The sequence below is a fragment of the Aegilops tauschii genome, chromosome 2 (genome assembly GCF_002575655.3).
Source record: "Aegilops tauschii subsp. strangulata cultivar AL8/78 chromosome 2, Aet v6.0, whole genome shotgun sequence".
NCBI classification, from domain to species: Eukaryota; Viridiplantae; Streptophyta; class Magnoliopsida; order Poales; family Poaceae; genus Aegilops; species Aegilops tauschii.
This window is the reverse complement of record NC_053036.3, coordinates 316,472,048-316,543,931: the sequence shown is the minus strand read 5'-3', so window position 1 is coordinate 316,543,931 and position 71,884 is coordinate 316,472,048. Positions and strand designations below refer to the sequence as shown.

Sequence of the window (71,884 nt, the reverse complement as noted above, 5' to 3'; positions counted from 1 at the left end):
CTCGGGAGGGACCCGGCTCCCCGGCGCCCAAGCGAGGACGTGGCTGTCACCGCAAGCATGCTGCGACCCCCGCCGTAGCCCCCGGCTCTCGAGGTGGCGCCGCAGTGCGCGGTAGGAGTCGCTCTGGTCGCGGTAGTCCTGTCGACGAAAGGAGACGCGCTATGGTTGCGCGACCTCCCCGGCCGCGTTTCCATGCGTCAGAGGTGCTGCTGGAGTTTGTTGTTTGGTCGGAGGATCCAGCCGGCAGCTGGCTCCAGCTCCCCCGCTTCTTCGCCGACGAGCTGCCAGTCTCCGGTCCAGGCGGGCTCTGGCTGCAGGCAGATGGTTGCTGCAGCCGGGCTTCTTGGGTCGCGGTCGAGGTCTACGTCGCGGGCAACATTGCTCTGGCCCGCGGATGGCAGACGTTCGCCCGCGCGTGCGGCCTGGGCAGGCGGTGCACCCTCCACTTCAAGTTCGACGGCGACGCGACCCTCTTCGTGAGGGTGTTCGGGGAAGACGATCGCCGCGCTGGATGCTGCCCCGAGGTGAACGACGGCGAGGAGGTGCTCGGCCATGGCGATGGTCGGGGCGAGGAGGAGGACGAACCCGCCGGCCGTGCCTCGTCTGGCTATGGTGGCTCCTCCCTTGGTAACAGTTCCAGCAGTGGCGGCCTTGATCAGCTGCCTCGCTGCCGCGCCCGCTTCAAAGGAGATGGCGGGTCGTCTCGCCGTCGCGCATCGGTGAAGCGCGAGGAAGGGTCCGACTAGACCCGGGACGTCACCAAGGCCCTGCCCCCGTCGGCCGCTGCAAGGGCGAGCGCCGCTTTTGTTATGTTTCCCCTTTTCTTCCTGCATCAAAATGAATCTAGCATGGGCCCGAAGGGGCGTGTATCGAACCATAACTTATTAACCATCATGCTACGCTTGTTGTTTCAGTGTTGTGTGGCTATTTTGCGCAAAGATAACTTAGCCTGGTGCATTCGGGGCGCCCTCCTTCTTATGAGGCGCTTACTTCCTCATGCCCATCTTGACCTTGTGGTCTGCGATTGCTTAGGAACTACAAAAATTCGTTAGGGAGTTTGCCATGAGATTTGTCATTCACCCAAGCCTTGACCCGGCGCTTCGTATCGCGGTACCTGTGGGGCACGGATTAGGATAGGTGCGCCAGCTTGCGGGCTCGAACGAGGGTGGCTCGCGAGAAGACAGAGAGAAGAAAAATGCTCGTGAGGGCACCTGCCTAGCCCCCCTCGCGAGGTATGCGAGAGAGAGAACACGAGCGAACCAGAGTCAGAAAATGCGGTAAGAAGCGAGGGAATCGAATCAGCAAGGAACACCAGAAGAAAACTTTGAATAAGGAAAAGCGAGCCAACTACGGAAAGCAAATGAAAAGCCGCGCCCGGCACCTAATCTAGTCTTCAATTCTGCTCACCAGCGCGGAGCTAAGTGCTGCCACTAGGCGTGGGAGGGAGCCCCAGGGCCTGAGGCCGGCGCTCCTGAGACTCCGGGGCATGTACAGCCCCACTCATTATTACGTGAGAGTGTCACAGGCGGCGATTCTTCACAGGCACCGGGCCTTCTTCACAGGCTCTGGGCCTTTCTTCTCAGGCTCTGGGCCTTGCTTCTCAGGCTCTGGGCCTTGCTTCATGGATAGAACTTCTGAAGGTGCTGGATGTTCCAGGCGTTCTGGATGGGTATCCCGTCCTGCGTCTCCAGGCGCACGGCGCCAGGCCTGGAGATGTGGACGACCTTGAACGGGCCCTCCCACATGGGTGAGAGCTTATGCAGCCCTTCCCTGGATAGGACCCGCCTCAGGACGAGGTCACCCGTCTCGAGCGTCCTGGAGCGGATGTTGCGGCAGTGGTATCGCCGCAGCGCCTGCTGGTACCTTGCCGCTCTCAGTGCAGCTTCACGACGACGGTCCTCCCCCAGCACGAGGTCCATCCCCGCATGGCGTCCTGCTGCGTTTCATCGAATGCCAGGACCCGTGCGGAGCGATGCTTGACTCGTGAGGAAGGACCGCTTCAGCTCCGTAGACAAGGAAGAATGGGGTCTCGCCCATTGGCTTGGTGGCGGTGGTGCAGATGGACCACAGCATAGACTGGAGCTCGTCTTGCCAGCCCCTGCCACAGGCCTCGAGCTTCTTCTTGAAGGTCCTAGTCTTGAGGCCCCTCAAGACCTCTGCGTTGGCGCGTTCGGCCTGACCATTGCTCCTGGGGTGCGCCACCGAAGCATAGCAAGTCTGCGTTCCAAGGTTAGCACGGTAGGTTTTGAAGAGGTTACTGGTGAACTGCGAGCCGTTATCAGTGATGATGCGGTTGGGGACTCCGAAACGGCTCAGGATGCCCCTAATGAACTTGACCGCGGACCCGGCTGGGATGGTGCGAACAACTTCCACTTACGCCCACTTGGTGAACTTGTCAATGGCGACGTACAGGTAACGGTAGCCCCCTGGCGCCCGGGGGAAAGAGCCCAAGATGTCCAGCCCCCAGACTACGAACGGCCACGTGAGTGGTATGGTCTGGAGGCCCTGAGCTGGCTGATGTATCTACTTGGCGTGGAACTGGCAAGCTTCGCAGGACTTCACCAACTCGGCCGCGTCGTTGAGCGCCGTGGGCCAGTAGAACCCACTGCGGAACACCTTGCCGACGAGAGTCCATGATGACGAGTGGTGTCCGCAGTCCCCGCCATGTATGTCAACCAGCAATTCCTTTCCTTGGTCGCTGGAGATGCAGCGCAGCGAAACATCGTTCGATCGCTTCCTGTACAACTCACCGTCCTGGATACAGTATGTCGTGGCTTGTCGGGCCACGCGCTCTGCGTCCTCTTCCTTCTCCGGCGGCGTCCCTTGCATCAGGTACTCCTTGAATTCCTTGGTCCAGCATGCCTCCTGAGGTTCGAGCGCCAAGAGCAAGCGAGCTCCTGAGGTCGGGCCACAGGCCGGGGCTCCTGTGGCAGGAGGCTGTGGGAGCTCCTCCCGAGGCTGAGCTGTGCTTGAGAGTGGAGGCATCGCTGATGGCTTGAAGAGCCGCTCCTCAAAGATGCCAGGCTCCTGGGGCTGCCGCTTGGACGCTCTCCTGGTGATGTCATCGTCTTCCTTGTTGGTGCCCCGGGGCACATGCTGCACCTCCAATCCCATGAACTGTTTTTCCATCTTGCGCACTTCTGCGAGGTAAGCCTCCATGTGCTCGTCCTTTGGCTCGTACACCTTGTTGGAGAAGTTGAAGAGGAGCTGCGAGTCGCCCCTAACGGCAAGGCGCTTCACCCCCAGAGCTGCTGCGGCCTTGAGGCCAGCTATGAGGCCCTCGTACTCTGCGATGTTGTTGGAGACCTTCTCGCCCTGTTGAAAGCAGAGTTGCACGGCGTAGTAGAGCTTATCCTGAGTGGGCGAGATGAGTACCGCCCCAGCCCCCGCGCCCTGATGCGCGAAGGCGCCGTCGAAATACATGACCCAGCCATCCGGCGCCTCGCTTCCCGGCGAGGTGGACCGGTCTTCGCCTACTTCAAGTGCTGGGGCATCCGTCCACTCTGCCACGAAATCAGCAAGCGCGACTCCCTTGATGACCCGGGTAGTGCTGAATTCCAACTGGAATGCTTGTAGCTCGATGTTCCATTCAGCAACCCTTCCAGCAGAGTTCGGGCTCCTGAGCACCCTCTCCAACGAATAGGCTGAGACGACCTTGATGGGGTGGCCCTGGAAGTAGTGTCGCAGCTTGCGCGAGGCCACCAAGAGCGCGATCAGGAGCTTCTGAGGCATGGGGTATCGTGCCCTTGCGTCCCGCAACACCGTGCTGATAAAATACATCGGGTGCTCGACAAGGGCTGGCACGTTAGTGAGGCTTGTGTCTTGCAGGGGCCCGGACGTCTCCTGAGGTGGTGAAACTCCTGGTGCCTGGTTGCTTGCAGGGACCTTCGTGACGTCGTCCCGCCGAGCTTGGTCTTCTGTTGACGCCACTGCGACCTCCACGGCGCCTTCCTGATCTTGTGTTATTTCATCTGTAGCTTGGCGCAGCGCGCCCTTGGCTTGGTGCTCCTCCCGAACCGCCACCAGCACTGCGCTGGCAGCGTACGGGGTAGCGGCCAGGTAGAGCACCAGGGGCTCGAGAGGCCGTGGCGCCACCATCACCGGTGGGCTAGTTAGGTATCTCTTGAGGTCTTGGAAGGCTTGGTTGGCCTTCGGGGTCCACTCAAATGGGCCTTTCTTCTTCATCAGTTTGAAGAAGGGCAAAGCGCGTTCTCCTAGCTTGGAGATGAAACGTCCCAACGCAGTCACCCGACCGGCCAGCTTCTGCATTTCTCTGAGGGTCTGTGGTGGGCTCATGTCCTCAATGGCCTTGATCTTCTCTGGGTTTGCCTCGATCCCTCTGTGGGACACGAGGAATCCTAGCAACTTGCCCGAAGGGACACCGAACACACACTTCTCCGGGTTAAGCCGCAAGTTCACCTGGCGCAGGCTCTCGAAGGTTTCTTCTAGGTCTTGGATCAGGGTCCTCGCCTCCCGAGATTTCACCACGACGTCGTCGACGTAGGCCTCTGTGTTTCTCCCGAGCTGTCGCCCTAAGGCAATGTGCATCAGCCGCTGGAAGGTCGCGCCCATGTTACGCAGCCCGAAGGGCATGCAGGTGTAGCAGTACACCCCACACGGGGTCAGGAAGGCTGTCTTCTCTACATCTTCCACCGCCATCTTGATCTGGTGATACCCTGAGAACGCATCCAAGAAGCACAGCAAGTCGCACTCGGCGGTGGAGTCGACGATCTGGTCAATGCGTGGGATAGGGAACGGGTCTTACGGGCACGCCTTGTTGAGGTTGGTGAAGTCGACGCACATTCGTTCCTTCCCGCCTTTCTTCGGCACTATGATGGGGTTCGCCAGCCATGTGGGGTATCGAACCTCACGAATGGTACCTGCGGCCTCCAACTTGCGGGTCTCTTGGACGATGAAGGCTTGCTTCTCTGTGGATTGCCGCCTCGCCCGTTGCTTGACAGGGAGCGCGTTGGGGCACACCCTTAAGTGATGCTGAATCACCTCTCTCGGAACCCCCACCAGCTGATCGGGCTCCCACGTGAATATATCCTTGTTTGCGTGCAAGAACTTCACCAACGCCTCCTCTTGGACGGAATTGAGGCCGACACCTATGGTGAAGGTGGCTCCTGAGGACCCGTCCTCGTCGACTGGCACCTGCTTGGTTTCTGCCTTGTCTTGGGTGAACAGCTGCTTATTCTTGGTAGGCGTGGCCTCCTTGGCCTCGGGGGTCCCAGCGTCGGTGGGCTACGCCACCACTGCGGTCTTGAAGGCAAGCTTGAGTGCCGTCACGGCCTCCTTGGTGTCCCCCTTGATGGTGAGGACTCCTTTGCTTCCAGGTATCTTCATGAGGTTATAGGCCGGATGAGTCGCTGCCATGAACTAGGCCAGAGCTGGGTACCCGAGGATGGCGTTGTACGGGAGGCCGATGCGGGCGATGTCGAAGTCGGCCAGCTCGGTGCGGTAGTTGTCGCGCGTGCCGAAGGTGACGGGGAGGCGGATCTGTCCCCAAGAGTGGGCAGTGCCGCCACCAACCACCGAGAAAGGCTTGCTGAGACTGAGCCGCTCGAGTGGCACATGAAGAAGGCTGAAGGCCTCAACGGAGAGCAAGTTGAGGCCTGCACCGCCGTTGATGAGGGTCTTGGTTACAGCCACGTTGCAGATGGTGGGCGTGCAGAGCATTGGGAGCTTGACCGAGCCGGCGGTAGAGTCGGGGTGGTCTTCTGAGCCGAAGGTGAGGTCGGCCTCTGCCACAGCCCAACCCGGCGGAGCCCCCGGGCGTTTGGAAGCGGCACCAATCTGGCAGAGGAACGGCTTGACGTGGCGATCTGAAGGCAGCGCTTGGGAGCCGCTCAGCAGAGCCGCAACTGCGTGGTGCGCCGGTACCGCGTAGCGAGCGGCGAAGAGGTTGCGGAGTTCCTCCCAGGTTGCCACCGTGGATCCAGGGAGATTGAGCAGCCAGGCGCGTGGCTCGCCGGCGAGGGCCATGGGGAACCAGTTGGCCATGACCTTGTCATCGCCCCGGCCTCGAGGATGGCCTCCTCGTATGCCATTAAGAAAGCCGTCGGGTCCGCCGCGCCGTCGTAGCGCGGCGGCATCTCTGGCTTGATCTTGGTCAGCCACCACACCCGCCGCAAGGCGGGGGCCAGGGCTCGGAGCCCCTGGCCCCGTCGTCGAAGCAGGCCGTCCGAAACGATGGCGGGGTGCCTGCCATGAGGGTGAAGCGCAGATCGATCGGAGAGAAGCTACGACGCACCCCTACCTGGCGCGCCAAATGTCGGATGTGGGGTTCCGGCAAACCCTTAAGGTTCGAACTCTGGGGTGCGCGCGAAGTTCTTTCCCTCCTACCGATCTACGCCCTAGCTCGCTAAGATCTTGCGGACGAACTCAACGAACTAGCAACACAGAAAGACACGAGATTTATACTGGTTCGGGCCACCGTTGTAGTGTAATACCCTACTCCAGTGTGTGGTGGTGGATTGCCTCTTGGGCTGATGATGAACAGTACAAGGGGAAGAACAGCCTCCTGAGGTTGAGGTGTTCTTGTGCTCGACTAACTTGTGCGGGTCAGATGCCTCTAAATCAGATGGCTCTACTGTGGTGGCTAGTTCTACTTATATAGGCCCTGGTCCTCTCCCCAAATATTGAGCGGGAAGGGAGCCAACAACGGCGGGCTAATTTGAAAGGGGACAGCTAGTACAAGCTATCCTGACAAAAGCGGTCTTCGCCTGCGAAAGGGTCTGGTGGTGACGCCGTCTTGGGCTCCACGGTGACCTCCATCCTGCTGGCCTGCTGGTCTTGGGTCTCGTTGCACCGATATGAGAACCTTTGCCTGATGCCTCGGTACTCCGCGCCTGCGCTTGCCTCCTTAGCACCGAAGAGGAAACAAGGACGCTGCGCGCACTGGCGCTCACCTGGTGTCGATCGTCATGGCTCATATCACGAGAGCCTCGCGAGGTTTGCCCCGCCTTGATATCTCCGCTCCTCGTGAGCCTGCCTGGAGAGGTCGCTCCTGAAGAGGTCTTGCGTCGTCCGCCTCGCGAGGGTCTTGCATGCCTTGTTGATGAAGATGGGCCGTACAGGCCCGCTAGCATAGCTACGCTGATGCGGAGCATCCTACAGACATCACCATGTCAAGAGTCCATTTGGCAAGTGACACGTGCGACATCTACTTCACGCACATAAAGGTGAATCATCTCCTTTACACGTGTTCACTTGACACCTTCGAGGATGATATACTACTTGACACCCCTCTCGTGTGCATGCATAGGTATTGTCGGAACACTGCGGACGTCGAGGAGGAGTGCAAGCGCCAAGGAACACCTACACCATCCGCGAGGGAAGCATGGAAGAGAAGACGGAAGAAGCGGATCAGCCAAGTCCGGGATGAGCGGTACTACCGCCCACACCAAGCGGTACTACCGCCTATAAGCGGTACTACCGCCCGATGTCCGGTACTACCGCCCCGCCTGTGTGCGCAGCCGCAGGCCTTTGGCCATGTATCCCTTTCCCACTTACCCCTTCGTGGCTTAGACTATAAATAGACCATCTCCACCTCCTTTCTAAGGGGAAGCTAAGAACAGACACAAATCATAGAGCTTAGCTCATGTACCTCCGCTTGTGGGATTCCTCTTGAGAGAGAAGACTCCATTGGAGTACAAGACCTCCATTGGAGAAGATCCCTAGGGATTCAAAACCCCCTTGAGGGAAGGATATACCTAGATCATCAAGCCCTCATCTCCTTCATAGGATTTGGGATGAACTCTACCATGTATCTTGTTTCCCTTTGATTGTTCATGTACCTTGTGGATCTTGTGTGTTTGTTGGTCTAGTGGATGTGTGATTGGACTTGTTCTTGAGTGTTCCTCTTGTTTTCTCTCTTGTGTTCATCTTGTTCTTGGGGATTCCCCGTCCAATTCGTGAAAGATCTTCACTTAGGGCTCCATCCTACAACATCTTGGTATTATGAGCCATGGTTTCTCACGAAATTGGAGCCCCCCTTCTTGTTCTCTAGCCTAATTTTGTTGTTTCTTCCCCAATTTCGAAAATCCCCACCAAAAATAGCCCCAATTTTTTTTTGTGATTTGTTGGTTTGATGATGTTTTGTTGATTTTGATCCATTGATTTGCTTGGTTTCGAGTGGATCTAGCATCTCCCCAAGTTTCCCCACCTTCCATCCACGAAATTCGTCAAATTTTGCCTCCGAAATCATCCATTTCCGCCCCAAAATCGCGCCCCGATTCGATCTGCGAATTTTCCCGACACCAGCGTTACTACCGCCCCCCTGGCGGTACTACCGCTTAGCACCTCCAAGCGGTACTACCGCCCTTCCAAGCGGCACTACCGCCCCTCCCAGAGCCAGATTTTGCAAAAAAAACCCGACACGAGCGGTACTACCGCCCATTCCAAGCGGTACTTCCGCCCCTCCCAGTTCCAGCGTTCCGAGTTTCACCATTTCGGCCATAACTTTCGCTCCCGGAGTCCGATTTTGACGTTCTTTAGCTCGTTGAGTAGCTATTGACACCCCCATCCATCTAGATAGGTTCCATCACCATTGGACTCCATCAAAAATTTGGCATTTTGGCATCTTTGCATAGGCCATCCACCATATCATCCACCAAACCACCATAGCTTTCTGCAACCTAACCCAATTTTTGCTCCTTATAGCATTTGTGGTTGCTTGAGTGGTGAATTGAGTCTCCTAAGGTGTTTCGGCTACTTAGGGACGGTCACTTCGTCATCACCCACCACCACCACTTCCGCATTGCCAACTCCGGAGCCACCAACGCATTCCGCAACCACCATTTGACATTTGCCTTTGGAGATTTTGAGTTTGCGGTTTTTACCGTTTCCTAAGGTGTTTCGGCTACTTAGGGACGGGTCTACATCATCTTGGTATCTACATCAAGAACACTGCCACTCATCATCGCCACGAGGTCGTCTTCGACATCGACCACTTCGCCATTTTGACACCCTAACCGTAAGCAAGAACGGTAACCTCTATATCATCTTGGTATCGTGGTATCCCATATTTGTACATTCTTGCCATTATATTGTTAACCCCTTAGCCCATTTTGCGTCACTTGCCTATCGAGACTAGCCATTTGAGTATTGCCGACAATGTTACTTGTGCACATTAGTGATCCGTACCTTCCATTGCATACATACCATATCATATTGGTATCGTATTGGTATCATCATATCATCCCTTGTGCCACAAGATTGTTCCCGCATATACACAATTGCTATCTTGGTTTGTGCATTTCGCATAGTGGCCATATAAAAAAAAGCTTTTAAGCAAAAAGAGAGCAAAGAAGCTTGTAAGCAAGTGCCATAGCATCATACCACATTGCACATAAGATTGTCATATCCGATCATCTTGGATCATCTCGAGAGAAACACCGGGAACCATACATACATAGCATACTTGGGATAGAAAGTTTATCCATGTTGCATCTTATAGGTTGTGCACAAGTGTCGTATCCGCCTATTGAGCAATCGTGCTAGCGTCTCTCTTGAGTTGTGCAACACGAGCGTTTTCCGTGGATTCCACATTTTGTGCTCATTCCTTGGTTGCACGACCCCATCTATCTATCCGTGTGTGTGTTTCCGTGTGCCACATATTGCTATTGGTCTACTTGTTTCACTTGCGAATTTGTGAATCTTTTTCAACATTATTGACTCTTTCTAACATTATGCATCAAATTTTTGTGCCACTATCCTCACCGAGATCCACCATAAGCTTTACTTGATAGGTGTGAGTGAACAAGTCCGGTACCAATTCCACTATTCTTTCATCTCACATTGAGTGAAACGGGATACATCCTCAACTTTGGGAAAAGGTAACTTGGTATTGTTTATCTCAGTTCCTACTCACCTCTACTCGAGTCTTGTAATGGATAGGCAAGGCATTTCACCTTCGGTCTACAACAACAACGATGAGTTTGATGCCACGAACAACTCCAACAACGCCAAGATGGATGATCAAATGAAGGAGCTCAAGGTCCTCATCAAGTCCTACAAGAGATCTTCCTCATCTTCGAGAAGACGCTCTAGTGCACACCCTTCCAAGCTACCATCTCCGGCAAGATCACATCGGCATCGACACCATCACCACCAAGAATGTGAAGGTCAAGAGCTCGACACCAACAACCGCTCCACGACTTCACCATCTCCCTTGGCATCTTCGCCAAGCGACTTCAAGGCATCTTCGCCTATGGACATACGACATCTTCGCCAACAAGAACCTCAAAGCTACGCTTAAGAGAAGCTCCCCAAGCTCAAGTCTGTGACTTCCATGAGCTACTACGACCTCGACATCGACCACGCGATTCCTTTCTATGGGACTCTAGAACCCGAGGAGTATCTCGAGTGGGAGCGCCTAATGGACGACTACCTCAAGCTACATCAAGTTCCTCCCGAAGATCAAGTGAAGTGCGGCACAAGAAACTTCCACGACTATGCCTCGACATGGTGGCTTCACACACCTTCGGAGGAATACGACATGATTTGGCCCAAGACGAAGAGAGCTTTGCGGCGAGAGTTTGTGCCTCCAACCTACACGGAACAACTTCTACGCCAATTGGAGAACACCATCCAAGGATCCAAGTCCATCGACGGGTACTTCAAGGAGATGAAGAATGCCTTGCGACGAGCCGGCGTGGACGACCCCATTTCGATGAAGTTCCACTTCATGATGGGATTGCACAACGACATCTCCAAGACTATCTTCCTCGAGAACTACAAGTCCCTCGACGACAACTACATTGGTGCTCTCAACGCGGAACAAGAACTCATGAAGTCCAAGGCTTCTCGACCCCAAGCACACTTCTCGAAGACCAAGCTCCAACATGGCGAGCATGAGGCTAGTACCACCACGATGTCCAAGCCCGACGAGCTCCAAGACGATGCTCCCAAGTTCGACTTCGCCGCCATCCCTCTTTGTGGCATTGATGATGCCGAGTCTACTTCGACTCTTTTTCAAGACGGTGAGGCAACGTGTACGACTACAGAGAACCTCAAGGACCAAGCTTCGGAGGCGAGCGACAAGGTGGCGAGCAAGGATGATGCTTCCATCTTTGGAGGCAAGAGTGATGATGTGCCATCTTCGGCCTTCATCCAGGGCGACGATGACGAGATGATCGAGCATGGGATTTTCCCTTCGGTCATGGAGGAGAGCGATGATGTGCCATCTTCCGCCTTCATCCACGGCGACGACTACGAGATGGTTGAGCATGGGATTTTCCCTTCGACCACGACGACGTATGATGACTTGAGTGACTTGTGCCACCATATTGAGAGTGAGAGTGACTTCACCACTAGCCCCATATATGCCGAGTTGCCCCAATTCCCATGCGAGGAGAGCCACAACCCCCATCACTTGAGTGAGATGAGTGACTCCACCATATGTGACTTTGAGTGCACCTATTTTGAGGGAGTGAGTGAACCACCACATAGAGAGAGTGAGATAGTTGATAGGTCTCATGAGGCCATTTGCATTTCTAACAACTTGACCTCTACCTCTATTGTGTCTTCTCATTTGGTGCTAGGTCGCATATATGATGACGCGCCGATTCGCGATGACTTCGTCCTCCCTTTGGACAAGACGATGGCCATGGTGGAATATGATGCACCCCCCACATGGTTCCATCAAGATGAAGATGACCACCATTTGGTCTTTCACACCTCACCTACACCACTTGCGTGGAATGAACTAGGTAACATAGGTGACGGTGATGCTCTAGTCCCACTATTGGACATTCTTGACACTGATTGCTTGCATGATGTTGATACCCCTATTGCCATGCTTCATGCTAGTACGATTTCCCCATGTGATGATTTACCCATTTATGATGAGTATGATGATTGCCATGTGGAGTCTATTAGTTGTGATGCCATGTTACATAGGATTTCTTGTGACAATTCTTTAGGTCACATCATGTTTGACAATTCGCTTGACTTGTCATATGCTATGCTTGAGATTAATCATATGTCAAATTTGCAATCTCATCGTAGTGACTATGCATATGCCATTAAAATGAACCCAATTTGCACAAATGGCATAGATGACAAGCCCATGGTTATTGGCATTTGTTTTTCTTGTGATGACATTGATATGCTCCCTTTGCATCATTTATCTAATATGCCATGCCATGACCACCTAGCTTCAGATATGCATTGTTTTGGATGTTGTCCATTTTCTCTATATGATGTTTCCATTTTTGCTCATGAGGAGACCCCCATAGTTTCCTCATACATTTTAGGAGATTTTGATTCATCCCATCCATTGCATGATCCTCATACTTATGGGCACAATATGCTTCCCATGAATAAACATGCTATTGATGTGCCATATAATTGTATGCTCAATTTGTGTCCCCATCGTGTCATACATAATAACTATTCTTTCATGATGGATGACATGTTCTTATACCATGCATCAAATTTCTTTGAGCGATGCTTATCTTGTGCTAATTCACACGTGCACATACACGTCATGATGGATGATGTGTTCATCTACCATGCGCATACGTTCTTTGTTTTGTTGTGTGCATGTGTAGGATACTTGGACTTTGTGTCGACTTCCACGTCACGTGAGTTGACCATTCGAGCTCTTGAGAGTGAGCCTCATACATTCTACCACGACGCGCTTCTACACCGCTTTTGCTTGTGTTTCTGCATTGTGAAGGACGCACAAGGACATGCTTTCAAGGTGATATCATTCTCTTTTGAGAACCTTCAAACCATGAGCATGGATATTGCGGATCATACTACTTGTGTTGCTTGCACCATGAGACTATTGTTCATCTTGGACCACTTGATTGCACACTTGTTAGAGATCTTGCTTCGACTTGTCATTTTCACCGTTCCATGCATCATGATATATATGCCTTGTGTGTTGCATCCAATCCTTGGATTACTTGTTCCTCTAACATGTTTGGTTGCAACAATGTCATCCCTTCACACATGCCATGTCCCATTGATTGCTACATGCTTGACTTGATTGCCTCACACATGATGAACAATTGCTCTTTCTATTGTGTTGAGTGCCATACTATCTTCACTACACCCTATGCACATTATGCTTGGATTGTCTTGCACTTGTCCCATGTGTTTAGACACTTCATTTTACTCGGTGTTGTGAATGATTCCTATGCCTACCATCGACCATTTGTCGAGCGCTTTATGCATGATTGCTATGACCTTGAGGTTGATGCTTCTTCTCTTGTTACACATATTTGCATCACTACCTCACATTTACATGCTTGTTTCCATGATGACCTTGATTATGCTCAATTTATGTGCTTACATGCCATGACACAATCCCTTGTCACACCTTATGCTATGCTTGATGACGACACTTGTTTGGTGCATCACCTCTTGAATGCTTGGTTTTGCACTAACGCTAACCACATTTATTTTTCCAAGTGTTTGTTGTCCTTGCTCATTTTGAAGGAATCACTAGATGGTGCGACATTGGAGAGTGCCCGCTTCAAGCTTGAAGATGATGACTACTTGGTGAACGTCCACTTCTACACGGCGAAGCCATCTCTTTCCCATGGTGATTTGGTTTTCGATCCGAGGTCGGATCTTCCCCAAGGGGGAGGGGATGATGCGGAGCATCCTACGGACATCACCATGTCAAGAGTCCATTTGGAAAGTGACACGTGCGACATCTAATTCACGCACATAAAGGTGAATCATCTCCTTTACACGTGTTCACTCGACGCCTTCGAGGATGGTATACTACTTGACACCCCTCTCGTGTGCATGCATAGGTATTGTCGGAACGCTGCGGACGTCGAGGAGGAGTGCAAGCGCCAAGGAACACCTACACCATCCGCGAGGGAAGCATGGAAGAGAAGACGGAAGAAGCGGATCAGCCAAGTCCGGGATGAGCGGTACTACCGCCCACACCAAGCGGTACTACCGCCTATAAGCGGTACTACCGCCCGATGTCCGGTACTACCGCCCCGCCTGTGTGCGCAGCCACGGGCCTTTGGCCATGTATCCCTTTCCCACTTACCCCTTCGTGGCTTAGACTATAAATAGACCACCTCCACCTCCTTTCTAAGGGGAAGCTAAGAATAGACACAAATCATAGAGCTTAGCTCATGTACCTCCCCTTGTGGGATTGCTCTTGGGAGAGAAGACTCCATTGGAGTACAAGACCTCCATTGAAGAAGATCCCTAGGGATTCAAAACCCCCTTGAGGGAAGGATCTACCTAGATCATCAAGCCCTCATCTCCTTCATAGGATTTGGGATGAACTCTACCATGTATCTTGTTTCCCTTTGATTGTTCATGTACCTTGTGGATCTTGTGTGTTTGTTGGTCTAATGGATGTGTGATTGGACTTGTTCTTGAGTGTTCCTCTTGTTTTCTCTTGTGTTCATCTTGTTCTTGGGGATTCCCCCTCCAATTCATGAAAGATCTTCACTTAGGGTTCCACCCTACAACACACGCCATGGGCCGCAGGCAGGCAAGTCTGGGGACCCCTGTTCCCAGAACACCGACAATGACACAAAAGCATAGAAAACTTATTACTCTCCACATAAGCAAATTTATTATCATCAATAATTGTGGGAGCAAACTCAACAAAATAACTCTCATGTGATTGGAAATTAAAATCATGATGACAAGTTTCATGGTTATAATTACTCAATATAGCATACATGTCATCACCATAATCATCATATATAGGAACTTTGTTGTCATAATCAATTGCAACCTCCTCCAAGATAGTGGATTCATCATTAAATAAAGTCACGACCTCTCAAAATCCACTTTCATCAATATAATCATCATAAATAGGAGGCATGCAATCATCATAATAAATTTTATCATCAAAACTTGGGGGACTAAAAATATCATATTCATCAAATATAGCATCCCCAAGCTTATAGCTTTGCATATCATTAGCGTCATGGATATTCACAGAATTCATACTAACAACATTGCAATCATGCTCATCATTCAAATATTTTGTGCCAAACATTTTATGACTTCTTCTTCTAAAAATTGAGCACAATTTCCCGAACCATCATTTTCAAGAAAGATACTATAAAGATGGTCAATAATATGATGCAACCTCAATTCCATTTTTTATGTAGTTTTCTTTTATAAACCAAACTAGTGATAAAACAAGAAACTAAAATATTCAATTGCAAGATCTAAAGATATACCTTCATGCACTCACCTCCCTCGCAACGGCACTAGAAAGGAGCTTCGTTGACGGGATGTCAGTGCCGCTTTCCTAACCTCCCCGGCAACGGCGCCAGAAAAGAGCTTGATGTCTACTATGCAACTTTATTCTTGTAGACACATGTTGGGCCTCCAAGCGCAGAGTTTTGTAGGATAGTAGAAATTTTCCCTCAAGTGGATGACCTAAGGTTTATCAATCCGTGGGAGGCATGGGATGAAGATGGTCTCCCTCAAACAACTCTGCAACCAAATACAAGAAATCTCTTGTGTCCCCAACACACCCAATACAATGGCAAATTGTATAGGTGCACTAGTTCGGCGAAGAGATGGTGATAAAAGTGTAATATTGATGGTAGAAATATTTTTTTTTATAATATGAATAAAAAACAACAAGGTAGCAATTAGTAAATGGGCACAAAAAAGGTATTGCAATGATTAGAAACAAGGCCTAGGGTCCGTACTTTCGCTAGTGCAATCTCTCAACAATGCTAATATAATTGGATCATATAAACACCCCTCAAAGTGCGATGAAGAATCACTCCAAAGTTCCTATCTAGCGGAGAACATAAGAATAAATTGTTTGTAGGGTACGAAACCACCTCAAAGCTATTCTTTCTGTTCGATCTATTCAAGAGTTCGTACTAAAATAATACAAAGCTATTCTTTCCGTTCAATCTATCCTAGAGTTCGTACTAAAATAACACCAAAGAAAATCCATATTCATAATACTCAATCCAACACAAAGAACTTCAAAGAGTGCCCCAAGATTTCTACCGGAGAAACAAAGACAAGAACGTGCATCAACCCCTATGCATAGATTACCCCAATGTCACCTCGGGAATCCGCGAGTTGAGTGCCAAAACATATATCAAGTGAATCAATACGATACCCCATTGTCACCACGAGTATTCAATTGCAAGACATATATCAAGTGTTCTCAAATCCATAAAAGTATTCAATCCGATGACAACGAAATCTCAAAGGGAAAAACTCAATTCATCACAACAAGATAGAGAGGGGAAAACACCATATGATCCGACTATATTAACAAAGCCCGCGATACATCAAGATCGTGACATCTCAAGAACAGGAGAGAGAGAGAGAGAAATTAAACACATAGCTACTGGTACAAACCCTCAGCCCCAAGGGTGGACTACTCCCTCCTCATCGTGGTGGCCGCCGGGATGACGAAGATGGCCACCGGAGATGATTCCCCCCTCTGTCAGGGTGCCGAATGGGTCTAGATTGGTTTTTGGTGGCTACAGAGCCATGCGGCAGCGGAACTTCTGATCTAGGTTAACCCCCGAAGGTTTCTCTATTTATAGGATTTTTTGGTGTTGGTTTCATGCTAAGATTGGCCTCAAGGTGAGCACAACCCACCGGGGCAAGCCAGGCCCACCAGGCGCGCCCTGGTGGGTTGTGCCCTCCTCGTGGCTCTTCTGGCCCTCCCATGAAGCTTTGGGGGTCTCTTTTGTTCCAAAAAAATCGTCAAAAAGTTTCAGCTCATTTGGAGAACTTTCATTTCTGCACAAAAAATAACACCATGGTAGTTCTGCTGAAAACAACGTCAGTCCGGGTTAGTTCCTTACAAATCATACCAAAACCATATAAAATTGTTGTAAACATGGCATGAATACTTCATAAATTATAGATACGTTGGAGACGTATCACACTTTCCCTGAACTATCTACCAGATAAGTGACCTTGTAGAGGTCCGTTCTTCCAGAGTTACCCCTTGTCTTTTCGTAAATACGATGAAGACCCCGAAGAAAGCATGATGACCTAGAGTAGAGGAATGAAGACGTAAACGGAAGGGATCGACTTCTTCGGGAAGAGCAACCCAGAACGAAGTGATCCGTTAGAATTTCGTAACCAGAACTTTCCCCCTTACTCCACCTCTTAAAATATCGGGACGAGATTTCTTGTAGTGGAGGAGATTTGTAACACCCCCGGTGTCATGCTACAGTAACCCTGTATGATTAAGCTAATCATTTTGCTGAACAGTGCTTGATCACATTGGAATCATATCTCACTTCAAATTCCAACTCAAATTGAAATTCAAATATCATGTGAAATAAAAGTTGTCCAAATCTAGGAACTAAAAAGTTCATAATTTTGTAAATAATCCATTGTGAATTATATTCAGGGAAACAATCGTCTAAAGTCCCTATATAACGCCCACGATGCGGCTATATCTCCCACGTGTTGAGGCACGACTTAGAGGCATAACCGCATTGTGGTTTTGTCGCAAGAAGGGTCATCTTCACACAATCCCATGTAATGAACAAGAATGGGATTAAGAGTTGGCTTACAATCACCACTTCACACAATACATAAATAAATCATACATCAATCAGAGTACACACATAGATCGGACTACGAAACCAAATAAAAGAAGACAACCCCAAATGCTAGATCCCCGATCGTCCCAACTGGGCTCCACTACTGATCATCAGGAAACGAAACATAGCAACGACCAAGTTCCTCGTCGAACTCCCACTTGAGCTCGGTTGCATCACCTGCACTGGTATCGTCGGCACCTGCAATTGTTTTGGAAGTATCTGTGAGTCACGAGGACTCAGCAATCTCACACCCACGAGATCAAGACTATTTAAGCTTATAGGAAGGAAAGGGTAGTGAGGTGGAGCTGCAGCAAGCACTAAGCATATATGGTGGCTAACATACGCAAATAAGAGCGAGAAGAGAAGCAACGGAACGGTCATGAAGCTAGCAATGATCAAGAGGTGATCCTGAACTCCTACTTACGTCAAACATAACTCAAAAACCGTGTTCACTTCCTGGACTCCGCCGAAAAGAGACCATCACGGCTACACACATGGTTGATGTATTTGAAATTAAGTCAAGTGTCAAGTTCTCTACAACCAGATATTAACAAATTCCCATCTGCCACATAACCGCGGGCATGGCTTTCGAAAGATAATACCCTGCAGGGGTGTCCCAACTTAGCCCATTATAAGCTCTCACGGTCAACGAAGGATAAACCTTCTCCCGGGAAGACCCGATCAGTCTCGGAATCCCGGTTTACAAGACATTTCGACAATGGTAAAACAAGACCAGCAAAGCCGCCCGAATGTGCCGACAAATCCCGATAGGAGCTGCACATATCTCGTTCTCAGGGCACACCGGATGAGCCAGACGTCGGGTTGGCATAGACCCTGGTTGCCCAGGGGGCGCCAGACATCGCTCGGTTTGGACCAGCACTCGAAGGAGAACTGGCCCGGGGGTTGAAATAAAGATGACCCTTGAGTCTGCAGAACCCAAGGGAAAAAGGCTTCGGTAGGCAAATGGTAAATCCAAGGTTGGGCCTTGCTGGAGGAGTTTTATTCAAAGCGAAGTGTCAAGGGGGTCCCATAAATCACCCAACCGCGTAAGGAACGCAAAATCAAGGAACATAACACCGGTATGATGAAAACTAGGGCGGCAAGAGTGGAACAAAACACCAGGCATAAGGCCGAGCCTTCCACCCTTTACCAAGTATATAGATGCATTAATTAAATAAGAGATATTGTGATATCCCAACATAAACATAATCCAACATGGAGCAATCTTCATCTTATCCTACAACTAGCAACGCTATAAGAGGGGCTGAGCAAAAGCGGTAACATAGCCAAACAATGGTTTGCTAGGAAGGGTGACAAAGGTTAGAGGTGGTTTCATGGCAATTTGGGAGGCATGATATAGCAAGTGGTAGGTAGTGCAACATAGCAATAGAGCGAACAACTAGCAAGCAAAGATAGAAGTGATTTCGAGGGTATGGTCATCTTGCCTGAGATCCCGCTAGGAAGAAGAACGAGTCCATGAAGAAGACAAACGGACGAAGTCGAACAAATCCTCACAACTCCGGAACGAAACCGAAGCTACCGAGAGAAGCAACCCGGAAAGAAACAAACAACATAGTAAACAATCACCACATACACATGGCATGATGCACAATCAAGTATGATGCATGTCCGGTTTAATGATTCATGGCATGGCAAATGCAACAAACAACACTACAAACTAAGTGGAGCTCAATATGCAACGAGTTGCATATTGACGAAACACCACATACGATTATTTAGTTCTCTCTTGGTTATGTACCCAACAATATTAAATGTTGTTAAACATGGTAAGAGGGTGAAGCATAGATAAACTAACTATTTAGGCAAGTTTAAATGAGGCTGGAACAACAAACAACAATTCCGGAAAATCCTCATGTCCATATTTTAGATTAGGTACTGTTCTGCCATAAACGCAATTTTAATGTTGTTAAACAGCAAAATAAAGTGCACCATGTTAATCTATGCATTTTTCTACCCCATTTACATATAAGGTTTATTAAATCCGAGTTACGGTTAATTAGTTATGAAATAAATCATTTTAACATGGCATTTAAGCAAATTAAATAAACAGCAAGTTTAAACATTTTAAACATGGATGAGAGTGGCATATTATGAAACTAGATGAAAATCTAAGCATTTTACATATATAGATCATTTTAATCCGATGCGCGGTTGTGAAGTTATTATATGCATGATGTATGAGGGGTTTTCTGCAAATCTGTCATTCACTGGATTAATAGGCAAATTCTTTCAGGGAAAAACAACACGGGCCGAAACTAGCTGGCCCAACATGCACAGGAGAGGGGCGGGTGCTGCTCACCAGGCCTCGCGGGCCGGCTGGTGGAGAGGGAGGCCTGCAGGGGGCAGGCTGGGCCTGGCGAAGAGGCGGCTTGGCAGGCCCGCACGAGCACTCGAGCGGGGCGCGGTCAACGCAGGAGGGCAGCTTCGTCGTCGTCTTGTTTGTGAAGTAGGGGAACGGGCAGCAGCAGGACGAAGCACAGGACGCAGCGACACAGCTTGGAACTCCGGCGACGGCGAGGTAGATGCGGACGAGGCGGCCGTCCGGGCGAAGAGACGAGCGCGGGGTCGGGCGCTGCTGCGGGCTGCTCGCCTCCCGTGCGGCTTGGGCGTGAGGGGGTCAGGAGGTTGAGGAGGCAGGGGCACGTCGGGGTGGCCTGAAGGTCGAGGTCGCCGGCGGGTTCGCGGGATGAAGCACGGGCACGGCGGCATCCTCCTGGACTGCTGGAACGAGGCGCTTGGAGTCTTCGAGCTGCGCAGGCCGAGCTCGGGACGGCCATGGCGCTGGAGCTCCTGTTGAGGTACAGAGAGATGAAGAGATTAGGGAGGGAGAGATGCAGGGAAGAGGGAACGGAAGGAGAGGGTCTCGAGGAGCTAGCCTGGTCGTGGATCGCCGGAGGGGCAGCTCATCGGGGACGTCGGCAGACGAACTGGAGGGGCGGCGTGGGGCTTGACCACCGGCTGTAGTGAAGATCGAGCACGAGGTGCTCGGGGAGGGATCGAGCGGGAGGAGCTCGTGGCCTCGGTTGCGGGATTGGGTGGATAGAGGGGAGGAGATGGTTGGCCGAATCGGGAAATCAAGGGAGAGTCGGGCTGTGGTGGTGCGGATTGGATCTGGGAGGATCCCGATGAAGATGCGGGAGAGAGTGGCGGCGGCTAGGAGGATCCCTAGAAACTAGGGATTTGGTCTTGGTTTAGACTAATATATATAGCGGGTGGGTTAGGCTAGGGGCTATCTCGTCCCTCCGTTCGAAATCGGACGGACGGGAAAAATAGGTTATGGAGTCCAAATAAGAAAACGAAGATGTTTTATAGATGTTTGGGGATGATCCGGACCCAACGGTAACGATAGTCCGGTTCGGGTACGGGGAAGTTTTCGGACACGGGCGAGAGGTCGATGCACTGCGCAGAGAGGCTCCGGTTTAGGCAAGAGGGCAAACGAATAACAAGGTTTGACTCGGAACGGTCAACAAAAGCAAGGGGGGACACGGCAACTACGAGCGGATGCAAGTTTTAAAAACAATGACGGCCACGAAGTGTTGATGCAATGCGGATGATGCCATGATGAAATGCAACAAACAAATAAAACACACGACGGTCACGCAAAACATGGAACGCATCTGGAGCGCCGGTCTCGGGGCGTTACAATACTCCACCACTACAAGAGGATCTCGTCCCGAGATCTAGGATGGCACCGGAGAAAAGCGGAAGAGGAAGAGAAGAGGTAAAGCTAAGTTGCTTCTTTGACAAATGAGTGAAACCACGAACCTTGAGAGATTGAACGAACGAAAAGAGAGAAAACAAGGGAGATGAACGCGATTGAAAACACTCCGTTATCAAAAAGGAACAAGGAACTTTGCGAGAACCTTTGTAGGTTGAAGAATATGAAACAAGAGCTTAACGGATCAAAAGGAATATGAAAGCACACCGGTAGAAAAGAGAAACAAGGAACTCCATGTGAACCTTGGAGTTTGCAAAGCTATGAATGACGAGAACAATGGACGAGAAGTACATGCGAGCACTCTGGTTGAAACGAGATGTACAAGGAACGATAAAGATCAATTACGACAGCACTCCGGTTAAAACAAGATAGAGAAGGAATAAGAGTGATATAATTTGGACAGCACTCCGACTGTAAATGGAAGGAATTGAACATGATCTTGACAAGTTGAGAGGATACTCGATGAAATTAACAACACATTGCCTCCGGAACTAATGAAAGAATGGCACAAGGGGTAAGAAAGATTTCAGACAGCACTCCGGTTGAGGAAGGAGACAAAACTTGATAAGATGAGAGAACTCGAATGAAAACACGACACTCCGGCTAAACGGGTAAGAAAGGAAAAATTACATGATCTTGACAAAACAAGATGATTGGTCGAAGGGAGCAACATCACAAAGCCTCCGGAAACAATGCATGATAGTTAGATAGTTGGAGTGAATAGAACGAAGAATGAAACCAACATCTCCTACCATAAATGAATTTTAAAGAGCATCCTTACGAAGTAGGATTGAACGGAGTTGTTGGAAAAATCAACAACGAAAGGATAAGCTTGGTGTGGGTTTATGGAAAACAACTCAAAATTATGAGGTGAAGACCAGCCACTAGCGGAAACAATTGCTTGCTTGAGATCAACGAAGAGATGAAAACTTCTCTCGCCGAGAGGATAGGAGAAAACTTGGATCATTGACACCACAATTAGCAACATTCCTTAGGGAAGGCTTTAGGTGAAACATGACACAAGATAAACCCAACGAAGAGATTGGTGGATTTAAAATATCTCATTCTTGACAACATGTGAATCATGAAACGCGAACTCAAATTGTCAAAAATGACATAACACCACCTCAAATGATAAGGTAGAAAGAATTGCACTTTAGAATGCAAGATGAAGAATGCTTGGACTCCACAAAACAAAACATGTGTTGAACACCATGTTAATTTTAGAGTATAGCTTAGCGGATCTTAACTCCAAGAGAAATCTTGAAGAACAATTGAAGAATGAAAGGCATCCTTGACGAAGCACCATGTAGAGCCTCCATGAAGAACTCCGGTAATAAGAGGATGATAAAAAGAAAGAGAAGTTGACAACACAAGGTGAAGCCTTGCAATGATTTGGGTGGAGCTTTGAAATGATATAATTGAAATAACTTGGAGCTCCAGAAAGAAAAATGAACAAATGAGATCAAGAATTTTGATGAATCTCCGGAATGAGGAATTAATCACTTGGATGAAACAAGAATAAGAATTACATTATGCTTAGCCTTCACCAATTTAGATTGACGACAAGCAACGGATTTGGCATACTACTTATTCTCGTAGAAAGGATTAAGATAGATATTGTGCAAACTTGGGAAGGTCTTCATCGAACCACTGGTAGGATTGAAACAATGAATAAATTGATATGATAACGAAGGAAGAGAAATCTTGAACGAACCACCGCAAGAATTGAAAACAATTGAAGAAAAGAGGACAAAACACCGTAAGAATTAAAGAACGCGCGAAAATACTCGAGGGAATTTAGATACATGAGAACGAATAGATCACGAGCTGACTAGGGAATACTTGAGCGATGCACCGGTAAGAATATGGAGATGAACGCAGAGACATCAATTTAGAATAATTGGAGAACGAAGCTGAAAACTTAGAACGAAGAAATCTTCCGAAATGATGGCCTTTGGATGATCAAGAAATGAAAACAACTCTGAAATGCTCCGGATGGGTAAGAAAAGAATTACACGATTGGAAACAATTATGAGAGTGGCGTGAAGCTAGAACCATGAATCTTGAAGAGAATGGAGCAAGATTTAAGAGAAACTCTTCGTCGGTCTTCAAATGTTGAGAATGATGATGAGAAACACCACCATGAATTGTTGAGACACTCCGTAATGAAAAATTAGAAACATTGAACCAACGATGAAAAGAATTTGAAAGCGATCTTGGAGAAGAAATATGACTGATGATACTTCATTCTTACGACAAACTTTGAAATGAATTTGAGAATAACTCCAGAAAAATTAGAAGAGTCAGGTAAGAACCTGGAAAAAGACCTGTGGGTTAGGGCCCACTCAAAAGAAACACCGTTGAAATGATTACTTGAAAGGGAGATTGCACCGGTTGAATTAAATGGCTTGAATGAGATAACAACCTCAAAATAGTTAGAATTGATGCAGAGTGGAAACATGAATCTTCAGAGATATCTTCAGCACTCCGGAACAATTGAATAGCAAGCGGGGAATGATTAAGAGATATACCGGCATAAGAAAGCACTTGAAATAAAAGGAATACGATCAACACTGAAAGCTTGACTTGAGTCCACCGGAGAAGAAAAAGAACGAAGAATAATAAACTTGAAGCTCCGTTAGTATATTCATGGGAAATCACCGGATAAGAACATTGAAAGAAAAGAATGAAGAGACTTCGCATCAATAAAAAGGATACTTGATTAAGAAATCTGAGTCCTTGAAGAAAAAGAGTGGGAGGGCGGGAAAACAAAGACAACTTGGGACGGATGAAGCAAACACCGTTGCAAAGAACTGAGAATTGATCTCGCGAATGTTGAAAATGATCGGATCCACTTGAAGAGAAAACACACCGGTTGGAAATAGAATTGGGATGACACTCTTGATGACCAAGAAGGATTAACACTCCCATAGAAACATGAGAACACCACTTGGAAAAGGTATGGAATCCACATTTGACTTCGAAGCAACTCGAATACCACAACTTAAAACAAAACAAAGGATTGGCTCGCAGAATAAGCCGGAACAAACATATGATAGAGATTTCGTCCGAAGTTTTCGTGGTGGGGCCCACACAGGCTCGATCGTACAGCACCATCATGTACAAGGCAGTGCACATGACATACGAAGCGTCCCCGAGTCGGCATAGCCAAGGACTCTTTAAGACACTACGAGACCACTGTAAAATCAACCGTGGAAAGGCGGACCACTAGATGTCGAACCCCAATCTCATATCATGCATCTGTCGGAAAGATATCATAGGAGCTACTTGAATTCCCACTTATAAAACTCCCGAAACTTACTGGTTATGCAATCTGGTGTTGGGGATACAGGGGACACAAAATATATCACCCAAACTAACAATCCCTAGATCCTGCTGTATCCATCCGTCAACACATAACCAAGAAATCTTCGGAAATCGTGTACCTCAACCTTCGAAAAGCATCCGTTATACGAGTTATGGCAATACTCCCGAACTCCCGCCCCAGTACTGGGTGGCGTCGAGGTGATCTCAATAACAACTGCATAAAAGAGATTTTCGATGTCGGCAAAACTCAGGTATTCCAGAACTGCAACGATAAAATTGTGACGACAACACCTCGGAGCTCAACTCCCCGGGACACTGCCACAACCCCTAAATGTCAGGAGGCACAAAGAACAATGTTCTCGTCACAAAACCATCGGAACGATTCCAAGATACCCGCGTGATCCTAAGAAAGTTTTAGTGAAATTTGAGGAGAGAAAAGTCAAAACTTCTACGTCAGGAGGGGCCTCACCAGAGCGACGAAGGGACTGAGGAGTAAAAAGAATCCTACTCTCCGATATATATAATCCTAAGACTCAAAACATTTTGTTCTAGACTCAACAACGCCAGTGATTCGATCAAGAAGGGGGCTCCTAAGTCGGGGATGGCTCTGATTACCAACTTATATCACCCACGATGCGGCTATATCTCCCACGTGTCGAGGCACGACTTAGAGGCATAACCGCATTGTGGTTTTGTCGCAAGAAGGGTCATCTTCACACAATCCCATGTAATGAACAAGAATGGGATAAAGAGTTGGCTTACAATCGCCACTTCACACAATACATAAATAAATCATACATCAATCAGAGTACACACATAGATCGGACTACGAAACCAAATAAAAGAAGACAACCCCAAATGCTAGATCCCCAATCGTCCCAACTGGGCTCCACTACTGATCATCAGGAAACGAAACATAGCAACGACCAAGTTCCTCGTTGAACTCCCACTTGAGCTCGGTTGCATCACCTGCACTGGTATCGTCGGCACCTGCAACTGTTTTGGAAGTATCCGTGAGTCACGAGGACTCAGCAATCTCACACCCGCGAGATCAAGACTATTTAAGCTTATAGGAAGGAAAGGGTAGTGAGGTGGAGCTGCAGCAAGCACTAAGCATATATGGTGGCTAACATACGCAAATAAGAGCGAGAAGAGAAGCAACGGAACGGTCGTGAAGCTAGCAATGATCAAGAGGTGATCCTGAACTCCTACTTACGTCAAACATAACTCAAAAACCGTGTTCACTTCCCGGACTCCGCCGAAAAGAGACCATCACGGCTACACACACGGTTGATGTATTTGAAATTAAGTCAAGTGTCAAGTTCTCTACAACCGAATATTAACAAATTCCCATCTGCCACATAACCGCGGGCACGGCTTTCGAAAGATAATACCCTGCAGGGGTGTCCCAACTTAGCCCATTATAAGCTCTCATGGTCAACGAAGGATAAACCTTCTCCCGGGAAGACCCGATTAGTCTCGGAATCCCGGTTTACAAGACATTTCGACAATGGTAAAACAAGACCAGCAAAGCCGCCCGAATGTGCCGACAAATCCCGATAGGAGCTGCACATATCTCGTTCTCAGGGCACACCGGATGAGCCAGACGTCGGGTTGGCATAGACCCTGGTTGCCCAGGGGGCGCCAGACATCGCTCGGTTTGGACCAGCACTCGAAGGAGAACTGGGCCAGGGGTTGAAATAAAGATGACCCTTGAGTCTGCAGAACCCAAGGGAAAAAGGCTTCGGTAGGCAAATGGTAAATCCAAGGTTGGGCCTTGCTGGAGGAGTTTTATTCAAAGTGAACTGTCAAGGGGGTCCCATAAATCACCCAACCGCGTAAGGAACGCAAAATCAAGGAACATAACACCGGTATGATGAAAACTAGGGCGGCAAGAGTGGAACAAAACACCAGGCATAAGGCCGAGCCTTCCACCCTTTACCAAGTATATAGATGCATTAATTAAATAAGAGATATTGTGATATCCCAACATAAACATAATCCAACATGGAGCAATCTTCATCTTCTCCTACAACTAGCAACGCTATAAGAGGGGCTGAGCAAAAGCGGTAACATAGCCAAACAATGGTTTGCTAGGAAGGGTGACAAAGGTTAGAGGTGGTTTCATGGCAATTTGGGAGGCATGATATAGCAAGTGGTAGGTAGTGCAACATAGCAATAGAGCGAACAACTAGCAAGCAAAGATAGAAGTGATTTCGAGGGTATGGTCATCTTGCCTGAGATCCCGCTAGGAAGAAGAACGAGTCCATGAAGAAGACAAACGGACGAAGTCGAACAAATCCTCACAACTCCAGAACGAAACCGAAGCTACCGAGAGAAGCAACCCGGAAAGAAACAAACAACATAGTAAACAATCACCACATACACATGGCATGATGCACAATCAAGTATGATGCATGTCCGGTTTAATGATTCATGGCATGGCAAATGCAACAAACAACACTACAAACTAAGTGGAGCTCAATATGCAACGAGTTGCATATTGACGAAACACCACATACGATTATTTAGTTCTCTCTTGGTTATGTACCCAACAATATTAAATGTTGTTAAACATGGTAAGAGGGTGAAGCATAGATAAACTAACTATTTAGGCAAGTTTAAATGAGGCCGGAACAACAAACAACAATTCCGGAAAATCCTCATGTCCATATTTTAGATTAGGTACTGTTCTGCCATAAACGCAATTTTAATGTTGTTAAACAGCAAAATAAAGTGCACCATGTTAATCTATGCATTTTTCTACCCCATTTACATATAAGGTTTATTAAATCCGAGTTACGGTTAATTAGTTATGAAATAAATCATTTTAACATGGCATTTAAGCAAATTAAATAAACAGCAAGTTTAAACATTTTAAACATGGATGAGAGTGGCATATTATGAAACTAGATGAAAATCTAAGCATTTTACATATATAGATCATTTTAATCCGATGCGCGGTTGTGAAGTTATTATATGCATGATGTATGAGGGGTTTTCTGCAAATCTGTCGTTCACTGGATTAATAGGCATATTCGTTCAGGGAAAAAACAACATGGGCTGAAACTAGCTGGCCCAACATGCACAGGAGAGGGGCGGGTGCTGCTCACCAGGCCTCGCGGGCCGGCTAGTGGAGAGGGAGGCCTGCAGGGGGCACGCTGGGCCTGGCGAAGAGGCGGCTTGGCAGGCCCGCACAAGCACTCAAGCGGGGCGCGGTCAACGCAGGAGGGCAGCTTCGTCGTCGTCTCGTTCGTGAAGCAGGGGAACGGGCAGCAGCAGGACGAAGCAGAGGACGCAGCGACGCAGCTTGGAACTCCGGCGACGGCGAGGTAGATGCGGACGAGGCGGCCGTCCGGGCGAAGAGACGAGCGCGGGGTCGAGCGCTGCTGCGGGGTGCTCGTCTCCCGTGCGGCTTGGGCGTGAGGGGGTCAGGAGGTCAAGGAGGCAGGGGCGCGTCGGGGTGGCCTGAAGGTCGAGGTCGCCGGCGGGTTCACGGGATGAAGCACGGGCACGGCCGCATCCTCCTAGACTGCTAGAACGAAGCGCTTGGAGTCTCCGAGCTGCGCAGGCCGAGCTCGAGACGGCCATGGCACTGGAGCTCCTGTTGAGGTACAGAGAGATGAAGAGATTAGGGAGGGAGAGATGCAGGGAAGAGGGAACGGAAGGAGAGAGTCGCGAGGAGCTGGCCTGGTCGTGGATCGCCAGAGGGGCAGCTCATCGGGGACGTCGGCAGACGAACTAGAGGGGCGGCGTGGGGCTTGAGCACCGGCTGTAGTGAAGATCGAGCACGAGGTGCTCGGGGAGGGATCGAGCGGGAGGATCTCGGGGCCTCGATTGCGGGATTGGGTGGATCGAGGGGAGGAGATGATTGGCCGAATCGGGAAATCGAGGGAGAGTCAGGCTGTGGTGGTGGGGATTGGATCTGGGAGGATCCCGATGAAGATGCGAGAGAGAGTGGCGGCGGCGGCTAGGAGGATCCCTAGAAACTAGGGATTTGGTCTTGGTTTAGAATAATATATATAGCGGGTGGGTTAGGCTAGGGGCTATCTCGTCCCTCCGTTCGAAATCGGACGGACGGGAAAAATAGGTTATGGAGTCCAAATAAGAAAACGAAGATGTTTTATAGATGTTTGGGGATGATCCGGACCCAACGGTAACGATAGTCTGGTTCGGGTACGGGGAAGTTTTCGGACACGGGCGAGGGGTCGATGCACTGCGCAGAGAGGCTCCGGTTTAGGCAAGAGGGCAAACGAATAACAAGGTTTGACTCGGAACGGTCAACGAAAGCAAGGGGGGACACGGCAACTACGAGCGGATGCAAGTTTTAAAAACAATGACGGCCACGAAGTGCCGATGCAATGCGGATGATGCCATGATGAAATGCAACAAACAAATAAAACACACGACGGTCACGCAAAACATGGAACGCATCTGGAGCGCCGGTCTCGGGGCGTTACACCCTAGATGACTCTAACATCTTGAAAATATAACCAACATCACCTTTTCGACTCTTTTAATGCAATGCAAAATTCAAAATGGAATTATATTGCTCCCAAACTTTTTGCGGCAGTGCAGTATATTGCATCATAATTATTTGGCGAGGTTGGACATTTTTCAAAAATGTTTTGGTAGCCAAACAATTTCCAAACAGAAAGAAAATGACAATGCAGTAAAAGAAAAGGAAAATGGGAAAAGTACACTATGCACTTGGCCTAGTTGACCCAACAGTGTGGCCCGGCCCATTTGGATCGGCCTTTCCCTAATCCCCCCCCCCCCCCCCCCCCCCGCGCACACGCGCACACCCGACGACCGGCTCGCCATCGCAGTCGCACCAACTCGCCTCCTCGCATCGCTACAGGGCACCGGGTGGATAAGAAGACCACCGTGGACACGCAGGGCAGCCCCAGGTCTTTTTCTCCCTCTCCCTCGCCCACTTTCTTCCTCCCCCATGAGCACCCCGCCGTTGCCGCCGCCATGGCCGTGTCTTTGCGCGGCCACCGAGCCCCGAGTGCCTCTCCGACGAGCCCGACAGCTCCACCTGCTTCCTCTACTTCCCCTCCGCCCCCTGGATCGAGCCCGGCGCCACCATAGCCTCGGGATCGAGCTCCTCCCCGACCCCGTCCGTCGTCGATCGCCGCCGCCGTACGCCTCCGACAAGCCTCCCCGAGCACGCTGCCACTTCCCTACGGCTCCCGGCGAGCCATCGCGTCTCTCCCCTCGCTCCCTCGCACGGATCCATCGTCGTAGCCGCCGCTGCCATCGCCACCCGAACGCACCTCTGTCGCATAGCTCGCCGCCGTCGCTGTGGGCATCGTCATGCTCACCCGAGCACACGAGCGTGCTCAGGACCGCTCGCTGAGGCCGCCCGTGCCACTTGCTTCCCTCCCCATGCCCCTTAGCACGTACCTCGATGAGCGCCCGAACGCGTCGCTGCCTCCGCTCGCCACCGGCCTACCTCGGGTGACCAAATGGTCACGGGCTCGCGACCGTTGGCCTCGCCGCAACGCGTATGCCTTGCCCAGCCTCTCAGTTCGCTCACGAACGCACCGCATCGCCTTCGGCGTAGCTCGCCCGAGCGCGGCGCCGCCGGCGACGCCGTAGCTCCCGGCTCCGGCCACCACCATTCGACGCGCGGTCGAGTGGCCGTTCGAGCGCGCCTAGTCGCGCTCTTCCCCGTGCCCTGTAGTCTTTTTCCGACGAACCCCGTGGTCGCGCCACCGCGTTTCGCCTCGCCGGCGCTGCTCCGGCGCCGACGTGGCACGGCCAGGCCCACCTCCGGATCACTGACGTCGGGGCCCACGGGCCTCGTTGACTGGGTTGACCCAGTCAACGTGCTGACTGGGCAGCCCAGTGACGCTGACATGCGGGCCCCACCGCATATTTAGTTTAACAAACGTTTTATTAATTAAAACCTAATTAGTTACTAATTAGAGACTAACATGTGGGGCCCAGTAGCTATTTAACCTTAGATTAGTTTAATATAAACTCTGTTAATTTACAGAGGCTGACATGTGGGCCCCACTGGTCAGGTTTTACCTGGTCAGCGCGGCTGTTGACTGCTGACATCATCTCCATGTCATGTTGACGTCATATTCCTTTTTTGTTAATTCTGTTAATTTAAATAATTTCATAAAACTATTAAAACTTTAGAAAATCGTATAATAAATTATAACTCGGATGAAAATGTTTTCTACATGAAAGTTGCTCAGAAAAATCCAACGAATCCAGATACGCGGTCCGTTCATCTGTCACATGCCTCTAGCATGCTGAATATGGAACTTTTCCCCTCTTTTCCTATGTCCGGAAAACGCCAAACACCGGAAAACCTCTTCAGACGTTTCCCTCTTCGTCTGCAACATGTAGTACAGCGTTAGAACACCCCTAGCTCTACATATTGTCATGTCATGCTTAGTGATGCATTTGTTTGCTTTGTATTTACTGTTTTTCCCCCTCTTCTCTCTGATAGACCCCGAGACCGATGCTGCCCCTATGATCGACTACCTCGTCGACGACCCTTCTTTTGCAGCAAAGCTTCCAGGCAAGCCCCCCCCTTGATCACTCCGATATCGCCCATTCCGTCCTCCCTCATGCTTGCATTAGATTTTGCTACTGTTATTGTTTGCTTCTATTCTGATGCATAGCCTGTTTTTGCTACCTGCTTTCATACCTTACATGCTTATTCTAAACTGCTTAGTATAGGCTGGTTAAAGATCCATCAGTGACCCCCACCTTGTCCCAGTTGCCCCGCTTTATGTTCGATGACTCGATCAACGTGATTGACGTCCAGGCCCCGACACCGCACATCACCCCCCTTAGTTGTACTACTCTGCAGAGTTACTATCGAGTGCCGAGGGTGATACCTCATCAGCACTTCTGATGTTAACCCTGTAGTGTAGCTATTCGGTCGTGGTCATCGAGGGTGATTCCTCCTAGACCACTCCGATAATGACTCTGTCATGCAACCCCTCAAGTGTGGACCAACGAGGGTGATTCCTCCAAGTCCACCTTGATGGTTACATCGAGTGGGAATCCGTCGAGGGTGATTCCCTCAGGTTTCCCCCTTGCTGTTTCAGACACATGGTTACTTTGACTTACCACAGAGCCATGATGACATCGGGTCAGCCCCGAGGGGTACCTGCGAGTGATGTGAAGTCGGGTTGATCTGGAGGATACCCGCAAGTTTTCCACGCGGCGCGATCGGGCATTCTTAGCCCTTGTCGCAAGTCCGTGAGACGGGGCGATGGAGTCACATGATCGTGTCTCTGCTCGTTACCGCACACTACCAAGACACTAACAGTTTGGATATTTGATCTTAGTAGGCCTCTGGCCTTTTCACACTAACCACCACGCGGGAATAAGTATGGGCACTATGCGTCGTATGTATCAGCCGAAAGCTCGACGGACGCCAGCGATGGAGCGGCGCGCACCGGGTTGGACTACGTAAGCACTTGCCTTTTTAAGGAGGTAGCCAGGTCAGTTCACCGGCCACGTTCACAATGTGCAGGAGTGCAAAGGGCGATGGATCCAAGACCCCTGCGCGCTTAGGATGTAGACCGGCGTGCTGGCCTCTCTGGTGAGCTTAGGTAGGGCTGCGGCGTGTTGATCGGCCGAGGCCGGTCATAACCTGATGGTGTGTCAGGCCAGAGTTGATCGAGCGTGTTGGGTAAGTTGGTGCACCCCCACAGGGAAGTATTCTATCTATTCGAATAGCCGTCTCCACGGTAACGGACGCTCGGAGTTTTATCCCGATCGATACAACTAGAACTGGATACTGGATGCTGAGGCATAAGATGGATGTGATGGCTTCAGGATTGCTTTCTCGTAGGGAGTCGAGAAAGGATCTCTGGGCGCTAATGTTACAACATGTTTGCTAAATATAAACTGTTATTCTATACTCTTCTGAATGCTGCAAGATGCTTGGAGCTGCTTGAAGATGCTAGTCTTCGATAGGCTAGGCTTTCCCCTTCTCTTCTGGCATTCTGCAGTTCAGTCCACAGATACTACCCATTTCATTAACACCGATGCATATGTAGTGTAGATCCTTACTTGCGAGTACTTTGGATGAGTACTCACGGTTGCTTTGCTTCCTCTTTTTCCCCTTTTCCATTCTTCTCGAACGTCGCAACCGGATAGTGGAGCTCAGGAGCCAGACACCACCTTCGACGACTACTACTACACCGAGGGTGCCTACTACTACGTGGAGGCCGCCGACGACCAAGAGTAGTTAGGAGGCTCCCAGGTAGGAGGCCTTGCCTTTTCGATCGATGTTGCATTTGTGCTAGCCTTCTTAAGACAAACTTGTTTAACTTATGTCTGTACTCAGATATTGCTGCTTTCGCTGACTCGTTTGTATTCGATCTTATGTATTCGAGCCCTCGAGACCCCTGGCTTGTAATATAAAGCTTGTATTATTTTAATTTGTGTCTAGAGTTGTGTTGTGATATCTTCTCATGAGTCCTGGTCTTGATCGTACACATTTGTATGTATGATTAGTGTACGATTGAATCGGGGGCGCCACAGTCTAGTCTACCTATGGTGTGTCCTCCCCTCTAAGGTCTCGCTTGGATAATCGACTCTTATGACCCACACAGAGGGTTTTTCCCAACCGTTCATACCTCTCGGCTATTAAATAAACCCAAATGATAATGCTCACACGTGTGGCACAAAGCAATTTCGCCCACACGTTTTTTGATGACAACTTTAATTACAAGAGGATGACAACTTTACTTGTGAAGCATGTCAACTTTCTGTTTGGGTGACAAGTTTCAGTTTTTTGAGATTTGTTTTTTTCCTGATGATAACTTTAGTGTAAAAAATATGTGGGCGGTGTTAATATATGCCACACGTGTGACAGTTATCGTCGTAAATAAAATATTTAAAACAGACTTCACTCGTCCCACGCCAAGGGAAAGGGATCCACGATCAATTCTACGGGAAAGTATCGAGTGCTCCCAGCCTTGGGGTACACCCGGTGCTTCAATATCAAAAAATATTTTTAAATGTTTCAAAAAAATCCAAAAAAAAGTTGTAAATATTCACAAGGAATGTCATCACATCCTCTAAAAATTTCAGGTCCAAAATCGAAATGTACATTGAGAAACAAAAAAGAGAAATCTAGGTGTGAATAGTATCAATGTTGCTTTTGTCTCTTCTTTACACTATTCATTCTAGATTTTTTTTTTTCTCAATGTTCGAGTTTGGACCTGAAATTTTTAAGGCTTGTCACATCCATTGTGATCATTCACATTTTGTTTTGGATTTTTTGAAACATTCAAAATATTTTTTTTGACATTGATGTATCGGGAGTACACTGAGAGCACCGGATACTTTCCCCGATTCTACTCCACGCGCCACGTAGTCTCGTGTTCAGACTACCACTGGTCCTCGCGAATTCCCCATCCGAACCCCGATTCCGGCCGCCATGAACTGCGTCCCCACCTTCTCCTGCCACCACCGCCGCTGGATCGTCTGTGCGGGCGCTGCTGCTGGTGCTTACCTGATCTACCACCACCCAGCCGTCGCCGCCCGCCGCCGCCGCTTCTCCCGCCTGGCCTCGGCTCTCTCGTCCCTCGCCGATGCCGTCGCCGCCGTCGCCTCCGACCTCGCGGCCTTTCTCCAATCTGACTCCGACTCGCTGCCTACCACTCTCACTCAACTATCCAAGCTCGCCTCCTCCCACGAGGCGACCGCCTCCGCCTCCGCGCTCTCCGGGGCCCTCACCGCCGGCGTGCTCCGCGGCTACGCCTCCGTCACCAGTCCAGCTTCCGCAGGCGAGGTAGCGTTTTCGGATCGTCTTGTTGAGAAGCTGTTCTCCCCAGCCGGCGAGCGGCTCGTCTCAGCCGTGGCGGGCAGCTTCGGGCGCGACATCGTGCTCGCCTGTTATTCTGTCCCAGCCGATCCTTCAGGATCGGCGGGATCATCACCGGCGAGCTGGGTAGACATTGTCACCAGTGGGAGTTGCCGTAGGGCGATCCGCAGCTGGGTGGAGGTCTTCACGTCCACCGCCGTGGGCGTCTTCATTGACAAGACCATCCACATCAACACCTACGATCAGATCTGCGCCGCTGCCACAAACCCGGCCTACGACTCCAAGCTGCAAAAGCTTCTGGTGGCACTCTGCAGTGCTTCCGTCGAGACGTTGGTGAAGACCTCCCACGGCGTACTCTCCAATGGCAATGGAAATGCTCACAGTGGCAATGGTGAGGTTGGGGAAGGATGGACAGAAACGGTCTCGAGTGCGCTTGCTGTTCCAAGCAATCGGAAGCTTGTTCTGGATCTGACGGGCAGGGCGACATTCGAGGCAGTGCGGTCTTTCCTTGAGTTTGTGCTGTGGAGGCTGCATGATGCTGCAAGGGCTGGCGGTGATGCCACAGCGAGGGCTGGATTGTGTGTCTTGAGGTATATGAGCGAAAGGTCCATGGTTGTCGCTGCCATCTGCATAGTATTGTGCTTGCATGTGTTGAACCGCACATGGCTCTTGGCACCGGCTTGAGCTTGAGCTTTACTTGAGTAGAGAATATACTGAAACTGAAGTGTTCAGAAAGGGGGAGGGGCAACAGAAACAATAAGTTTGGTCACTTGTAAATATATTTGTTGTGTAACAATTTGACCCTGCATACAGTTTATAGAAATTTCTGGCAGTGTAACTTTGCCTGCTTATTTCTAATTCTGTTGGTCAGTTATATTTCCACTGTGTAAATATGTGATTGTAGTGAGATGGTGATTCTATTGTGTTACAATACTGTCGCACAATTTTAAAATCTGCTCGGATCAGCAAGTTAAGTTTTCAACGGAAGTTTAGAAGATTTTGATCGTCTAGGTAATCTCACCTGTTTCGTACATGATCCGTTTTATCCAATTGCTTGCTCAACTTGCTTATCCTTATCGACATTCAGAATGTTCCTTTTTGTGTGTGCCAACAGATTGATCGAGTAAATATCAGTATAGATTTTGCGTTTCTTCATTTACTCTGTATGTACTGAAGAACAATCAGACAAAGGTGTTAATGCTTCATGGCCTGCCTCTAGTTCGCTTTTTGAGGAATTCTTCCGTTTCTTCCCGTATTCGTATAATTATTGCACGGGGAAATGATCTGTTGATTCATTGGTTAAAAGTGACGATCCTTGTTTGGGAGTACTGGAAGGGTTCTGTATCCAGAGTAACTTCGTAATGGTTTCACTAATTCTTAGTCGACTAAAATTTAACTAAGTCCTGGTCGACTCACAATGGGATACATGATGCAAGGAGAGGCCGGTTTTCCTGGTTTCTTTTTTTAGTTTAGTCCTTAATCCCCTTATGTCTATTAACCTACGTTTTTGTGTTAAGTTAAAAAAAAAACTACATTCTTGTGTTCCTCCCTCTCGATGCCGCCGCCTGTCATGTTTCCTCCGCACGTGTTCCTGCCTTGCGCCGCCGCCTATCGTTGTTCCGTCGCCTCTCTTCCTCTGCCTTGACTGTCAGTTCCCTCCCTCCCGTCGCCGGTCGGTTAGTTCGTTGCCTCCGTCAATTTTTTCTCTCACAAATATGCTAGGGTGCATATCTTTTCATTGATAGGAAGGAAAAGGGTACAAGAGGGGGGGGGGGGGGGGGGGGGGGGTTTGCCAACTCAAGGTCTTGTGCACATGAGGCAAGACGTTGAGCCGCAGAGCGTTGGTGACGGGTTGCTCAGCCCTGGTGACGTTGAACCTCCGACAATTTCACTTTTCATTTTCAGTTTCCCATTATATTTCTAGGAGAGGGGGTAAAATGGGTGGGCTTTCAACTCAATCAAAACATCAACTGAATCAATTCTTAGGTTGATCTACTACTATATGGTTGTCTAAAGCTGGGAAAATACAGAGGAGTAATTTCAAAAAATACCAAGGAAATTCAAAAGAAAAACTAAAAATTAGGGTCAAACCTGGGTGCCCAATCTACTCCCGTATGATGGAAAAATGCTAGAAAATGTATCCGCGGCGAAGAAAATAGAGTATAACCTACGATCTATCCAAACATTTTTTTTCTATACAGAGAATTTTTTTCCTTTTTTACTGAGAATACATTGCTTGGTATATTTTCACGAAACTTCACACGGGAGTAGACTAGGCACCCAGGTTTGATATCCCAAAATTCCAGTTTTTTGAATTTTCGTGCTTTATTTGTTGATCTTCTTTGCGTATTTTTATTCACTACCGCCAGGTACGTTTCATGTCTTATTTGCTTTATTTTTCTCCTTTGAAGCTTTGAAGGATCTTAGTGAACCTGATAGGTAGTATGTCAAACTACCCAAAAAAGACACATCCAAGATGATACGTGTTTGTCATAGTAAGTCATGTTTTTGTCATCCATGTATATCTATGTTGTTTTATGATAGAATTAAGATAGTCATACTTGTGTTGTCGTAGATATGTTCCTTGACAATATTCGTCGTTTTATCATGGAAGTGTGCTCTTCCATGACAGAAAATGTCGCGCCATGGAAGTGCTTCATCAAGGGTAGCCAACATGTTGCAACCTCCCAAATGGGTCATCGTCAAGCTAATGGGTGCGGGTTCTGGATCCGATACCCGTTAACGATGTGGCCAACTGTCGATCCTCGATGTGACGGCTTCCTATTGGCCGATGGAGCAAATCCCAATCTTGAACAATTGGATCCCTTGACATACTTTTCTGATGAAACTGAAAGTTACTATTATGATCACCCTATTATGGATAATGTTTGGCAACCCCAAAGTAACCTTCAGGTATGAAGGTCCACGATGTTCTTATGGTCTAAGGACGTGAGTATACATTAACACATAATATGGTAATACTGATAACATAGTGACGATGGGATCCAGTAGTATATCATAAGTTGTGTATGTCCAACACCATTGCTCTGCTAACAATGTGCTCCCATTATTGCAGACATCCTTGTTACTTGAACGATGCCCTGTGATCAAGAAAACATGACCATCATACAATACATGAGATAGTCTTACAAGTGAGACAAGGGATGTAGTTGGTGTTTATGTCTTCACACATGAACCGAGTTTTCCTGTGTGACGGTACGGGAAACAACAAACACCCTCGGTAGGGTGGGGAACGTGGTGAGAAGTACCAGAAGGGAGTTTGCATACGGGGGTTACAATATTGATCAATGAGTAAATGGTAATGGTTAGCCCTAGCCTCGCCTTATATAGAAGAAGAGAGCTAGGGTTTACACGGTGCCTAACCGATCTAACGTCGTCGGCATCTTGGCTTGCACGCCAAGATAATATTTTAGCCTCGAGCTAGGCCACCACCAGGCCTCCTAGCCCTAGGCACTAAGGCCGGCCCACCACTGGGCTTCCCAACTGATGGGCCACAACCGGTGTGTATTGCACTGTCAGTAGCCCCCAAGCATGACTGGAGGGGCGTCCCTATGTCTCCCCTTTAACGAGTCCACCTTCGCACTTTCTTAAGGGGCGACCGAGATGGTTCGGCCGATGCGCACGGCAGGCCACATGCTCTTTTTCTGGGGTTTTTTATTTTGTTTTCTGTCTTCGTTTTTGCTTTATTTTTGTACTTTTGTTTATACTTTAAAATATTCTACATATATATAATACAAAAACACTCTACAAAACACATTTGAAAAAATGTTGAACAAGTATTTAAAAAGTATTGAATAAGTATTTGAAAAATGTTAATCAAGCATTCGGAAAAAATTTAAACGTAAATAGAAAAATTGTTGATCATGTATTAAAAAATGATGATCTTTTTATCATGTATATAAAAATGTTAATCAAGTATTTAGAGAAAAATGTTGAACAGGTATTTGAAAAATGTTAATCAAGCATTTGAGAAATGTTAAATGTTTATAGAAAAAATGTTGAACATATATTAAAAAATGATGAACATAAGTTAAAAAATGATGAAAAAATTTGATCGTGTATATAAAAATGTTAATCAAGCATTTGAAAAAATTGCTGAACAAGTATTTGAAAAATGAGAATCAAGCATTTGGAAAATGTTAAATGTGTATAGAAAAAATGTTGATCATGTATTAAAAAATGTTGATTTTTTATCATGTATATAAAAATATTAATCAAGAATTAATGTTGATCAAGCATTTGGAAAAATGTTAAATGCGTATAGAAAAAATGTTGACCATATATTAAAAAAAATCTTAAACTTGTATTTGAAAATGGTAATCAAGAATTTCAAAAAATGTTGACCATGTATTCAAATAATGATAATCTGGTATTTGAAGAAACTGGTGGAAAACAAGAAAGAAAGAAAGAAAGAAAGAAAGAAAACTGAAGAAAATTGAAGAAAAATAAATAAATAAAAAACAAAGTGAAAACTAAGAAAGATTTGAAGAAAACCAAAGAAAGGCAACGAAAAAGAAAAAAAATCCCCAAAATGATTAATCCGCATGTTCCCTAGACGCCGTGCCTTGTTTAGGTACATAAACCAAGGAAAGGTAACTAAAACACTAAAAGTGGATCTCGGGACCCACTATAGCACCCCCAGCAGGTATACTGAGATGTGGACCCTGGAATACCGCCAAGGGTCGTGAGTGGTCCTTGGAAATAAAGCTTTAAGGATTGATATCGGCATAAAAGACCTTAGAATTCAAACCCTCACACCGACGGCCTTCAAATACAATGGCATTGGATTGTTTTTTTGTAAAGGGTCGTGTCAAAAGATGCCCTGATGGTCTGAAACGTGTTGTTATGTGGGTCCATACATAGATGCATAAATGAAGAAGCTGAGCATTGGAAATTAATAAAAGGACTTCAGATCCCGAGAAAACCTCAGATATGTTGTCAAATTAGAAGATCAAACTCGCCTACAAAGCGGAAGACCAGAAAGGACAAAGTTATCCCAAGAAGTTTAGGGGCTACTAACGGTGTCCCGGATTAGGGGGTGCACACCACGTTGTCCTGCCATTTATGGGTCGAGCCGAGGACCGTCGAGAATCGAGGATTGGTTCGTATCCACCATGGCCCCCGGCGTAGTCTAGATGGAGCCCTCTGAAGACTTGGTGTATGCTTCAAGGCATATTCAAATATTCGGCATGTCTATCTCTAGATGCAACCGACCATGTGTAACCCTAAATACCCTTGATGCCTATTTAAGCCGAGGGGTTTAATTTATAGAGGCAAGGTTTTTAGAGGTTAGAGTTTACACATATGATCCCGAGGTAGATCATCATGTACTTTGTACCCCATCCACAATCAATATAACAAGAGCAGGAAGTAGGATTTTACCTCTTCGAGAACGCCCGAACCTAGGTAAATATTGTGTCTCTTGTCTTCTTGTTACCATTGTGCCAAGATCACCACCTTAGGACCCCTTACCTGAGATCCGCCGGTTTTAGCACCGACACCCCCTCTAGACCTACTTTTGATCCTACAGTCTAGGGCTAAAACGCGAAATAGAGAAGGTTTACTTATTCAACATTTAATAATATGGGAAAATAATATATCCAAATAATTTTTTTGATTAATCCAGTATGATGCTCGATGCTTATGAGATGAATACGATGGAAAATAAATAAAATAACAAACAATTTCTAGTTTGTGGTAAACCCTAGGCTCATGTTGTTCGAATTGTCAAGGAACCGGAAATTACATCAAAGCATTAGTTAGCACTCATGGTAAGAGCTTTCCTTGCGCAAATGTGCATCATTTAATTTGCTTTGAGGCTAATGTAGAGAAGCTTGAAGTCCTGGTAAGAGTCAAATATATTCTTTTAACTCATGCAGGATATAAAAACCACCCACTCTCGGTTGGCGAAGTCATTCCAGAGATCAATTAGGCTACAATAGTCTATTTTTGCAAAATAATTTTCTGAAAGCCCCTTGGTTTGTGGATCACGTACAAAGCTTTGTGGGGGCACAACCAGCAGAGCTCCTAATCACATCAAACGCTCACCTCCTCACCTGGGCCAGCACTAGTGGGTCGGGCCAGTAACAGGAGTGCATGTAGCGCTTCGTAGTGTTTGCGTTGTACTTGTTTTCTGGGTGGTTTTTTAAGCACAATTAATTTATTTTACCAGATTTTGTAATAAATACTTTCAAAAAACTAGAAAATTGTTCGTGAATTCAAAAAATCTACACGAATTTGAAAAACATTCCCTCACAAAGAAGTTTGCTATTTTGAAAAAAGGCTTGCAAATTTTAAAATGGTTATGAATTCAATTTTTTAATGATTTTGAAGAATACTTGAGAATTATAAATATGTTTGTGACTTTGAAAAAGTTCATAAATTTTAAAAAAGTTCATAAATTGCAAAAATGCCAATGAATTCTAAATATGTTAGCGAATCTAAAACAATCTTCCTAATTTCAAAACATGTTCACAAACTCAAAAATGTTTGTGAATTGAAAAATGCACGCAAATTCAAAAAATATTCGCGAATTCACAAAATGCACGAATTTTAAAAATGTTGATCAATTCGTAAAAATACACAAGTTCATTAAATGTTCCTAATTTTAAAAAATGTTCACTTATTTGAAAAATGTTTGTGATTTCAAAAACAACTCAAGTATTTAGAAAATGTTTGTAAATTGAAAGCAGTGCTCGCAAATTCAGAAAACGTTCACGGGTTCAAAAAGGTTTTAAATTTCAAATAATTGTTCCTGAATTATTATTATTTTTACAAATTGCAAAAAAGTTTGCAATTTGCACTAATGATTGTGAACTCAATTTGTGAATTTTCAAAATTTTAATAATTTGAAAATTCTTAGAAAATTTTCAAAATACTGTCGAATTAAAAAACTTCCCAAATTTGAAAACAATTCACGAATTAAAAAAGTTTGTGATCCGAACAATAGTTGAATTCAAAAAATGACCATCAGTTAAAAAAATGTTCACATATTTCAAGGGGAAATGGAAACACAAATTAAATAGAAAAATCTGAAGAAACCTGAAAGAATAAATATAGAAAAATAATTATAGTTGGTTCCGTAACCTTCCCAAAACTAAGGGGAAACACATAGAAAAATAGTTGAACTGGGCTGGTCCAATAAAGTGTGTGCTATTCTTATGTTTGGTCAGTATTCATCGACCTATGCGGGGAATAGGATTTTCCCCACAATGACCACCCCCAAACTCTCCATGACATTGCGACTGAGATAACATGACCCTGCCTTGGTCCATGGAAGTTGAGTGAGCCATCAAAATTGCAATACTATCAGCCGCTCATTGCGGAACACTGTTGTTGAATCATACAGGGGACGACCGACTGACCGGCGAAGTGGGCCGGCCCACTTGATATTTTTTTAAATGCAAACACCCCGATTTTGGGAGGGAGGATCCTGACCGGTTTTTCGGGACCTTTCTCAACCAATTTTTCTTTATGGGTTTTCGGTATCTAGGTTTTTCTTTCTCTTCATCTTCTTTTTTCGGGTTTTGTTTACTTTTCTCTTTTTTGTTGTTACAAAAATCTTCCAAAATTATTTGGAATTTTAAAAATCGTCCATGTTTCCAAAAAAATGTTTTCATTAAATTTTCATAATTCCAAAAAACTGTTTGAATTTTCAAAAAAATTCACGTATTATAATTTATTTTAGGAATTTCGATTAAAAATTGTTTAAATAATCTATTCAATTTTTTTAAAATGCTCCCGTTTTTGTCAAAAAGTTCCCAAATTCATATTTTGAACAAATTTCAAATTGTTCATATTATTAAAAAACTTTCAAGATTTTTTTATTAAAATCACATTTTGAAAAATTGATTAGAGATAAATAAAGTTCCCGTTTTCAAATTTTGTTCACATATTCAAAAACCAGTTCGCTACATTGAACATGATGCTACATTATCGGTCCGCTGCAGTAGATCAGCTCAGTGCGGTGCAGCGGTCACTACAGTCGTTCGGATCACGATAGTACTCGCTTTCCGTGGCTTCGCTACTGTTCGTGCATGAGCAGGCCCATGTAGATGAACCACTGTGCGGCAGTCTCCTATTTGATGCAAGAGGTCCATCAAAAGGAGAGCTCCTCGTCGGCACCTTATGCGCCAGTTTTGCATGGCGGCGCTCACGTGCAAGCTTGCTTGGGCCGGCTCATTTGAAAATTTCGTCGTATTTGAAAAAAGTTCGCCGGATTTGAAATTTTCATCGATTTTGAAAAAAATCATGCTTTTTTAAAAAAGTTCTTGCATTTTTTAAAAAAGTTCTCGGATTTGAAGAAATTTCATCGATTTTGAAAAAATAAGTCATATTTGAAAAAAACATCAATTTTGAAGAAAAAGGTACAAGAATTTTCGAAAAGATAGTTTAGTAAAAAGTTGCAAAAAATAAAAAAAATCTTGGATGTTGGAAAAAAATCACGGATTTGAAGAAAGTTCATCGATTTTGAGAAAAAGTCAGATTTAAAAAATCATAGATTCAAAGGAAAGGTTCACGGATTTTGGAAAAAATATTAGTAAAGAAGTTGCAAAAACCTTTTAAAAGTCATAGATTTGGAGGAAAGTTCATGCAATTTGAAAAAAGTTCACCCTGAACATTAGCAAAGAACTGGATTTTTTTGCAAATTTGAAAAATGTTAGTGAAAATTTAAAAAGTTCACACATTTTAAAAAGGAAAAAATAAAATAGTAAAAGTTAAAATAAAAGTAACCGAAAATAAAAACCCAAAGTAAAACATTTGACGTCTAAGCGGCGCTGCAGGCGCCAAGTAGGAAATGGGCATCAAAATTAATCAAAAGCCACCCTGTGCGGCAAAGGTAAATCCAAGGCTCACATCAATTCAGAAGACCGAACGAGAGATTTCCTCGGATGAAACTTCTCCTTCACAACAATAATTTTAGTTAGGGTAAACTTAATGACATACTTCCTCCGTTCGCGAATAAGTGTACATCTACATTTTGTCCTAAGTCAAAGTTTTCAAAGACTTGCCATTGTCGTCTTTTGAAAGCGAACTCTTATCTAGTTGCACTCGGGTTCTCCTGTCGACGGGAAGTGCTCGGTTCGGATAACTTATGTTTCCGTGCCGGGACTATTATGTCAAGCAATACATAGAGTAAATCTCTCTTTCTTTTGACTGCCTCGTGGACGGACGAAAGAAGGGAAGTTGCAGAAGGGGGTAGTTAAGGCTCGCCAAGTAGACAGCAAGGCCCCACCCCGTCAGTCCTGTGTTGCATGACTACGACTAACGCAAGAGGGATTCCTGCGACTAACGCTAGAACAAAAACACCAGTCACTATTTCAATGACTAAACAAACTAGTAGACTGCCCGTGCGTTGCCACGGGCCAGCGAATAAATTTGCAAACAATGCTCAAGTAACCCTTCCCGAATGAAGACATTGCACGCAATGTTCAATCAAAACACAAATGCAAGTATCTTATCTCTATTCCAACAAATGCCATGCACCCCATCTAGCCTCTCTTTTCTGTTGAACTTCTCCCTAGCCCTATTTGTCCATACATCAACCATCCTCTCAATCTACTGCCCCTTGATTCTGCATGTGGCTTCTATGTCATTGTTTTGTTGTCTCGCTCTACTACGTATGTTAAAAATATGGCATATACAAGGCACCTCACCTTAGTAGAAATAGTAAGAAAATGCGACATATGAACATGAAAACATTCTTTCCATCACAAGTTCATTCACAAACTAATAATGCTCTCTTTATCTCTACGCTCTGCTTCCATCTCCACCTAAGATGCATCTCCATCACTTTCTCTCACTAATACATATTTTCCTACGGACCTCAAATATACATACAAGAATCACACGACAAGGTTGCATCATTGTCATTCCATCTCTTCTTTCACTTCGGCTCTTTTTAGAGTCTCCACACAAATGGAACCAGGGGTGGAGGCAGCATTCTGTCACTCCCCAAGCTTGCTTCATATTGTAGCGACAGAATGTTGTGCAATGATACTACTGGAAACTTGTGTGCGGTCGTCGTGCCCCGAGTCACGGCCCTAGGTGACCTGGTATGGACACTTATAGGATCAACTAAAGAGGAAGTAATTTGCAAATCTACATTTTTGAAACCAACCCCAGCCATGGCATAGGAATGTAAGGCGAAAACAACACAAGAACTATAATATTTTACTTGCATAGAAGCATCCTTATTGCTCTACTGCTAACATAGGACAATGAACGTGCATTGGTACAAGAAAAATACGAGAATTGCCTCAAGCACACTACAACAAGCGCTAAAGTTCATCTCTCCATATCTCACCTTTTCATCGACCATTGTGATTTCTAAACAAGCTTAAGTTTTGAGATCGAATGGGAAATTCAAATTAAAGCACTTCCGAAGAGAAGCGAATGATATGATACAAGAGTTAGCTACGTTCTTGGATTTATTATAAAAAGCGTCATAATCGTGTCAATGAAACCCCACCTTCACTTTTTCCATGTAATATCATATAATGTAATTATTATTGATAGTAGAAAGCCCGTGCATTGCCACGGGCTTATGGATACATTTTTTGATGGTTGCACATATGAACATAATGCATGTCAAATGTTGCGTGTAATAAAATGATAGCCCATAAGTTTTTTTTAATCCACGTCGCTTGTGATGTAAGTTGATAAAAAATCTAATAGAAAGTTGTGTATATAGAGAGAGCAATGATCCAACTAATTATTTGCTACAAACTTATATCTACTTGATGGGTTTCATATATTTTCATAAAATGTGAGGAATGTTGTCTTTACCTTCGTTTGCATCGTACAATGTCAATCAAATCCCTATTTTAATGAGATATAGATTGTAGGCTACTTATACATCACTTGGATAGTATTTCCTCTAAAAATGTCTTGTTAGGGTATGTGACATTTATGTCACCGCATAACAGCTGCTCCTTTCTCCTCTTCTTGAAGGAAAAAGAAAGCAGACACTCCTCTCACTCGCACCGCATAGCCGATTCCTTCTCTCCCCACAAAGACATCCAACAATGAGGTGTCTCTACATCTCATCTCCCATCCTTCTCACAACCACCTTCCAACGTAGCTCCCCCTCACACAGGCTTTGTAATTTTGTTGTCGATTACATTAGGTTAAACTCGCTCCCTTCAATACTACAATCAAACTACAGTTCCTCTCTCTCTCTCACCACAATATAAAAAATCAAACAACAGTCTCTCTCCCTCTCAAGCTCTCTGTAGCTCTACATGTCTCTCTCTTCTCTCTTATCTCTTCTGCACAATGTTACAATCCACTCTATCAAGAATTTGTCGCCTGTATTTGAAAGTTCACTGCCAACTTATCATATGTGGCCACATGTATATGTAGTTGCAAGCGTATGCAAAGGAAAGCTACATAATATCAATGAACAACCGCTGCAGCACCTGCATTTTAGTATTTCATAGAGCACCACAATCACTCTTTGGTGTTCAACCTACGCAGACTCAAGCTCATTAAGAAATCCTTTGTGGGTCTCTCACACACAAAGGAACTACACTACTTCCATGATCGCCCTGAGCTTGCAAGACCATCACTCAATCTTGTGTATCACCTTGAGCAGCATGCACAAGTGTCCCCTCTTCTTACAGGAAGCACTCATAGAGCTTCGTAACGGGGTTGGTTGGGTGGGGGGAGCTTTTCACATCCCATCACATATCTCCCTAAGAAAGTTTGCAATTTTATTGTTTTTATATTGTAGGCCCAAAATCGTTTCGGCATGTTCCATCAGATATCTCCCTGATCACTTTGCAAATATTTTGTCACGAAGACATCTTCAGACCACTTGCATCGTCATAAAAAAATCAGCAAGAGGTAGAAGAAATTTTGCGTCAATATGTGATTGTCAAAACTGAAATACCGATATGTTGAATTCCTATACACAAGCATTCAACAGTTTTTTGTAGACAAATAGACCTTCCCAAACCAACCTACACCCTTTTGCACAACCCTATGAGCCTTAAGCCCTGGCCAACCAATGACCAATCATGCACTTAATCAACCACATTATCAATGAGCGAAAGGGAGTGTACATTTGTCAGAACAAAGGGAAACCAAATCCAACAACACCTAAAAGAGTACAATTTTAGGGAAAAGAAGAGAAAACAATTCCATACCCGGTGGCCGTTCATGCCGACTACTTCAAGATCGTGTCCTCCAGCAGCACATCAGCCACACTCGTGGCACCATGCTTCACCACTCACTGCAAGTGAGGTGCAGCGCCATCTACTACACATGATGTTTCGTTGCTGTCTTAGACCAACAAAACACACATGCGCGTGAATCAATCAGCAAGGATGGTGGTACAATGATTTTCTCATGTTAGCAAACAAAGACAGTTATAGTCTGCAGTAATAACTCAACACATGCTTATGAGGTATATATGTTGTCTACCATGCAAGGCCAGGAGCATCGCCTAAGCGGGAGGGTCGTTCGACGGCAATGAGTCACTATTGTAGCGCCCTATACCTAGTTGCGCCTCCCTGCCACTTCACATCTCTCCAGGAACATCATCGCTGCTACATCCAGCAATGAGAGGTTCTCCTGCATGGCGGCAGCGATGGGGACATGGCAATGATTGCACCCTCAGTGGAAAGTGACGTGAGCTAAGGTTAAGCACACTGGCATGGATTCCCTTGAAGAATGATTCGGCGAATAACCAATGAATCAATAAATATGCGGTGCTACTTTGATAATCTATTACTATAGGCAAACAAATAATCGACCAAAAAAAGAGAGTTTCATCATTTACTGAAATGGTAATTTACTCAAATGCATTTTGATATGGTGTTTTGCAAGCATAGTTAGATGTTTTGAAAGTTCTTTTGACATCTTAGAGTAGTAGTTATTACTATACGGCTATACCATAAAGCACAACGTCACTTTGATTATTCCACAATGTAACACCTCGGATGTAACTTTCCATATTTGTAACTCCAACTCTTGCTATTTTCGGCTATGTGTTATGATATTCCCTCCGTGGTTGGGTTTTCGTTTTCGTTTTGCATTTTGTTCATGTCATGCATTGCATATCATGTCATCATGCGCATCTCATTTGCATACGTGTTCGTCTCATGTGTCCGAGCATTTTCCCCGTTGTCCGTTTTGCAATCCGACATTCCCACACGCACCGGCGCACCCCTCTTGTTTCTTTTCGTGAGCGGGTGTTAAACATTCTCAGAATGGACCGAGGTTTGCTAAGTGGCCTTGGTACACCACCGGTAGGCCACCTGTCAAGTTTCGTTCCATTTGGAGGTCGTTTGACGCTCCAATGGTTGACCGGGTAACCGCAAAGGCCTTTTGTGTGTTGCAGCAAAACCCCCTCCAAACAACCCAATAACCCACTTAAGTCACTTCCATGCTTTCGGTCGTTCGATCACGATCATGTGGGCGAAAACCGTGCCTCATTTGGACTCTCCTAGCTCCCTATGCCTATATAAACACCTCCTCCTCCGAAATTTCGGGTCCAAACCCTAGCCTCTCCCTCCTCCGCGCGCCGGACAAAACTTTCCCCACCGCCGGACACGTCCGCCGCCGCCCTCGCCCAATCCGCCGCCGCCACGTGTCCACCCCCGCCGTGGCCCGGAGAGCCCGGATCGGGCCCTCCCGGCCCATCTCCTCGCGCCGCCGCCCGGGCGCCTCGCCCCGCGCCTCCCGCCGCCTCCGCCGCCGGCCACCGTCCGCCGGTGCCCCGCATCGACCCCAGCGCCGCCCGGCACCGTCCGCCGCGCTTCGGCGTCCACGCCCCCGAGGCCGCGCGTCCGCGCCCCGAGCCCGTCTGCCGCCGACCGCCTCCGACGCCCGTGCCGCGCCTCGCCGCCTCGCCCGAAACTCCGGCCGGCCGCCCTCTCTCAAACTCCGGCGAGCCGCCCCGCCTCGATTTCCGCGCCAGATCTAGATCGGAGAAGGTTGACCCCGAATTTTCCTCTAAGTCCTGAAGTTTTTCATAATATGTTGCTCTATTCATCATGGCATATCTCATTACATACTGCTCTGTTTTGCGTGCATGATATATAGAAATGTTCGTCACGAGATGCTCTTCATTTTGTTCCATTGTGCCATGCTTGTTTGAGTTCATCTTGATGCCCAAATCTCTGGTGCAAGAGTGCTATATGATGTTTACTGCTGTTACTTATCAGAACTTGATGTTTTGTTATTTTGTTGCATTTGATGTGTGCATCTTATGGGCATGAGCTCTACAGATGTTTTGATTTATGCCATGCCATCTTCATAAAGATGTATTCCATATATTTTTGTGATCTATATGGTGACTAGCACAAGCATGCAAACTAGGCTTCGTGATGCTTCTGGTTTCAGGGACTTAGAATTTTGCTAAGTCTGTTACTGCTGTTATTTTGTTGCCATGTATCCATGTGTCTACAGTGAGATCCATGCTTATTTTGAGTATGTTCATTAAGGATGTTTTGTAGATATAGTTGTTCTCTATCTATCCATGCCCCTTTTTGCAATTATGGAGTGCCCTAGCATGTCTTAATCTTGCTCTACTTTTGCTATAAAATGTTTCTGGCAGAATGTTAACATGATATTCAATTTTGCCAAGGTTGTTGTAGTTGATCCATACATGCTATGAACTTTCTCTTGCCATGGTTAGTTTTATAAACATTCCATCTTGCTTTAGGTATGCTTGTTTTGTCATGCATTGCTTTGTGATGAGTGAATCAAGCTCACCAAGATGCCTTCATAATTCTGTTAATGCCATGTTCTGTTTTCTGCCAAGTCTGCAACCTGTTAACAAAACTTGCTATGTTTATATGGGTGCCATCATATCTTCTGATCCTTTTTGGCTCATGATCAGTAAGGGACTTTTGTTCTATGCATTTAGTAGATTCATGCCATGCCTTGTTTTGCTATGTTAAGTTCCTGTAGCATGTTGATTGCTTGCTCTGAACATTGCTACTTGATGCTGTTTCAGCCATGTTCAGTATTTTCTCTGAGTCTGTGAAACTGATATCTTTTGCAGTTTTGCCATGCTTGTTTGAACCTGTTATGTTGTGATCTAGCCGTAGCTCAGTGTTCATCTTTTGTCAAGAATCTCCTGTAGATTACTGCCATATGATTTGTTGTTATGTTGGGGTGCTGTAGCATAGTTACTTGATGTATTCTAAGTGCTATCATGCTGTTAATCGCATAATCGTGTCATTCTTATTTTGCTTGCCATTTGCAAACCGTGCATCCGTTTCCGGTGATCTTTATATCGATTTCGACCGAAATCATCTCATCTTTCCAGTGGCATACTTGGTTTGCCAAGTTGCTGCCTTGTTCATCCTTTTTCTTCCGGAGCACGCATACGCATCGCATATCATATCTCGCATATCATGCATGTATTGCATCATGTTGTTTGTGCATTTCCCGTGATTGATTGTGGTTCCATTGCTTGTGTTCTTGCTGTGGGTAGAGCCGGGAGACGAGTTCGTGAACGAGGAACCTGTTGAGTACGCGTACGAGGATCAAGCTTTCGACAACTCCGAGAACCTTGCAGGCAAGATGACCATACCCTCGAAATCACTTCTATCTTTGCTTTGCTAGTTGTTCGTTCTTTTGCTAAGCTGCGCTACCTACCACTTGCTATATCATGCCTCCCATATTGCCATGTCAAGCCTCTAACCAACCTTTCCTAGCAAACCATTGTTTGGCTAAGTTACCGCTTTTGCTCAGCCCTTCTTATAGTGTTGCTAGTTGCAGGTGAAGTTGAAGTTGGTTCCATGTTGGAACATGGATTATTTTTGGCTTATCACAATATCTCTTATTTAATTAATGCATCTATATATTTGGTAAAGGGTGGAAGGCTCGGCCTTATACCTGGTGTTTTGTTCCACTTTTGCCGCCCTAGTTTCCGTCATACTGGTGTTATGTTCCTTGAGTTTGCGTTCCTTACGCGGTTGGGTGATTTATGGGACCCCCTTGACAGTTCGCCTTGAATAAAACTCCTCCAGCAAGGCCCAACCTTGGTTTTACCATTTGCCACCTAAGCCTTTTTCCCTTGGGTTTTCGCGAGCCCGAGGGTCATCTTTATTTAAACCCCCGGGCCAGTGTTCCTCTGAGTGCTGGTCCAAACTAGAGCCACTTGCAGCGCCACCTCGGGGAAACTCGAGGGCTGGTTTTAGTTGTACGTAGTGTTCATCCGGTGTGCCCTGAGAACGAGATATGTGCAGCTCCTATCGGGATTTGTCGGCACATCGGGCGGCTTTGCTGGTCTTGTTTTACCATTGTCGAAATGTCTTGTAAACTGGGATTCCGAGACTGATCGGGTCTTCCCGGGAGAAGGTTTATCCTTCGTTGACCGTGAGAGCTTATAATGAGCTAAGTTGGGACACCCCTGCAGGGTATTATCTTTCGAAAGCCGTGCCCACGGTTATGAGGCAGATGGGAATTTGTTAATGTCCGGTTGTAGAGAACTTGACACTTGACTTAATTAAAATACATCAACCGTGTGTGTAGCCGTGATGGTCTCTTCTCGGCGGAGTCCGGGAAGTGAACACGGTTTGAGTTATGCATGAACGTAAGTAGTTTCAGGATCACTTCTTGATCATTTCTAGCTTCGCGACCGTTGCGTTGCTTCTCTTCTCGCTCTCATTTGCGTATGTTACTACCTGTGTGAACTTTTGATTAGTGAAAAATGTAAGATACCATATCATCTGCATGAATTCACATGAGTTGCAACAGGCCAGGTTGCTCCCCTTTAATAGTGAGCATGGTCTGTAGACAGAGAAGAAGATGTCAACAAACAAAGTAATACCAACATGCAGACCTACTTAGGAAGACGCATTCACCCGAGGGAACAAAAGAACGTCTTGAGAATAAAGAACTCGCATTGTTGAAGCAGATTTCAACCAACAATAGTGAAAAACAGAACAGTTGTAGACACACAATTAATAACTGTTAAACTTGCACATTGTGTAGTAAATAGATGTTATGCTAAGTTTTGTAACTTCCTCTCATTTTATCAACATTACAATCTGACAATATATCTGATAGTACATATATGCTTATATACACAAGCTATGAGGCACAAAACTTCTTAGAAATAATGCAAACGCTATACTCAAAATAATTGAAGCGTGAGTAAAATCTGAGACCTACCTTTAAGGCTGATTTTGGCTCAAAATTACCTGTCTGGACATCACATCCAGCTAGCCTCCAAAATACCACAATGATGATAAATCCACAATGCTTTGCCCCCTAGAGATAACATATATGTTCCCATGTTGTACACACGCTGAAATGCAAAATGTATTGGGTTAGCGTCAACAACAACAAGAAGTTGTTCCTTTCAATTTCCTTACTTCTTCCATCACTACTCACCCTCCCACTCTTGTTCTGAATCCTGCACAAATGGCACACAAGATCAGCCCAAGATGTTCATGCCACCGATCCCATGCCTTTCAACTAAATTGCGCTAGCTCTAGCATGACCACTTCTGCTTTTTCTAAAAGCACCCCACAGATACCTGATCGCACTTTCACAAAGTATAAATTAACAAGACCAAATCATGAATTAATGTATAATGAAAAATTCTTTTGAGTGAGTTTCCCGTGGGCATCTGGTGGTGGTCGAAGGCCATGCACCCAAGGACACGACCATCCTGATGGGCAACTTAAACGCGGCAAGCACCAAGCCAAGGTCCAAAACAATCTTGTCCTTCACATGTGGCACATATAAGCCCCACGAATCCTCACAGTGAGATGTAGGAGGCACCTAGTTGAAGAAGCTGATCTTACCTTGCACCTCACATGGTGGTGGCCGTTGAATTGTTCTACACCCAGTGCCGCACGCACACGCCCCATCACCAACCTGATTTCTTCCCTCATGTTCGTGTTCCCATGTAGGATGTGAAAAGCATGATGCCCGCCTTCCTCTCCCTGCTCCTCGTCGTCTCAGGCACGAGGCCCGCCTTCATCTCCCTATCTCATCATTTCAGGCATGAGGCCCACCGTCCTCTCCTTTCTTGTTCTTGAGGCAGGTGGCAGTCCCTTCGATGCAAAGTGATGGAACTTGATCTTGTCTTCGCCATGCTTTTAGGGGATCGGAATCTCATCAGACTTCTAACAACGATCCTCTTTGAAAAGAAATATGTTAATAGATATTGGAACAAAGCTTTGACAACATGAGGTTTGTTATCCTGCACCAATCTTTGAAATGAATAAATGTTAGCAATTATACGAACACCGGAAGATCAACAACACTACTGGTCTCTCCATCACATACATCGATAAATTCTAGTCTCTAACAATCTAGAATAGCAGCGCTCTATGGTACACGATAATTAACAGTTTAACACTACTCAATAAAACATAAAACTTGGTAGTGATTATGAATGTACGAAAGAATGACTCTTTGCCAAATAGTAAAGATGAGAGAAGTAACACAAGACAGTGAAACTTGCACAGTAATACTTCACCATGGTTTTGACTAACCCTGAATATCAGGTGAATCATGTTTCCAATCGTTTTCAATCTAGACAGAGTGGACTTTGTCTTAACACCCGCTTTAGCTTCACAACGAAATTCCTGAATATGTAGGAATAAAACAACAAAGCTCAGTACTTTGCAAAAACCATGAAAATCTATAGAAAGTCCATTGTGTTCAACTGAAAAATAACACATCAGTATAGAAAGAACTATATGTTTGATAATAACTAATCCAAAAGAAACCCGAGTGCATTCAATTGGAAAAAAGAATGAAATAGAAAAACTATTAACTTCTTTGATTAGTAGAGAAGCACTATAGAAAAACTATTAACTATCAATATTTAAATAAGCTTTTTGGATATTTGAGACATGATATTCAGTACAGAGAGGTGGACATGGCTGAGGTGATGACGCAGGTGGCTTTCGTATCACCGTTTCTTACATAACTCAGTAGTGAAGCATTATCATCAGTCCAGAGAGGCGGACATGGCCAAGTCAAGGTCGTGTCTGTCTCACTGTCGCGGGCTCACGGTCGTCTCCAACTACAAGAACAACAAACAACACATCAATTCACATTACTACTTTGCTTGTCAAATTACTGGGTCCTGATATTTTCAGTTAGCAGTTCAGTGGATAGGCTGCCAAGGTCTACTCAATCTAAAGTTTACCAACATTAGAGGAAATGCATATAACAAAGGAAAGGAGAAGGCATTGGCATCACAAACAAATATGTGCTAATACAACAAATAATATGAGCTAAAACTGATAAAACAGAGTAAAGGAGTAGGCATTTGCATCACGAACCTTCTCTGATATAGAACGTTGTGTGATGTAGAAGTTGATGTCAAAGTCAGCTCCCCCCAAGCCACCACCAGCGCTAAGGCCCGCTGCAGCCCGATCTCGGGCATCTGAAGCACATCTCGCCACAGCGCCTACGCCTCCCGTGCACCTCCTCCTTCCTGCTCGCCCCACCAGGGAGGACGCCACATGCGCGCCGCCAGCCAGCCTCCGGCAAGCGTCGCCGCGTCGGTGAGCCCCTCCCCGGTCCCTTCCTCTTGCCCTCCCATATCCTCCTCTGATTCCTAGCCGCACCTCTGATGCAGGACGCGGCTGCCACTCACTACTAGGAAAAGGGCTATAGATGGAATGGCCACTAATGACGCACCAGACATGTGGTGCGCCATTGCTATAAAGCAGTGGCGCACCATGTGCTGGTGCGCCATTAGTGTGCAAGACACTAATGGCACACCACACACGGTGCGCCATTAGTAACAATTTTTTTTCCAAACATACTAATGGCGCACCAGGGCACAGTGCGCCATTACTAGTTCTAATTAGTAATGGCGCACCAGCCACATAGTGCGCCACTACTATATTTTTTATTTTTTATTTTTTTGCAAAACTACTAATGGCGCACCACCAGCAGGTGCGCCATTAGTAACCAGGGTTACTAATGGCGCATTGGGTGGTGGTGCGCCATTAGTAACCTGGGACGAGCTAGATATTTTGGACAGCCACACCTACCCACTCACTTTCCCCACTTCATTCTCTCCACCTCTTCCTCCAAGCTTGTCTCGGCTGCCTCCTCCTCCTCACCTCATTTGCTCCATAAATTCATCCAAATTAAGTGGTTAAATTACCTTTTTTTGATAGGTAAGTAAGGGGGAAGCTATCTTTATGTTGTTCTCCCTCTCGAACAACGTGCACATGCACTTTTTATGGCCTAGCTAGATCTATTTATGTTAGTGGTGTTGCATATGTTTGTGGTGTTGCATATATGTTTGTGTTTGCAGGTACCGGTATTTGAAATGCGATAGTTGCCAATATTTTGCCGGAATGTTGATTCATTTCCGTTTCGGTGAGAATTTTGGCACTATGCATTCTTTTTGGTCCTATTTTTAGGGAAAGTCATGCCAAATTTTTCTTGGTTCTAAAATATCGTTTTGCTCTACCCCGCAGGCGACCATGGTCCACACGATGAACGAAGGCATCGTGAATAGGTTTTTGAGCTCCGTGAAGGCCGAGATGCTTGAAAAGAACGAGACGGAGATAAGATGTCCGTGTCGAAGATGCAAGCTGAAGAGCCTTATTGCGGACCCGGATTCCGGGCAGGTGCGGGACCACCTGCTCTTGCGTGGTTTCATGGATGGCTATCGGTGGCAAGGTGATGAAGATGACTATGAAGTCGTCCATGGGGGTCGGGCAAGAAATGAGGATGGGCAGCAAGACAACCACCGCGGCTCGGGCGGGCGAGAAGACGAAGAATCTCCAGAACATGATCACGACGGTGATGCTATACACAGTCATCATGTAGAAGATGCCGGACATGATGATGAGGAAGATGCGGGAGCAGACGAAGGGCATGATCATGAAGATGAAGATGCCGGCGGAGCAGACGACGATGGACCATCGATGGGCTGGGTGCAGGACCCTCATATTCAAGAGCTGCTTCTCAAGCAGACGGATAACATAAGAGCTGCCGCCCGAGAGAAAGCCAAGCTGGATCAACTAGAGATAGACGCGGTTACTCCATTGTATGAAGGATGCAGGCCCGAGGATACCCGCCTGAAAGTAACGCTCATGGCTCTGGAGATGAAGGTAAAACACAAAATGACCGACGCATGCTTCGACGAGAACATGTCATTCTGGCACGAACGTCTTCCCAAGGGGAACAAGTGCCCGACCAGTTTCGAGGAGGCGAAGAAAATCGTGTGTCCTCTGGATTTACTGCACGTGAAATACCATGTGTGCATGAACAATTGCATCATTTATCGGGACGAGCACGCGGAGTCTACCATATGTCCGGTGTGCGGCGTCACTCGATACAAGAAGAGGAAGAAAGCTCCTCGAAAAGTGGTGTGGTACTTTCCGATCACTCCTCGTCTGCAGCGGTATTTCGCGGACCCTAAGGTAGCAAAGCTCCTGCGTTGGCACGCGGATAGGGAGGAGAAGAAGCGAGAAGATGACGCAAATAATCCGGAGATAAATAAAAAAGACAAGATGCTGAGTCACCCTAAGGATGGGAGCCAGTGGCAAGCGTTGAACTTCGAACACCCAGAATTTGGGAACGATCCGAGGAACATCGTGCTGGGCGCGAGCACCGATGGAGTCAATCCGTTTGGCAGCCAGAGAAGCACACATAGCACCTGGCCTGTGTTTGTGTGGATGTACAACCTTCCCCCTGGTTGTGCATGAAGAGGAAGTACATTCACATGAGTATGCTAATTGAAGGGCCGAAACAACCAGGGAACGACATCAATCTGTATCTGGGGCTGCTGAAAGAGGAGCTAGACACGTTGTGGAAAACGCCAGCCAATACGTGGGACGCCGCAGAGAAAGAATATTTCCCTATGAGAGTCGCACTGCTCACGACGGTGCACGACTATCTCAGTTTCGGATATCTCGCGGGGCAGGTGGTCCACGGATTTTCTGGATGCGTCAGGTGCATGGATGACACAACGTATCGCCAGCTAGATAGAGATCCCGGGTCTTCGAAAACCGTGTTCATGGGACATCGAAGGTGGCTTCGCGACGATGACCCGTGGAGGAAACGCAAGGATCTGTTCGATGGTGAAACCGAACCCCGAAGACGTCCGCGTACGAGGAGCGGCGAGGAAATAGACGAGCTGTTGAAAAATTGGAAAGATTGCCCACTGCCGGGAAAGAAGCAAAAGGCGCCAGAGCCGGGAAAGAAGCGAAAGGCGCCAGAGCCACTGTTGAAGGTATGGAAAACGAGGTCTGTTTTCTGGGACTTGCCGTACTGGAAGATCGACCGTGTGCCTCACAGCCTTGATGTCATGCATATCACGAAGAACGTGTGCGAGAGTCTGCTTGGTACCCTGCTCAACATGCCAGAGAGGACCAAAGATGGGCCGAAAGCAAGGGCAGACTTGAAATCAATGGGCATCAGGGAGGAGCTTCACGCTAATGATGATGATGATGATGAGGCGAAGCAGGACACGGAAAGTCGTCGCAAAGGCAAAAAGGCCAAGAAGACCGGAAATGACTTCCCTCCCGCATGCTTCACTCTAAGTCAGGAGGAGATCGATCAGTTTTTCACCTGCCTCGTAGGAGTAAAACTTCCTTACGGTTACGCGGGGAAGATAAGCAGATACCTAGACTCAGCGAAGCAGAAGTTCAGCGGGATGAAGTCTCACGACTGTCACGTGCTGATGACGCAGATACTTCCAGTTGCAATCCGTGGGATCATGGACGCGCACGTCCGTGAAACGCTATTTGGCCTATGCAACTTTTTTGACGTCATCTCTCAGAAGTCGGTTGGCGTGAGGCAACTCAAAAGGCTACAGGAAGAGATCGTGGTGATACTATGCGAGCTTGAGATGTACTTCCCTCCAGCATTCTTCGACGTTATGGTGCATCTGCTGGTCCATATCGTGGAGGATATCATCCAACTCGGGCAGACGTTCCTGCACAGCATGATGCTGTTCAAAAGGATGAATGGTGTCATCAAAGGATACGTTCGCAACATGTCACGTCCAGAGGGAAGCATAGCCAGGGGCTTTCTGACCGAAGAGTGCATCTCCTACTACACGAATTATCTAGGCATCGAGAACCCCGTTGGTCTGCCCGTCAACAGGCACCTCGGCAGGCTCGCTGGATGGGGTCACCATGAGGGTCGCCGCGAAATGCATGTCAACTTCGATGGTCGACTCGCCGACTTTGAAAGAGCAAACCTAGTCGCGCTACAACACATAGACGTGGTCGATCCTTGGGTGGTACAGCACAAAACGTTTATTGAGAAGACGTACAATGACCGAGGCCAACAGAGGACGGACGGAGATATAATCAAAGAGCACAACTCATGTTTCACGCGTTGGTTCAAGCAGAAGCTTCTGTCGTACCCTTTACATGAGGATTCTTCCGCAGAAGAACAACTCATATTCGCCTTATCACAGGGCGCCGAGCACAACCTAATGACGTATGAGGCGTACGATATCAACGGCTACACATTCTACACCGAGGACAAGGACATGAAGAGCGATGGTTATCAGAACTCCGGGGTAACGATGGAATCCTACACCGGTAACGACAAGGACAGATACTACGGAAGGATCGAGGAGATCTGGGAGCTGAGCTACGCTGGAGAGAAGGTCCCGATGTTCCGTGTCAGATGGGCCAAGAGCGTCATAAAAGAAGACCGGTATTTCACCACCATGGTTATACCCGAAGCCAAATCCAAGACCGCAGGCGCGAACGTCACCGCGAAAAATGAGCCATGGGTACTGGCTTCCCAAGTGGACCAATGCTTCTTCATTACCGACCCGTCAAAGCCCAGTCGTGTTGTCGTGAGGAGAGGCAAAAGGAAGATCATCGGAATGGATGGAGTTGCCAATGAGCAAGACTTCGACAAGTACGGCGACCCGAAGATGGAACATGACGACGACGATGAAGTATCGGCATACACCACAAGAAGAAGCTGGACCACCCTACCTAAAGGACGTCCGTTCAAGAGAAGAACTCCATTTATGAAAAATAAGGGCAAGAAGGTTGTGAACAGATAGCTAGCTAAGAACTCCATTTCTCGATTGTGTTTCGACATATTGAAATGATATTTCTTCTGTTCTAGTGTCCTCATGAATATTTATTTAATATGAAAAAATATTGAATATTCATGAGGTCGACACTCGATATCGATCCCCCTCCATCTCGATCGCTATCCCCCCTCGCCAGATCCCCCTCGCCGCCGAGCACCCCCCCACCCTCCCCCGCTCCGCCGCCGCCGCCGACCCCCCGCACCCTTCCCCGCTCCACCGCCGCCGAGCACCCACCACACCCTCCCCCGCTCCACCGCCGCCGCCGACCCCCCGCACCCTCCCCGCTCCACCGCAGCCGCTGACCCCCCGCACCCTCCCCGCTCCACCGCCGCCGCCGACCCCCCGCACCCTCCCCTGTCTCCTCGCTCGGTTCCCCCTCCCTCCCCCCCCCCCCGAGAGCCATTGCTATACAAAAAAAAGATTACTAATGGCGCACCTCTCTGGGGTGCGCCATTGCTATTCAAAAAAAAAAAGATTACTAATGGCGCACGTCTCCGGAATGCGCCATTGCTATACAAAAAAAAATTCTAATGTCGCACCGCTCGGGGGTGCGCCATTGCTAACCCTTCCCCCCCACTAAAATCCCCAGTCCTTTCTATCTTCCCCATGTCTCTCACCCACCCACTGCCCCGACTCGTACTGCGCCGCGGCGGCCCCCGCCGCATCCCCCGCTCCGACCCTCGCGCTCCAGCCGTAGTCTTCAGTCTTCACCGGCGGCGACGAGCCCTTCCGCCCCCACCATCTCCGCCTCTTCTTCCTCAGGGAAGCAGAGCCGAAGCGGAAGCAGAGCCGAACTCGCCGCTGTAGACGTGCTCGCCCGCCCCTAGTAGACGTGCTCGTCGGGGCCTCTCCTCCGACGTCACCGGTGAGCCACCACGCCCTGCCCTCTCCCTCTCTGCTCCTTCCTCCTTGCCCTCTCCCTCTCTGCTCGATCCCCTCTCTTCTCTGTCTCCACCTTCTGTTCTTGCCTGTGAGGTGTTTGATTAAATGTCAATTCAAACGATTGATGTAGCCGCGTCCACCGGAGCACCACAACTGCGTCTGCGACCTCATCTCTGCTCCGCCGCCGTCTACGACCTCGTCTGCGACCGCGTCCACCGAGGTGAGTTCTTCCATGGATCATTTTTGTTTCTTCAGTGAACTGGTTGCAGGACCTTGACTACACGCAAATTTGGGCCTGCTGTGTGTTTGTGCTCTGTTTCTTCAGCGTTTTGCAGTGTATAGCTACGGATTTTTCTCACTGTAATACATCAAATGGTCCATATCGGTGCTAAACTGCTAATGTCTGTCAGGCTTGGCTCACTTATGTTGATAGCGTATGATTGCTCTGCTCAGTATCAAGTTAACAAGACTAGTTTATCCTCACACAAAGTCTGCCAATATTTATAATCCCTAGTTGCAAGGGGACAAGTTACTGAACCAGCAGTAGATGTGCATATGCCATAGAACTTCTACTGTCCTACTCCTACATGCTCTTTATGTAGCTACAGCCTACAGTCAGCACTATTCTACTGTTGAAATCTTGCTGCCACTTTTAAATCTGTAATACTCATTGGTACCCCAGTTATCTGCTTGTTGTATTAGTAGCTTAGAAAATAAAACCATCCACTATTTTTTTAACCTTTCCCCAGTGTTACTTTTTGTTTACATAAACTGTATGCATGTTGAATTATATACCATGACCAAGTTTTTGGGTGACAGCTGGTTTGACTATTTGTTTTAGAGTTCTGTGTTTCTGGTACCTACGATTTTAGTGCAATACTTTTTTGGTCTGTACTTGCTGGTTAAAGGTGGTTGATGGACAAACAATTAAATCCAATCAATTTTTCCAGCACTTTTTGGTCTGTACTTGCTGGTAATTAAAGGTGGTTGATGGACAAACAATTAATTTTTTGGTCTGCATCATAGCGAAGAAGTTTCAGTAGCCAAGACATGAAGCGGAGAGTATTCATATAAAAAAATTAGAGTAGATGGAGCTTCTTTCTTTTAATTCAAACAAACTACTACTATTGATTGTTGTGGTTGCTCAACAAGTTATCTCTCATTTAGAGTAGATGAAGCTTCTTTCTTTTTCATCTCGTTTAATAAGTGGCTAATCATTTGCTATCACTTGGCAAAAATGAAAAGAAAGGAAAGAATCGTTGTTTGTAGGCAATGTGATGTTGACAGTAGTTAATTAAACCTGTTGCTGCTGTTGGTATGCCTGTATTCACTGCAGCTGCTGCTGTACTTGTGATCTACATATGCTTGTGTGGTTGTGTTTGTGCCCATACAACTGAAGATCTGAAATCTTTTTTGTTTAAAGTACCAGCCAATTTTCTAGGTTATGCATTCTGAAAATCTTGTGTCATTTGGTTCAACAAATGATCTTGTCTTTGTCAATGGCTCACTGCAAAAAAGAAAACTTCTTCTTTCATTTGTCACTGCTAAGAAAGATACACTGGAAAAAGGTTCTCCTTATATTATGCTTTCTTCCGTTTATCAACAACGGAAAAGATAGGACTGAAGTGCCCTTAATTTGGAGATTTATGTATCTAGAGTGTGCAGAATTCTTTTCAGGTGTTGCAGTATGGATTTTAGTATGAGTCGTGTGTTGAACTATGTAGTGCCTCTACACTTGAACTGTATGTTGAGCTGCTAACACTGAGTAGTTTTGAGCTGTTTTACGTCGAATATGAGTTTTCCGAACTGTTTTACCTCTTAGCTTCCGATTCTATAGTCCTGGAATCTGTTAGATAAGTTGGAAAGAACTGGAATGTAGATCTGGAATGTTTCTTAGCCTGCAAGTACAAGTGAACAACTTGCTGCTATTAGATCTGGAATGGAAGCTCACATAAGTTGAGCTGCTTTTTGTCCATATGAAAGCAGAGGACCATATGGTCTATGGCCTTTTCATCCATATGAAAGTAGAGGCACATTGTGGTGCTAGTTTGCTGGGTTTTGTCTCCGACCATCGTGTCGTGATGATTTTGCAGGTACCCCGAGAGGCCCTTGAGTTTGCTGGAATGACGATTAACTTCCGTTCCGGCAAATTCGGGTACTCCATATGTCCTATTTTCAGCAAAGGTCATGCTGAAATTTTCCGTGAATTTTAGCATGACTTTGCTAAAAATAGGACATATGGGGTACTTGCGACTAATGCATGGGCCGGGGTATCTTAGTACTTAATTAAGTAGGATCAACTGCCTCTTGTGTTATACATATAGAAGTGTGATATGTTTACTGTCTCTTGGTGTTTGTCCTTAATTAAGTAGGGTATATTATTAGAAGATACCCATATATATCAGTCAACCTAGGGTGCCTCGGCATCGATAAACCCTAAATGATGAAAACTTAACTTAGCATTTAGGGTGCCTCGGCGTCGACAAACCCTAAATGATAAAACCTTGGCTTTTAAGGTGCCTCGGTGTCGATGAGAACCTAAATGATGTACGCTTAGGCTTTTAGGGTGCCTCGGCGTCGACAAACCCTAAATGATAAAAGCTTAGCTTTTAGGATGTCTCGGTGTTGACAAACCCTAAATGATGAGACCATGATCTTGTTCCTTGACAATAACCAACTTTTTGACCAAACTTTTTTCCTATTTAGAGCGAAACATGGCCCACAACGATGAGGCCGGCGGTTCGGGCGGCAAGCAATTCTGGGAGCTGTCCCAGCAGATGGAGGAAGAACCTCACCGCTATGAGGACGCCGCCGCGGAAGACACCGATCCTGACTACACAACCCCTAGTGGCGTCGGGGATGACACCACTGATGGTGCCGCCGAGGATGCCACCACTGATGATGGCGGCGCACGCACAGATGGCAGCCAACCGAAGAGGCAACGGAAGGACCGGCGCCCGAACGTGCTCGGCACCGTCAAGGAGGAATTTACTGAAGTGAACTCCGACGGGCATCCAACGGCGCCCAAACATGTAGTCAAGAAGTACTCGGTTCAGCTCGGGTGCATTCTCCGGAGCACCGTCTCGATCAACACCGAGAACCTAAGGCATAAGGACCGAGGGAATTTGCGCAGCCTCCTCTTCACAAAGCTGCACGAACGATACAAGTTCCCCGCTGAGTTTGCAAACACACGCCTCTCAGGGAATAAAGTGAACAGTGCCGCCCTCACGAGGATGAGCACGGCCCTGTCTACATGGAGAAGCACGGTGAAGGCAATGATTGAAAAAGGTGATAGTTATGAGAAGATCAAGGCGAAATATCCTTTGATGAGCGAAGATGACTACAAGGAGTTCAAGATCAAGTGCGAGAGCAGCGCAACCTCCGAATCAAGTCAGTGGGGAAAGAAATGCGGGAGTTCAACTTAGGGGTCCACCAACTCGGTCCCGGCGGTTACAGAGTGGCGGAGCTTATATGGGACAAGGAGGACGCGAAGCGTGCCGAGCAAGGCCTACCGCCCCGCTTCGAGAAATTACGTGACAAGCAGACCAGGAACTTTGTTAGGGCCCGGTATAAGGAGGACCCGGTAACAAAGGAGCTTACCACGGATCCGAAGACCAGGGCGCTTGAGCTTGTTCTGGTAAGGAATACACCCCCGCATAATTAGCTCCATATGGTTGCATTCTAATTAATGAAGCCAAATTTCTAAATGGTTCGCATTCCTTCCGCAGGAGGCTGAAAGCAGTAGCGCGGGGTCGTCTCAAAGCTCCCCTTTTGACACCCCTTTAAATAGGGCGTTGAACGTAATGAAAAACAAGGATAAGCTCAGTAAGCCGTCGTCAGCTGGTCATGTGGCCGGCAAAGGCTTGTCCACAAAATGGTCGTCATACTATACCGCTGGTGGGCGAAAGGAGAAAAAGACCAGCTCGGAAAGCCAGTCGCGCGAGGTTCAAGAACTCAAGGCACAAGTGGCGCGGATTCCGGAGATTGTCCAAGAGCAAGTGCAACAACAACTGGGAACGACGCTCACCGCCATTGTGCCTACCTTGATTCAGGGGCTGACGACGTGGATTGCGGGCGGCCAACAGGGGCCTCCCCCGGTTCCCAGCTTCACGGCCAGCAACTCGCACAACGCGCAGGCGGCGCCATTAGTGTCTCCGGCGGAGGCGGTATTCGTGTCTCCGGCGCCGGCACGGGCATTGGAGCTTAATGCACCCGGGTGTACGCCGGCCGGCACCTCGCCAGCAAGCGGCCCCTCCGTCAGTTGCACGCGCACGCCCACCGTTGGCGGTGCCTCAACATTAGCCGAGCTCGACGGCATCACGGTAACTAAGCCTCTCGGCCGATGACTTCATCTCCTTGCCTTTGACTGGGCATCCCTGACGCCCTACATGTTTTCGCAGGGCGCCACCGATGTTCCTTGCACTCTCCTGCACTTCGTGGGCGGCGAGTTGGTCGATGTCGCCAAGGGCAGAATCGTTCAACTGGGCAACCGCGTGTTCCACGGTAATCCGATGCCACCCACCTTGTATAGGGTTGAACTGGTTCGGGTGCTGCCAGGCTGCGACGAGTTGTTACCTCCGATTCGGCCCGCTGGGGCCGACGAAGATGATGTGATGACCCTCAGTGCCTGTGTAAGCTGGCCCCTGCTTTGGCCGAAGAGCCAGATTCGTTTGGGGGCGGGGGACACCACCCCACAGACAAGACCGCCAGTCGTGTCAGCGCCAAGCCATGGCAAGAACGCCGCAACGCTACCGGACATGCCGGACATCCCTATGGCACAGGATCTGGTCATGCATATGGCACAGGATCCGGACGACGACGACAACGACGGCGGTACATTTTCCAACATCGATAAGTACTTTGCCGAACATGCGTACGGTGACGAGTTCTGCGGGCCTCCTTCTCAAGAACCCAACCCTGTAAAAGACGACCGCGATCTAGCTGGTACGGCGAAGAAACCCAATTGCAACAGGTGTCGTCTGGCGTTCAGTTCTTAGGAGACGCCTCCAGCTGCCGCCTTCACCGAGCCTCGGATAGCTGAGGTGCCAAATATTATCAGCCCCAACACGCTCAAGAAGGCGGTCTGTGAGCAGAACTCGATCCCATTACAGCAGATCAGGAAGAAGGGACGAAAACGAAAGACTAACAAGGGCGCCAGTGCGAGCCAGCCGGCACCGAGTACGATCCGTGCTCAGGACGGGCCACCTTCACCTAAGGATATCTCGAGGAGGGTGCATGTGGCGGGTAGGCCGATGCTACCGACAAATATGCTCAATGCTGCAACCGGTGCTATGCGGAGTCTTCATGACAGTGTTCTTTCTTTGGAGAAGCGGCGTCTCAGAGAGAATGATGTGGCATACCCGGTTTTCGTGGCCAAGGTGCCAGAGGGAAAGGGCTTTGTGGATAGCGCCGTCGGGGGTAGGATCGTCCTGCGGTTTGATGACATCTTTGCTATGCTTAACCTTCATCCGCTGCACTACACCTTCGTTCGGCTGTTTTCGCTGAGTATGGAGATGCGGATCATTAGAGACAAGACCCCGGACATTGTGATAGTCGACCCCTTCTACATGCGTGCCAAGATCTTGGGCAGCGCTGGGGACCGGCAAGTCGCGAGTTCACACCTCGAAGGCGTCATTCTGGCAAACCCAGATAAGGATAACTTCCTCGTGCCTTACTTTCCCGAGTAAGTCATCTCCTAACCGCCCCGTAACATATGATTTCTTAGATTTCGATCGTTCTTTTTTTTCCAACATTCCGTGTTCTGTGCAGTGACACACATTGCACACTCATCCTCTTAAGCCTGAAATATTCCATGGCCACGTATTTCGACCCGGACCGTGACTCCAAGATAGACTACACAAATATCAAGAAAGTTCTTGATGATGCTCTCCCCGGCTACGCCGCATCTGGAGGCACCTTTAAGAGGCCAGTTCGTAGGTACGGCAGGCACGTGTTCACCCACAATACGACGTTCCCCTGCGTCAAGCAGCCGCCTGGCGGTCAGAAGGATGCCTACTACGCCCTCCATCACATGCGGGCGATCGTGCGGGACCATAATCACCTTCTGCTACCAAATAATCTCAAAGATTGGGCCGCAAGCATGGCGGCAATCCAGGACGCGGACATCCGACAAGAATTCTTTCGCATCCAGTCCGAGTTTGCAGAAATCATCCATCAAGATGTCCTTCGTACCTCGGGGCAGTTCTACCTCAAATTTCAACCGTCCAACAGTGAGATAGACACAACGCTACAAATGCAGGCTGACAACGCCCACGACTTCATGACCATCACGACAGACGGCGGCTTCATCCACGCTCCGGTCCCATGAGTCGAGTCGAAAGTAGTGATGCTATGTGTAGTTCTGAAACATTGATTAGCTCATGTTGTAATTAAACTTTAATGAACTTGTATGTCTCTTTGGTTTGGACAGTCGTTCAACTTAGATGTAATCGATGCTATTTATTAGTAGGACCATGAATCGTGCTATTAATGTCTTGCTTTTCTCTTCCGATCCTTGTGTTGCATACTTATATATTGCTTATGTATTGTCTGTTGTTTGGCTAGTGCATAGAGATGCCGTCGTATGTCGTGTACAAGGGTAAGGTTCCTGGAGTCTACGACGACTGGGAGGAGTGTCGGAGACAGGTTCACCGTTTTAGCGGTAACAGTTATAAAGGGTACACCACTAGGGCGGAGGCGGAATCTAGATACGCGCGCTATCTAGCGGGAGAGAGGAGGGAGCGTTGGAGGAACTGGATGAAGACCAGTTTCATCGCGATGATGCTCATCGTGATGACCGCAGCTCTCTTCTATGTGATGGTAGTTTAGATGATCGATATCGACTTGTAATGTGAAGACAAACTCGCTACTCGCGGTCTCGAGACTTGTAATGTTCTATCTTTGTTCGGTCTTTTGAATTCGGAGACTAATATGATGAATTGTATTCGGAGACTAATCTTCTATTGTATTCGATGAATCTGTTGCTGCTGTGTGGTGCTGCTTATATTATGTCCAATAATATATTTTGTAATCTGTGCAAAAATCAGAAAAGAAAAAAAATCCCTAATATACATACTAATGGCGCATCACCCCAACGTGCGCCATTAGTATGCCAAAGGATACTAATGGCGCATCACACCGCAGTGCGCCATTAGTATGCCAAAGGATACTAATGGCGCATCACCCTGCGGTGCGCCATTAGTATGGCTAGGCACATGGGTAAATATGGCCCTCTAGGAGGCATACTAATGGCGCACCGTGGCCTATACTAATGGCGCACTGCCTGGTGCGTCATTAGTATACCAGATACTAATGGCGCACCAGTGGTGCGCCATTAGTAAAAAATACTAGTGGCGTGGTACTAGTGGCGCACCAGTAGTGCGCCATTAGTAGGCAAAACTGGTGCGCCACTAGTAGGCCTTTTCCTAGTAGTGACTGGACCTCCGATGTGCGCGAGTGCCTCAAACCGCCCCTGTCCAGATCGTCGTCGGCCCTATGTAGCCCGACTGGGGATCGCCACCAGCCCCGCCCACGTCGACCGATCTGCATCACGGAGTGGAGGGACGCCGTTAGCAGGAGGAAGGGGAAAAGAATGGCGTGAAGCTGCAATTAGGGGAGGAGGGGAGATCAGCGGCGGCGGCGGCTAGGGTTATCGGGAAGGAGACCTGCGTCTTCGTAGGTTATTCGCTGTGACAAGCATGGGACTGAAAATAGGTGTGAGGCAAAAATAAACCGATGGAAGTGGCGGTGGTGGTGGGAGGCTGGACGAAAAAAAAACCAGACGAAAGTGGTAGGACTATTCAACCAACTCATCCATTAGGAGTAGAGATTAGGCTTGAAACCATGAAAAACACTAAATCTGGAAGGGCCACAATGTATACTGTATTCCACTAATGCATGAAAAACACAATGCTCTTCTTTTTTTATCTTTACCGGATGTATTCAAAACCATATATAAAAAAATCAGCAGCACAAGGAATAATTTTTGTATTTTCTTCTTAAAGCATGACAATTGGCCTAGCTAGGCTGGGATATGTGTGCTACATCAAATGTATTGTCTTAATATTTTGTTGTACAAGAGCATTGGGCAGACAAACTTACATGTGCTGCATATCCAAGCACAGCTGCTGACCACTGAAGCTCCTTGTGGCTGTAAGTCCGCTTCTTTGTCCTGGGCTTTCCAATTTGCCAACCAAAAAATGTCAAGGGTCCAATGCTGCTTACATGTGCTTTGTCCTTGATAACGGTGAGCAAATGTGTTCCATTTCCATTCTCTTCCGTAAGTGCCCCATTCTCTTCCGAAGGTGTTCGACACACTCCTGAAAATGTGGTGTAATTTCATCATAAATGGCTACAGGAAGCAGGAAGTTCTACAAGGATCGATTGAAGTTGTACATCATGTGGTGTAATTTGCCAACCAAAAAAGAATCATATGACAAAATGATTGTTATTGCTTATATGGGCCTATGGGGCACACACGCTAAAATCATGCACATTATATCAGACACTGTTGCTCAGGGGAGGCACATGGATACTGAATTCTCACCATTGGTACGGGAATGGTGGTTTTGTGCAACCGGCAGGTCACGGAAGACCCTGACAGGGTACAGGGCGGCGACCTGGGCTACCATGGACTGCTGCCTCGTCCTGAGCAGCCTCTGCAAATCCCCAAGCCGCGCCCTCTCCACGGATAATCCCTCCTTGGCATCCTGCAATCTGCAGATGATATTGGACCAAACGCAGGCAGCCACAATAGCCAAAGCATTCCAGTCTCGCGTTGAGAGGAAGAAACGGGCGGGCAGGCAGGTACCTGCACCTGCCGGTGCGCGGCGGCGAGGGCCCTGGAGAGCGGCAGCACCCGCTCGACCTGCGCCTGCATCTGCTCCTTGCGGCGCTCGACGCCCTCGGCGGCCCTCCGCCTGGCGACGAGGAGCTCGTCCGCGCGCGCCCGCCGCCGCTCGAGCCGCCGCCTCAGCTCGTCCAGCGCCGCGCCCTGCCGCACCGACTCCCTCCTCACCTGCTCGAGCGCGGCCTCGAGGCGGCGCGCCAGGTGTGCCCGTTCCTCCGGCGATGTAGAGGAGGGTGGTGGTGGCTGAGCGGGTGATAGTGGAAGGCAGGGGGCGGCGGCGGCGGAGCGGGGAGATTGGGGCGGCGCTGCATCGCTAGACGAGGGAGATAGGGCGGCCGCATCGGGTGGATCGAGAGACGGATGGTGGCATATGTTTTTTTTTTGGTTATGCACAGGGTGGTGGGAGGTGGGCGAAAAATAACCGACGAAAAAAAACCGGACGAAAATGATGGGACGAAAATAAACCCGGAACGGAGACTACCAACTGAGACATTAGGAGTAGAGATACCTGCTAACGAACCGAACCCCCACCAATAACTAAGATTGCTCGGGGTTGGATAATAATCTATCAAATGCTGGTTAAGTGTGGAGGTCCTGCAGACCAGGATAGCCTCAGATCAAAACCTAATAAATGTATTTGGGGTTGATTATATTTTTTGGGCAATAAGTATTCAGGAATTTGAGTGCTTTCTGCCACCACTTGAATACTTGATTCGTTAAGGTCGTCACCCTATATCCGGAAGTCTCTATCATTTTTTTTGTCTGTTAAGCTTCACAGGGTTGGGACTCCCTAAATCAAACTTAAATCGTTGTTTATCGAGAAAAAGGATAATTTCGTATGGGTACAACTCTTATTTGAACGAAGCCACTATCACATCATACCTTGGCTTCTTTATCATAGTTGCCTACCTCTTCAGATCAAGGATCAAAGACTACAGGAGCTTAAAGTTATTGTCGCACACTTTCATTTTGACCAATTTTATAGAAAAAAATAGTGACATATATGACATTAAATTGGTATATTATGAAAGTACATTTCAAAAGGGGTCTAGTGATACTAATTTAGTGCCATAAATGCTGCTACTTTGTCCTATAAAATTGGTCAAAAATTTAAAATTTTCACTTAAGACAAAAGCTAGGAGTACACTTATTCATGGACGAAGGGAATAGGATTTAGATGTGCAATATTTAGGACACATCTAAATGTAATTTAGCAAAACTATTTAGTTGATATAGGTTGTCAAAATCACGACGGTCGTCATCAAGAGCATTCTGGAGGAGTATCCTTTTTTTTAATGGTAGAGGAGTATCTTGATATCTAGAGTTGTAAACATCCAGTAGCAGAGTACGTTGCGTCAACCTTATACACTTACTGAATTGCTGATCTGAGCATCATCTGAGCGAGGTCAAATGATCCCGGTTGTCGCTGCCCAAAATCTGACGCCCAATCTGGCTATTATATTCTGTCTTTCTTCGGATATTTGACCTGTTGCGTCGCATCCGTCAGGAAGTCTTCGCTGGCATCCAGAAGAACGAAACCGACGTAGACCGTGCCTGTATCAGCGAATAAATACGTACGTATACTGACTGACTACCAGTACAAGATTTGTTTACTTGCTGCCGATTTCGATTGTTTGCTGTCATCATGGTCCACGTACGAGAGTGTTTTCTTCACTTGTGTCTGATTTTTGTTCTTTTGCCTTGTGTGAAACAGTGTGCGCTGAAGATGAATTGTGACAGATTCGGCGATTTCCGTGGCTCGTTCGGCCGTGGAGCGCCTGGAAAGCAAACTGATTTTGGCGTTATGTTACCGAATGAGCTGGTCTGGTTTTGGTCAAGTTCGGCTCCGATCGAGTGCCAGAAGAAAGCCAGCCTTGATTCCAAAACAATAAATTTTGGCGTCAAACTGAAGACTAATTAAGCAAATTAACGAGACAGCCCAACATGGCTTGGCAGCCGTTTGCAAACCGAGCGATAAAACCAAGTTTGATTATCGAATTACTAAATTATTTTAGGCAATACATAATTGCGCCATGCATGCATGCATGCACGGTGGGATCGATCCCTTGTTCATGGAGGAAGCTATAGGATAGAGATCGAACACGCAGACGCAGTGCCGACTAACAATAACATCATTACATGGACGCAGATATGAAGGCTACTAGTTGTGCTTCTCCTGGGTGTAGATGTAGTCGGTGTGCGCGGCGAGCGTCCTCCTCGCCATGCACTCATCCCGCTGCTTCTCGCCGGCCATCATCTCGCACTCGTGGTCTTCCGCCGCCGCCACAGCGACCTTCTGCAAGAAACACAGCGGCATCGGTTAGAAAAGAAGATGAGAAATCGATGGAGGATCGGCCGAGAGTCCTTGAAAACGTTTTAGATCGATCCTGCGCGCGCGTGCGTACCTCGTCGGGAGATGCCGTTGCCACGTCCTTGGGCGAGGTCCGGGCGGCCGTGGCGCCCGCGGGGCCGGAGGCGAGGAGGAGGAGGACGGCGAGCGCGGCCACGAGCACCAGTGTCGTTGCCCTCGCCATGGTGACGGCTACCCTTGTTTTGGAACGGATTGAATCGTGCAGTTTTTCGGCCGGAGTGCTGGTAGTGGAGAATGCGGGCGGAATGGATGGTATTTAAAGAGGTAGAGGGGGAGCATGGAAATAGCGGAGCCGTTTTGCAGGTGCAGGAGCGGAGCAGGCGCGCACTGCGCTGCCACATGTGCTGGCCCCATTACACGTGGCCCTTGCTGCGCGTAGGCCAGTCTGTCGGTGACTGTCGATCTGCGCAGGCCCTTCTCGCTGTCTATGATGATCTACTGAAGGAAAATTTCCTGGCTCGGGGCGTAATTATTCCCGGCTCACAACTTGTTCAACTGTCAAACGGCTGGATGTGGTGGATCGAGTCTCGCGGGCGCGTGCTTACCTTACCCGAAAGGCTGCATGTCCGGTGGCTGTAATGGGTGTCGATCCGCCCCTGCGCACGCATGTGCAACAGGACTCGTGGATGAATGACCATTTTTGTGTGTTTTTTTTCTAGAAAATTGGTGTGATTTCCTATTTGACGCTTCAGGCGTTTGTTATTGTGCATTTTGCAAACGGACGCACACACACCCTTTCAAGCTGGGCCGGCCCGTTTAGATTTTTTTTATTTTCTTTCTATAAAACTGCAAAAAAAGCGTCCGCGTGGAGAGTCAAACCCAGGATCTCCTTGCCACGTGATATAGTATGTGGTAAGCAATCCAAACTATTTACGAACAAATAAACAAAAAAAAACCCAGGATCTCGTTGCACTCGATAAACTGCACTAACCACCCGGACCACAATGCATGTTTTGATCACTTCTTCTTTTTCTTCTTTCTTTCCTTTTTCTTTTCTTTTTTCTTTTTTCCCTTTTCTTTCCTTTTTCGTTTTATTTTGTTCTTTCTTAAATTCATGAACTTTTTGCAAAATTGATGAACTTTTTTAAAACTGGTGATTTTTTTCAATTTTTTTATTTTTTAGAATTGATGAACATTTTTTCAAAATTTATAAACTTTTCCTCGAATTTTTGAACTTAAAAAAAATTGATGATAATTTCTAAAATTTGTGAACTTTTTAGAAAATGATGATCTTTTTAATAAAATCGATGACCTTTTTTCAAATGGATGAACTTTTTCCAAAATAGATGACTATTTTCAAATGGATGAACTTTTTCCCAAAAT

General features: G+C 47.2%; 3 protein-coding genes across 4 annotated transcripts; 1 reads left to right on the top strand and 2 right to left on the bottom strand.

Annotated features, from left to right (window-relative positions):
• Positions 1 to 33,939: 33,939 nt before the first annotated feature.
• LOC109740815 (protein PHLOEM PROTEIN 2-LIKE A10) lies at positions 33,940 to 35,349 on the top strand. Its single transcript, XM_020299861.4, has one exon. It carries the CDS (start codon positions 34,037 to 34,039, stop codon positions 35,105 to 35,107), a length of 1,071 nt encoding a protein of 356 aa, XP_020155450.1. The 5' UTR covers positions 33,940 to 34,036; the 3' UTR covers positions 35,108 to 35,349.
• An 8,782-nt stretch (positions 35,350 to 44,131) lies between these two features.
• LOC109740809 (uncharacterized) lies at positions 44,132 to 68,573 on the bottom strand. Its single transcript, XM_073508505.1, has 7 exons — positions 68,152 to 68,573; positions 67,888 to 68,050; positions 67,443 to 67,660; positions 52,912 to 53,004; positions 51,088 to 52,626; positions 46,594 to 47,111; positions 44,132 to 44,496 (listed from the first exon to the last, which is right to left on the bottom strand). Exons 1-5 carry the CDS (start codon positions 68,218 to 68,220, stop codon positions 52,612 to 52,614), a joined length of 558 nt encoding a protein of 185 aa, XP_073364606.1. The 5' UTR covers positions 68,221 to 68,573; the 3' UTR covers positions 44,132 to 44,496; positions 46,594 to 47,111; positions 51,088 to 52,611.
• Positions 68,574 to 70,165: 1,592 nt separating this feature from the next.
• On the bottom strand, positions 70,166 to 70,820 carry LOC109740811 (phytosulfokines 4). 2 transcript variants are annotated; one of them, XM_020299857.4, is made up of 2 exons: positions 70,596 to 70,820; positions 70,166 to 70,486 (listed from the first exon to the last, which is right to left on the bottom strand). In XM_020299857.4, the coding sequence occupies exons 1-2, from the start codon at positions 70,722 to 70,724 to the stop codon at positions 70,352 to 70,354; spliced, it is 264 nt and encodes an 87-aa protein (XP_020155446.1). In that variant the 5' UTR covers positions 70,725 to 70,820; the 3' UTR covers positions 70,166 to 70,351. The 2 variants fall into 2 exon arrangements, with proteins under 2 accessions (XP_020155446.1, XP_045088957.1); XM_045233022.2 differs by having other exon boundaries at positions 70,166 to 70,483; positions 70,596 to 70,803.
• Positions 70,821 to 71,884: the final 1,064 nt, after the last annotated feature.

Excerpts from the sequence above, each read along its gene's own strand:
- LOC109740815 (XM_020299861.4), top strand. The coding sequence starts at position 34,037 with ATGAACTGCGTCCCCACCTTCTCCTGCCACCACCGCCGCTGGATCGTC.
- LOC109740809 (XM_073508505.1), bottom strand. The coding sequence starts at position 68,220 with ATGCAGGCGCAGGTCGAGCGGGTGCTGCCGCTCTCCAGGGCCCTCGCC. Across the intron at positions 68,051-68,151 it reads CCGCGCACCGGCAGGTGCAG|GATGCCAAGGAGGGATTATC; the intron begins GTACCTGCCTGC and ends TGCAGATTGCAG. Across the intron at positions 67,661-67,887 it reads CCACCATTCCCGTACCAATG|GAGTGTGTCGAACACCTTCG; the intron begins GTGAGAATTCAG and ends CCACATTTTCAG.
- LOC109740811 (XM_020299857.4), bottom strand. The coding sequence starts at position 70,724 with ATGGCGAGGGCAACGACACTGGTGCTCGTGGCCGCGCTCGCCGTCCTC. Across the intron at positions 70,487-70,595 it reads CAACGGCATCTCCCGACGAG|AAGGTCGCTGTGGCGGCGGC; the intron begins GTACGCACGCGC and ends TGTTTCTTGCAG.